Raw genomic sequence first — 72,089 nt, forward strand, 5'->3', positions numbered from 1 at the left:
AAGCCTGGAAAGTTTAATTACCACTACGATAAGTGTCAGCGCTGGGTCACAGCTTGCTACAGACCCAACAGTCAACTCCGTCCAGAAATCATCGGTCGGGATCACTTCATTTGCAGTCAAGTATGTGAAGTTGCTTTGCACATTTGTTTTATTTAAAGGTTGATATGTGTTTTATTTAAAGGTTGATATGTGTTCCATATGCTTATCTTGGCATGCTGCGTCAGAACCTGATCTTCATTCAGCCCACATGGCACTGCCACAAGTGATGTTGAGTTGAAAAAGCATCAGCAGTTGGGGTCAGTCAATCTTCCATCAGACCCAAACCAGCAACAGTTTGCAAAGTGATACATATGGCATGAAATGATACATGTCCAGGAATCCTGCTTTCTGCCAATCCAGATTTGTTTGCACAACTTTCTATACCTTGCAAATCAAAGTTGGTTAGTGGGTTCCCTTTTTGAGTCACTTGAGAAAAAGTGACTCTATGTAATCGGTCAGTGTTAGTCTGTCCGGACGGCCGGCCGTCCGGCCGGCCGTCCGTAGACACCACCTTAACGTTGGACTTTTCTCGGAAACTATCAAAGCGATCGGGCTCATATTTTGTTTAGTCGTGACCTCCAATGACCTCTACACTTTAACGATGGTTTCGTTGACCTTTGACCTTTTTCAAGGTCACAGGTCAGCGTCAAAGGAAAAATTAGACATTTTATATCTTTGACAAAGTTCATCGGATGTGATTGAAACTTTGTAGGATTATTCTTTACATCAAAGTATTTACATCTGTAGCCTTTTACGAACGTTATCAGAAAAACAAGGGAGATAACTAGCCTTTTCTGTTCGGCAACACACAACTTAACGTTGGGCTTTTCTCGGAAACTATAAAAGTGACCGGGCTCAAATTTTATGTGAACGTGACTCATTGTGTTGTGAATAGCAATTTCTTCCTGTCCATCTGATGCCTCATATAATATTCAGAACTGCGAAAGTGACTCGATCGAGCGTTTGCTCTTCTTGTTTCAAGAAGACATAGTGAATTCATGAACATGTCTGATATTTTATCTGCTTGTGCGTTATTGGCAGGATTTTATTGAGAAGTGTCCTGCCATACAGAAGGAGGAAGTAATAGCGCACACAAAAGCCTCTGTTGATAACATTTCAAGTTTTTCTTGACTTCTTACACCTATTTGTATTATGTTCAGCCGTGTTTTATAGTATTATCATCCGGAATATCATGACATTTATTTTGTATTTGCACAGCATTTCGTGGATGGAAAGCCAACGGAAGAGAATCCGGACCCAATAAGCGCTGATCCTTTTGGAAAACCAACCAAGAAAAGGAAACTCCGTTCTGTTTCAAATGAAGTGCCAGCAGGGAAAAGAAACAAGTCGCGTAAGGCGAAAATACAACATTTAGTCAAGTAGCTGTCGAACTCACAGAATGAAACTGAACGCAATGCCATTTTTCAGCAAGACCGTATACTCGTAGCATCGTCAGTCCACCGCTCATGGCAAAGGCAGTGAAATTGACAAGAAGAGCGGGGTAGTAGTTGCGCTAAGAAGGATAGCACGCTTTTCTGTACCTCTCTTTGTTTTAACTTTCTGAGCGTGTTTTTAATCCAAACATATCATATCTATATGTTTTTGGAATCAGGAACCGACAAGGAATAAGATGAAAGTGTTTTTAAATTGATTTCGACAATTTAATTTTGATAATAATTTTTATATATTTAATTTTCAGAGCTTGTTTTTAATCCAAATATAACATAATGTTTTTGGAATCAGAAAATGATGGAGAATAAGATGAACGTAAATTTGGATCGTTTTATAAATTTTTATTTTTTTTACAATTTTCAGATTTTTAATGACCAAAGTCATCAATTAATTTGTAAGCCACCAAGCTGAAATGCAATACCAAAGTCCGGGCTTCGTCGAAGATTACTTGACCAAAATTTCAACCAATTTGGTTGAAAAATGAGGGCGTGACAGTGCCGCCTCAACTTTCACGAAAAGCCGGATATGACGTCATCAAAGACATTTATCAAAAAAATGAAAAAAACGTTCGGGGATTTCATACCCAGGAACTCTCATGTCAAATTTCATAAAGATCAGTCCAGTAGTTTAGTCTGAATCGCTCTACACACACACAGACACACACACACACACACGCACATACACCATGACCCTCGTCTCGATTCCCCCCTCTACGTTAAAACATTTAGTCAAAACTTGACTAAATGTAACAAGTCGCGTAAGGCGAAAATACAACATTTAGTCAAGTAGCTGTCGAACTCACAGAATGAAACTGAACGCAATGCCATTTTTCAGCAAGACCGTATACTCGTAGCATCGTCAGTCCACCGCCCATGGCAAAGGCAGTGAAATTGACAAGAAGAGCGGGGTAGTAGTTGCGCTGAGAAGGATAGCACGCTTTTCTGTACCTCTCTTCGTTTTAACTTTCTGAGCGTGTTTTTAATCCAAACATATCATATCTATATGTTTTTGGAATCAGGAACCGACAAGGAATAAGATGAAAGTGTTTTTAAATTGATTTCGAAAAAAAAATGTTGATAATAATTTTTATATATTTAATTTTCAGAGCTTGTTGTTAATCCAAATATAACATATTTATATGTTTTTGAAATCAGCAAATGATGGAGAATAAGATGAACGTAAATTTGGATCGTTTTATAAAAAAAATAATTTTTTTTACAATTTTCAGATTTTTAATGACCAAAGTCATTAATTAATTTTTAAGCCACCAAGCTGAAATGCAATACCGAAGTCCGGGCTTCGTCGAAGATTACTTGACCAAAATTTCAACCAATTTGGTTGAAAAATGAGGGCGTGACAGTGCCGCCTCAACTTTCACGAAAAGCCGGATATGACGTCATCAAAGACATTTATCAAAAAAAGGAAAAAAACGTCTGAGGATATCATACCCAGGAACTCTCATGTCAAATTTCATAAAGATCGGCCCAGTAGTTTAGTCTGAATCGCTCTACACACACACACACACACAGACAGACAGACACACACACACACACGCACATACACCACGACCCTCGTCTGGATTCCCCCCTCTATGTTAAAACATTTAGACAAAACTTGACTAAATGTAAAAAGAATACTGTTGCTGCAAATGAAACTGTGAGTATACGCATAGATATATATGTCTTTTTAGATTCTTGTTAGTTAGTGCCAAAATAATAGTATTAAGTGAGAAAGTGAAACAAAAGACTTGTATTTTTACATTTAGTCAAGTTTTGACTAAACGTTTTAACGTAGAGGGGGGAATCGAGACGAGGGTCGTGGTGTATGTGCGTGTGTCTGTGTGTGTGTGTGTGTGTGTGTGTAGAGCGATTCAGACTAAACTACTGGACCGATCTTTATGAAATTTGACATAAGAGTTCCTGGGTATGAAATCCCCGAACGTTTTTTTTCATTTTTTTGATAAATGTCTTTGATGACGTCATATCCGGCTTTTCGTGAAAGTTGAGGCGGCACTGTCACGCCCTCATTTTTCAACCAAATTGGTTGAAATTTTGGTCAAGTAATCTTCGACAAAGCCCGGACTTCGGTATTGCATTTCAGCTTGGTGGCTTAAAAATTAATTAATGACTTTGGTCATTAAAAATCTGAAAATTGTAAAAAAAAATAAAAATTTATAAAACGATCCAAATTTACGTTTATCTTATTCTCCATCGTTTGCTGATTCCAAAAACATATAAATATGTTATATTCAGACTAAAAACAAGCTCTGAAAATTAAATATATCAAAATTATTATCAAAATTAAATTGTCCAAATCAATTTAAAAACACTTTCATCTTATTCCTTGTCGGTTCCTGATTCCAAAAACATATAGATATGATATGTTTGGATTAAAAACACGCTCAGAAAGTTAAAACAAAGAGAGGTACAGAAAAGCGTGCTATCCTTCTTAGCGCAACTACTACCCCGCTCTTCTTGTCAATTTCACTGCCTATGCCGTGAGCGGTGGACTGACGATGCTACGAGTATACGGTCTTGCTGCGTTGCATTGCGTTCAGTTTCATTCTGTGAGTTCGACAGCTACTTGACTAAATGTTGTATTTTCGCCTTACGCGACTTGTTCATTTTTGTTAACTGTAAGAAAGACGTTATATTCAACAACAAAATAATAATAAAACAAATCAAGCAGCGCATGCATTAACTTTCTTGAGTGGCTTTGCATCTTGAAAATTGTTCTCTTTTACACTTACAGGAGGAGGATGCCATGTGTGAGAATTTTGCGGGCCTCAAAGATACAGTAAAGCAGCCTGGAAGTTCTACACAGGAAAGCTTTTCTCAGTCTTACTCAGTGAGTATACTGATGCAACCCTGTACCATTATTCAACCCCGTATTATTATTTATTTTCATTCAAAATGCAACCCTGTACTGTTGTTCAACCCCGTACCGCTATTAGGAACATTTTTTTTATTTTGCCTTATCATAACTAATTTAGTGTACTGTGAATTCTAGTTTGCTTAGTACCTGTACTTACGTGTACTGTGCCACATTACTTGTGAAGCTTCACTTGTCTGGGTGGAAATTATATTTCAAGCGAATGTGTTATTTTATTTGTTTTCACAGAATACCCAAGTTGGAAACGCTGTCCAGAACGTCTCTGAAACATCAGGGCAGACAGGTGTCTCGGCTGAAGCAGAACAACCAAGTGGATCAGATATTCACAAGTTCCTCAGAAATAAAGACATTTCTTGTAAAAAAAATGTGGTGAAACGGTACTTTTGAATACAACAGAAATGCAGATGATTGTTTGCAACACATTTTTACACAGAATTCTTTCATCAGATGAAGTGTGCTTTAAGTACACTGGCGTTCCCTCTATACAAATGCTGAAATTTCTGTTTGATTGGATAAGCAAGCCGACAGAAGAGACAAGAATATGGGATGGAAAAAATAAGCTGCGTCCAGGAAGGTTTCCAGGAAGAGGAAGGCATTCCTACAAGATCTCCAAGTTTGAATCGTTCATGCTCACATTAGTTCGGATCAAAAAAGGATATGACATGGATCACCTTGCATTCCTTTTTGGCATTTCACAGAGTCATGTGACTGAGCAAGGTTTTCACAACATGGGTAAGCATCCTCAGCCAGTGCTTCAAGCCAAAACTGAAGTGGCCATCCAAAGAAGTTTCCAAAAGAAATCTGCCAGAGTCGTTCAAGGAATTCCCAAACACAAGGTGTGTAATTGATTGCACAGAGTTTCAAGTGGAAAAGCCTTTCCGTCCAGCGGCACAAAGGCTCACCTGGTCAAACTATAAACACAACAACACAACCAAGGTGCTTGTTGCCATCATGCCGTCAGGTGCAATCGTGTTCAAATCTTCGGTGTACGTGGGATCAATCTCTAACAAGGAAATTGTCAAGAAATCAGGTTTTTTGAACAAATTTGAAGCTGGAGATGATGTTATGGCTGATCGGGGCTTTAACATCAGAGACCTTCTTCTGTTTAAGAAAGCAACCCTCAACATGCCTTCCTTCAGCCATGGCAGACAACTCACAAGGAAAGCTGTGCAGAAATCTAGAAGGATTGCAAGTGTCCGTGTGCATGTTGAGAGGGGCATCGGACGAATCAAATCATTCAGGCTGTTGCGTGGAGTTATTTCCTTGAAAGTCAGGTTCCTTCTGAATCAAATCCTGACCATTGTATGTGTTCTCTGTAATTTGCAGAAGCAGTTGTGCTAGGTGCAGTTTGTTGTTGCAATCTCAGATCTATGCAACTTTCACTCTGTGCCTGTAGAAATGTTGCAAGACAATCAGCTTGCTGATTATACTGTCACATGTGAAGGGGTAGTTTTGGCAAAGTCAGTACTGAAAGTTGTTTAATGCTGTCCAATTGATTTGTTTTCACATCATTATTTTATGTGATGTGTGACTGTGAATACTAATTACTAGTTTATTACTTACAACAGCAGCTTGTTGCCTCGATTATCACTGGTAAAACAGCAGCTAGTACGACTACAAGTGCATAGTATTACTATTATTGACTCACATGCGAAGCAAAAGTGAGTCTATGTACTCACCCGAGTCGTCCGTCCGTCCGTCCGTCCGTCCGTCCGGAAAACTTTAACGTTGGATATTTCTTGGACACTATTCAGTCTATCAGTACCAAATTTGGCAAGATGGTGTATGATGACAAGGCCCCAAAAAACATACATAGCATCTTGACCTTGCTTCAAGGTCAAGGTCGCAGGGGCCATAAATGTTGTCTAAAAACCAGCTATTTTTCACATTTTTCCCATTTTCTCTGAAGTTTTTGAGATTGAATACCTCACCTATATATGATATAATTATAGGGCAAAGTAAGCCCCATCTTTTGATACCAGTTTGGTTTACCTTGCTTCAAGGTCAAGGTCACAGGAGCTCTTCAAAGTTGGATTGTATACATATTTTGATGTGACCTTGACCCTGAACTATGGAAGATAACTGTTTCAAACTTAAAAAGTATGTGGGGCACATGTTATGCTTTCATCATGAGACACATTTGGTCACATATGGTCAAGGTCAAGGTCACTTTGACCCTTATGAAATGTGACCAAAATAAGGTAGTGAACCACTAAAAGTGACCATATCTCATGGTAGAAAGAGCCAATAAGCACCATTGTACTTCCTATGTCTTGAATTAACAGCTTTGTGTTGCATGACCTTGGATGACCTTGACCTTGGGACAAGGTCACATGTATTTTGGTAGGAAAAATGTGTAAAGCAGTTCTTAGTGTATGTCATTGCTAGGTTTAGTTATTTGACCTTGACCCTGAAGGTCAAGGTCATGTAAAGGTCAAGGTCAAGCATGTGAGTCGTATGGGCTTTGCCCTTCTTGTTCATATATTATCTTCAACGCGGTAAAAGGATGTAAGTCAATTCTTGTCAATTTTTTTTACTCCTTGGTTTTGTAAGGCCAAAAAAAAAAAATTGTCTGTTTAGGGTAACCCGACCGACCCTATCGATTTGGCGCCGACCCAAAAACTTTTTTTTGATTTCAAAAAAAAAAAAGAAAAAAAAGAGGTAAAAATGCTAAAAAAAGACATTTGGCGTTTCTTTCTCTCCCTTTCTCTCTGTTTTATTTATACGTTAGTTTTGAAACATGTATTCATCAAATATAAGAAGTGAATGTTCAGCCAACATAGCATTTACAACAAAAACAAAAAAACAAAAAAACAAAAAATACCGACCTACCGACCCTACTTTTTTTGGTCATGTTACCCTAAACAGACAATTTTTTTTTTTGGCCTAATCAAGACAGCCTTCTACATCAGATTAATTACCAAAATAACTGACCTATTACTAGTATTGGCGTTGTTTTAACATGAACATCTTTTGTTAAAATGACAAATTTTCTGTACCTGTGAAATTGTTTTAATGAAACAGTTTTTTTGCATCTCCTGAAAAATTCCCTTGGAGTGACTTACGCCCTTTTTCCGCGTCGACGTAGATGGGTGCGTCTCAGAAACTGAACCTTTTGTGTGTGCCATAATCAAATTAGCCCACAGTTGAAATACTGAATTTTAAATCATGATATTGATATTTTTGAGAAGTAAAATGAATAAAGAAATAATACAAACAAAACTGAGTATTTTGCATGATTATTATGAAGGTTATTTTGCGAAAAAAATGATTAGATGCGTGAAAAATGGAGGTCTGATCTGTGACATGAACCATCAACTAGTTTTGCACCTCACTACAAGAATCGTTTAGAATGTCCAAGGACTGCTATTCTTGTTATGTGTGTTTGGTTTAAGTGTACTTGTCAGTTGAAATGTTATTTTGTCCACAGAATTGTTTTTTTAAACGAAATTAATCGCTTGAAAGTTTGCCATCACTTTCGTAACATAGTTTTCCACACGCGTGCAACAGCAACAAGTCCTAAATTTGAACTTTAGAATTTGCATATTCATCTTCAACACGATCTTGACATGAAAGGGCATAGAAAATCGCTAAGCTAAATGTTATTTAAGTATTATTTTCTCAAAATTGCATCTGCAAACTAAGTTGAAAGTTGCGCAATATGACATGCTTCTTCAAAATTCAGTTACGATGGTGAACGGTTTTGCAAAGAATGTTCAGAGTTTTGAAGAAAGATTAGAACTATTTTGCGCGTAGTTACTTCCTTAGAGGTGCGGGTGACTACGCATGCGCAGTTACAGAGAGAAATAGTTCAGCTTCCAGCAGCGAAGAAAGATTTCGAGCATGTTTCCGAAGTCTGTGATTTTGTTACGAAAGTGATCAACACCCAAGGTTCTTGAGAAAAGGTGAGTTTTTGCTGCTATGATATTCTATGAAGTGAAAAATTAGGCTAAACATTTGTTAATAATAGTTTTTCTTTCGATTAATATTTTGTGGGTGTAGATTACATTCTGTGTGAGACCTGTTTAATGAAAGTGATGTTTGTGCACAGATGACTTTGAATTTAAAGTGATAAAAAAATCTTATACTTTTATTTTATTAATTAGAAAAAAAACCACAGTAAACACCAAGTTCCAAAGACTTTCGGGCCACGCCCTTCTTCAGTGATCTCTTTGACTTTTGCTTCACAAGCAGGCTCAACAAGCAGCCTGGAGATGGAGAGTGCGACGGCCACTCCTTTCGGTCGTTCTTTTGGGTGCCACAGACCGACATCCAGAGGGACAGAGGTCGAGTGGTCAAGACACTCAAAGGCACCCGATCTCTGCACAGCATCAGGTGCGTGGAGCCAAATGTGCTCTGCACACGACTGCTGTCATGCTTTTGTGCTGCGTGCCAGTCTGGGGTGGGCGTTTGCTCGAATGGTCGTGAGGCAGGAAATTGGGACAGGCAAGCCCTCCGACCTGAACTTCCCCAAATTCACAACCCCCCATTGCTCAACAACCAGCCGCTCCTCGAGTGCCACCCCTTGCTCAAGCACCAATTCACGCTGCTCCTTCCCCCGCTCAAGCACCGATCCCTGCCGCACCTCAAGATCTGGCCCCGGCTGCACCCCAGAATCCAGCCCCGGCTGCAGCTCTCGCTTGTCATCAAGTGACGCCCCCTGCTGCACCCCTTTTGAAATAAATTAATTAACTGCAAGTGGCAACTGTTCTATATGTAACCAATGCCTTTGGTTTATTGTCTTAACAATGTATGTATGTATGTATGTATGTATGTAGGTATGTATGTAGGTATGTATGTAGGTATGTATGTAGGTATGTATGTAGGCATGTATGCATGTGTATTGGTGTGTCGGTGTGTCAGGTGTGCAAGAAAAAAGGGTATTTTTATATCATGGGTTTTATGAATTTTCTTCTTTTATTCTTTTATAGTTATTAATTAATGACCTATATGTGCTGATGACTAAATTAATTTCCTTTGTTGGATCAATAAAATGTTATGAGTTATGAGTTATGAGTTATGAATGAACCACTTTTGAACATTTGCATTCTTCATGTCAAACCTTATAATACATGTCTGGTTGTTTGTTTCCGAGTTACGTCGGTGATGAACTTTTCATTAATTTTTGACTCACATGCGAAGCAAAAGTGAGTCTATGTACTCACCCGAGTCGTCCGTCCGTCCGTCCGTCCGGACGTCCGTCCGTCCGTCCGTCCGGAAAACTTTAACGTTGGATATTTCTTGGACACTATTCAGTCTATCGGTACCAAATTTGGCAAGATGGTGTATGATGACAAGGCCCCAAAAAACATACATAGCATCTTGACCTTGCTTCAAGGTCAAGGTCGCAGGGGCCATAAATGTTGTCTAAAAAACAGCTATTTTTCCCATTTTCTCTGAAGTTTTTGAGATTTAATACCTCACCTATATATGATATATAGGGCAAAGTAAGCCCCATCTTTTGATACCAGTTTGGTTTACCTTGCTTCAAGGTCAAGGTCACAGGAGCTCTTCAAAGTTGGATTGTATACATATTTTGAAGTGACCTTGACCCTGAACTATGGAAGATAACTGTTTCAAACTTAAAAAGTATGTGGGGCACATGTTATGCTTTCATCATGAGACACATTTGGTCACATATGATCAAGGTCGAGGTCACTTTGACCCTTATGAAATGTGACCAAAATAAGGTAGTGAACCACTAAAAGTGATCATATCTCATGGTAGAAAGAGCCAATAAGCACCATTGTACTTCCTATGTCTTGAATTAACAGCTTTGTGTTGCATGACCTTGGATGACCTTGACCTTGGGTCAAGGTCACATGTATTTTGGTAGGAAAAATGTGTAAAGCAGTTCTTAGTGTATGATGTCATTGCTAGGTTTAGTTATTTGACCTTGACCCTGAAGGTCAAGGTCAAGCATGTGAGTCGTATGGGCTTTGCCCTTCTTGTTCTCTCTTTTTTGGCAAAGTTTGATTGATTTTGTCCAGCTTTTTTTCTTTCTGTTCCTGTTTTAGTGTTTGGCATTTTACCTAAGAAGCTGGTTGCAAAATTAGCTTCATTTAGTAAAGTTTGTTGGAAAAAGCATAACCGTTTCTTTGTTACAAAAGTGATGTTTCCATGTTACATCGGTGACCATTTTGCATTCTTTTGGGATAACTTTCTAACATTTTGTCTTAGAGCAACAAATCTTTGTATATATGCTATTGTGAAGGTTAAATGTCAATAAGACTGAATGAATGCCATGTATCAACATGTTCTGATCAGGATATCATTAATTAATTTTCATTTTTGTATTTAAATTTTGACGAATGCATGGAACTTTGAAAAAACATTATTTTGTTGTTTGCATGTAGTCATTTCATATTGAACTCTATAATGGCTTGTGATTCAACAATAATAACTGAATAAAAGTCGTTTTCAGCCTTATAAATGCAGTTTTGTTGTCTTTTATTGTTTCCATGTTACACGGGTGATTTTGCAAACATGGTCCAAATAATGCTCAATATATGGCAAACTAAAGGCAATGTTATATTTTTTCTTGTTTAAACTGAAAAGGTACACCCTGAGAAGTGTGTAAATAGTCTTATCAAAGTTTTCTGGGAAGATTTTACTTTTGGTGATAATGTCACAAACAGAGGACGAGATTCTGAGACGCACCCATATATGCTATTGTGAAGGTTAAATGTCAATAAGACTGAATGAATGCCATGTATCAACATGTTCTGATCAGGATATTATTAATTAATTTTCATTTTTATTTTGAAATTTTGACGAATGCATGGAACTTTGAAAAAAACATTATTTTGTTGTTTGCATGTAGTCATTTCATATTGAACTCTATAATGGCTTGTGATTCAACAATAATAACTGAATAAAAGTCGTTTTCAGCCTTATAAATGCAGTTTTTTTGTCTTTTATTGTTTCCATATTACACGGGTGATTTTGCACACATGGTCCAAATAATGCTCAATATATGGCAAACTAAAGGCAATGTTATATTTTTTCTTGTTTGAACTGAAAATGAACACCCTGAGAAGTGTGTAAATAGTATTATCAAAGTTTTCTGGGAAGATTTTACTTTTGGTGATAATGTCACAAACAGATGACGAGATTCTGAGACGCACCCAGATATATATGCTGTTTGTATGCATTTTGTGGTAACCGATATTAAAAATTACTGAGTTTATTATTAGGATTTCAAGTTATTTACTTCTGTGTGGGTTTGTGTGGATGTGGATGTGGTTGAGTGTGTCGGCGGCGTTGTGTGGATGTGGTTGAGTGTGTGGGCGGCGTTGTGTGGATGTGGTTGAGTGTGTGGGCGGCGTGTGTATGCAAGCCGATCACTTCGGCTCGATCCTCGATCAGCACCTCCGGATCGATGGGCAACTTGATTTCAAATGCTTTCTGCACTAAATTGGACAGTTCATGCTTGCGGTAATCGCTAAACGTGACGCCTCTTTCACCAAGAACGACTGTAACTCGCTAACGATAGCAGGCTTTCCCTTCGCTGACGCCATTGTTTGGTCTCCCAAACAAGGGAAACTACTCTCATAGGTCAGTTTCCACTAAAAAGACAGGAGTTTATGCATACGCCCTATTTCGGGAGCGTCGGCTGCTTCGAACACCAACCCACAGTGATTTACGATATGATGACCCTCTGCACCGTTTTTGAGTCACTTGAGAAAATGTGACTCTATGTAATCGGTCAGTGTTAGTCTGTCCGGCCGGCCGTCCGGCCGGCCGGCCGGCCGTAGACACCACCTTAACGTTGGACTTTTCTCGGAAACTATTAAAGCGATTGGGCTCATATTTTGTTTAGTCGTGACCTCCAATGACCTCTACACTTTAACGATGGTTTCGTTGACCTTTGACCTTTTTCAAGGTCACAGGTCAGCGTCAAAGGAAAAATTAGACATTTTATATCTTTGACAAAGTTCATCGGATGTGATTGAAACTTTGTAGGATTATTCTTTACATCAAAGTATTTACATCTGTAGCCTTTTACGAACGTTATCAGAAAAACAAGGGAGATAACTAGCCTTTTCTGTTCGGCAACACACAACTTAACGTTGGGCTTTTCTCGGAAACTATAAAAGTGACCGGGCTCAAATTTTATGTGAACGTGACTCATTGTGTTGTGAATAGCAATTTCTTCCTGTCCATCTGATGCCTCATATAATATTCAGAACTGCGAAAGTGACTCGATCGAGCGTTTGCTCTTCTTGTTTCGATTAGTAACTAACATTGTAAGTTACTTTTATGCTAATTGTACCCGTACGCATACTGTTTCACTTGTATATTCAGTTAATTATTGGTAGAAAAGTATCTACGGGAAGTTGCTATGCTCCCAACAAATGAACACTCCCCGAGCAACTGAGTGACGTCCCCTGATGTCAACGTGACGCGTTGGATCGCTCATTCGTAATAAAAAACAACATTGGTATGTTATTTCTCGCAATGTACCTGCATTCATCTGGGAGATTGGTGCTATGCTTACATTGTAAGAATGTTTTGAAACCTTTGCGTATTTTGTTTACATCGTAGTTGTCTTGAAATATGCGAAAACCGTACATGTCAGTACTAAAAAGACGCTGTCGGCTGCTTTACACTCTTCAAAAAAAATTAAGGATCGGTTGAAAAAACGGATCTAAATATAAAAAATTGCCAAAAAATTAAACATCGACATAATAATTAAAAGATTAATGTGTTTGAATTAACAAATGAACAATGAGTTTTGACCTAGAATTTTGTTTGGCAGGCAGAGTTATTTCCCTTTGTGGGACTTCTCAAAAGCTTCTGCTTTTTGGAAGTAAAAGGGGGTGTTTTATAGCCCCATGAAATTTGCGGAACGCATGCCAGGGCAAAAGGTTGTGATGCACGTGCTACAACAGGGTCCTGGCTATGAACATCGCTCACCAGCTTGTGTTTAAAGGTTGACACGCTGACACAATTATGCACAGTAGCAACATGCCCCCACGAAGAAAACTGAGCGATTTGGATAGAGGAAGGGCAATAGGATGGCTACAAGACGGTGTTGCTGCCAGGCACGTGGCCCAGAGGCTTGCAGTGGCTTCCTCTGTCATCATCAGACAAAAACAGAGATTCCACGCAACTGGAAGAGTGCAAGAGCGACAACGTTCTGGTCGGCCCAGAGTCACCACACAAAGAGAGGATCGCAGGCAGGCCATGCAACAAAGAATGGCTACGGCAAATAACATTAGGCAACGCCTACACGCTACCACCAACACTGTTGTTAGTGGTCAGACGATCCGAAACCGCTTACACAACTTTGGCTTGCGTGCAAGGCGTCCAGTCCGAGGAACAACCCTGACTGCTAATCACCGAGCAGCTCGCCGAGCCTGGTGCACTCAACATGTCAGGTGGCAACGTCAGCAGTGGGCTCAGGTGTTGTTTACAGATGAGTCCCGCTTTTGCTTGGAACCTGCTGATGGTCGCATCCTAGTGTGGAGGCGTCGCGAAGAGCGCTTCGCAGAAGGCGCTGTTCTGGAACGACAGCGTTTTGGCGGAGGCTCTGTGATGGTCTGGGGAGGGATCAGCACACGTCTAAGGACACCTCAGTACCATGTAGTGGGCAACTTGACCGGTGTCCGCTACCAGAACGAGATCCTGCAACCCCTGGTCGTTCCAGCCCTCCAATCGATCGGCCCTCGTGCGATTCTTCAGGATGACAACGCACCTCCCCATCGCTCTGCAGCTGTAAACACCTTCATCCAGCAGGCCAGGGTCAACAGGATGATGTGGCCAGCCAACAGCCCGGACCTGAACCCCATAGAGCACATGTGGGACGAGCTTTGTCGTCGGGATAAGCAACATCACCCTCCTCCTGCCAATCTGGGTCAACTGCTGCAATGGCTCCAGCAGGAGTGGAATGGAGTTCCCAGAGCACTCATATGCAACCTGATCCACTCCATGCGCCAACGATGTGTTGAATGCCTGGCACACAACGGAGGGCACACGCGTTATTGATACCGATTCACATTGTTGTGAATTCCATTTTCGAGGGTTGTCACGTTTGACACACTCCAGCTAAATTGTCGCTGCCGCGTTCGATCTTTGCTTTGTTTGTCATTACTCCGTGGTTGTTCAATTATATAATTTTAAGAAAATGAAAGAATTCGGTCTTGTCTGTTTTGTGTGGCGTGCTTGTAAAAAGGTGATCCTTAACTTTTTTTGAAGAGTGTATGTACGTAGGGCAGTTAATCGACTTCCAAAATGGAATGGTCTAGCTCGACATCTGTCAGAACAAAACACTCTGCTTTTAGCCACGGGAAATATTTGGGGTCCAGCATCATTGTTTAGTAATGTGGAGACGATAAGCTACACTGAGCCTAAAAAGTTAAGGATATTTTGTCAGTGGTATAGCCCAGATACAGCAGTTTTTTGGTCAGAAAAAATGTGTTTCTGGAATCTGAGTAATATTTTGGTATGACGTCACAGGTCCGTAACCACGCATACCCTCAAAAATGGCGTTTTTTGAGGGCATGATTCACTTTCAACCGTCGAAACAGTGTCTTAAACTGAATGATATTTTACATTTTTTACACCAAAAAGTTTATTTGGTGTCTTACCTAACAGTTCATACACATTTCGTTCAAATCGGTCGCTAAGTCAGGTTGATCTAGCGTGTAAAAGAGAGCGACCTAATCCTGAAAAACAGCAACAAATCCAGGGTTTTTGTCGTGTTTTTGCTGGGTAGCTGCAGTTGATATGCAATAAAACTACAAATAGCAGCCTCGCCAAATTTCACAGAATGATAACAAAGACCCTCATCTGGATTCGCGCTAGTACTAACTACTTGGAGCAAACAGAACCCGAGAATGGACGTTGTAACGGTTTTCCGTTAAACATTTGCAAACGTTCGTAACGTCCTAGAAACAAATGTGACATGCACGTTACTGTGTACACTTTGCAAAAAATGGTGCCATTACATGTGTGCCAAGTTTCAGAAACATCCTTTCATGGGCTCAAAAGACATAGCCTCACGATTTTGAAGAAATAAAAAGTAAAATCTTACTCCACTACGCTATTCTATTTTTAGACGATGACGTCTGCAAAACTCATATCAAGGTGGCTGAGTGGTCAGGACACACACTTTCCACTATCAAGGTTAATTGCACAAAGCGCAGCGATTGAAACCTTTTTCTTTTATATAAGATCTGCTGTTAGGTGTGTTGTTTTTGAAATTTGTCTTTGGCACGGTGTTCTGGTGTGCAAGCGCATGCGTTTATGCATCTGTCTGTCTGTGACTACGTGTGTGTTTGTATACAGGTGTGCATGATAAAAAAAATAATCCAAAAACCTCCAAATAATTATACTTTTTGAGTTTGTGTGACTGTTCCCGTAGCTTGATGTTCACGGTTTACGAATTAAGGGACAACCAAAAAGGCGTTCTCTCTGTGATAAAACGGACAGATAACGGTTCTCTGTATACTAGGCCGTTATGACCTCAAGACAATGTTCTTAAAGACTTGAACACTTGGCGATGTCCATCCCCACAGCTCTATTTCATAGCATTCCAACTGTCTGATTCGTCACAGCAAATGTCAGATTGTGTCTCGCCGCTATGAAGACGACGATGAAAAAAACCCAGTGTTGTCTCCATCTGACGTCATTTTTTTTAATTATATGACGTCATGTCTGCATTCTTCTGTCTTTTTACATTTAGTCAAGTTTTGACTAAATGTTTTAACATAGAGGGGGAATCGAGACGAGGGTCGTGGTGTATGTGTGTGTGTGTGTGTGTGTGTGTGTGTGTGTGTGTAGAGCGATTCAGACCAAACTACTGGACCGATCTTTATGAAATTTTACATGAGAGTTCCTGGGAATGATATCCCCGGACGTTTTTTTCTTTTTTTCGATAAATACCTTTGATGACGTCATATCCGGCTTTTTGTAAAAGTTGAGGCGGCACTGTCACACCCTCATTTTTCAATCAAATTGATTGAAATTTTGGCCAAGTAATCTTCGACGAAGGCCGGACTTCGGTATTGCATTTCAGCTTGGTGGCTTAAAAATTAATTTATGACTTTGGTCATTAAAAATCTGAAAATTGTTAAATAAAAATAAAACGATCCAAATTTACGTTCATCTTATTTTTCATCATGTTCTGATTCCAAAAACATATAAATATGTTATATTTGGATTAAAAACAAGCTCTGAAAATTAAAAATATAAAAATTATGATCAAAATTAAATTTTCGAAATCAATTTGAAAACACTTTCATCTTATTTCTTGTCGGTTCCTGATTCCAAAAACATATAGATATGATATGTTTGGATTAAAAACACGCTCAGAAAGTTAAAACGAAGAGAGGCACAGAAAAGCGTGCTATGCAGCACAGCGAAACCGCTACCGCACTAAACAGGCTCGTCACTTTCACTGCCTTTTCCATTAGCGGCGGACTACAGTCATTGTGAAAAAATGTAGTGCGTTCAGTTTCATTCTGTGAGTTCGACAGCTTGACTAAATGTTGTATTTTCGCCTTACGCGACTTGTTGATTCTTTGTCTTTTTTACTTCTTTCTTTTACAGCACAGCTGTGTTCAAAACACGTGAACAGTTCTTTTCTGCGACTGCTACTGAGCAAGTTGTTCACATCATGCGTGAAGGCTATACCCATCCTATCTGAGAACGAGAAACAAAATTGTAGAAAAAGTCCTTTAAAAAAGTTGCGCGAAAGACACCAGGGACAGTATTTTTCACCTCTTTTCAAACGATCATAACTTTTGAGCCCGTGAAAGAATGTTTCTGAAACTTGGCACACATGTAATGGCACCATTCTTTGCAAAGTATCCAAAGTTGTGTGCATGTCACATTTGTTTCTTGGACGTTACAAACGTTTACAAATTTTTAACGGAAAACCGTTACAACGTCCATTCTCGGATTCTGTTTGCTATTAGTACTGGAACATATACTGACGAGGGTCTTTGTCATTGTTCTGTGAAATTTGGAGAGGCTGCTATTTGTAGTTTTAAATTTATTGCATATCAACTGCGTCTACCCAGCAAAGACACCATAAAAACCTTCGATTTTTTTGCCGTTTTTCAGGATTGTGGTCGCTCTTCTTTACACGCTGGATCAGCCTGACTGCGCGGCGGATTTGAACGAAATGTGTATGACTTGTTAGGTAGGACACCAAATAAACTTTTTGGTGTAAAAAATGTAAAATATCATTCAGTTTAAGTTACCGTTTTGACGGTTGAAAGTGAATCATGCCGTCAAAAAACGCCATTTTTGAGGGTAGGTGTGGTCACGAACCTCTGACGTCATACCCAAATATTGCTCAGATTCCAGAAACACATTTTTGAGCAGAAGAAATACTGATCTTCAAATACACGTATATTTCTGACCAAAAAACTGCTGTTTAACATCTGGGCTATACCACTGAAAAAATATCCTTAACCTTTTGGGCTCAGTGTACATGCCACTAACACGGCGGATCAGAAGAATCTTTTCAAATCGAAAGAAGAGGCATAGCCTCACTGACACTGTGGCACAAGCGCATCAAATCTGTCAGAAAAACACTTCTACTTTTAACCGCGGGAAATGTAGGGTCAAGCATCATTTGGTAATGTGGAGAAGATAAGCTACATATGTCATTAAACACGGAGGATGAGAAGAATCTTCTCAAATCGAAAGAAGGGGCACAGCCTCGCTATGACAAAGGGCGTAAGAATACGCTCTCTGGAAAAGTTAGCGCACTCCAAGAGTGCGCTAACAATTTTAAGCGCATTGCCATTAGCCAATCAACTGTTTCACATCAGTCATGTGACACCAGTACTTACTGACAATTATTATTATTATAAGAAACCGACCTGAATTGTATGCGTGCGTGCGTATGTGTTTGTGTGTGCAGCCACCCTTGTGCACGGCAGCCTACAGATCGTTTTGTTATCATGGGTGCCCAGCTCAAACAAAACTGTCACCTTCTATATCATTGCCGCCTCCTGGGGCATGGGAGATGCTGTCATCCAGACACAGATCAATGGTGAGGGTGACGTCATGGAGTGCTTTTGTGATGTCACCACACTGTCCATCTTGAAGATTAAGCTTGATTTCTTTTGTACATTCGCCCCCCCCCCCCCACCCTCTCAAATATTGCCTAATCCCGGGGGTGAAATACTCCAAATGAATGGACAATATCTTAAACTTGTGCTTACACCTTCCCTGATTTGTGTGTGCTGGGTGACCATGTCATTTAAAACCAAAAATTAAACTTGTCACTTTAGGAGCGATTTGAAACATTGCTCTGGCGGGGAAAACAAGTTTTTTTGTAAGGCAGATGGAGCAGTTATAAAAGTATGAGCGAAACTACATTTCTGTGTCGATTAAACACGTAACATGTTCGTTATAACGGGCAGGCTGGGTGTGTCAAAGAAAATTGTCCATTTTAATGTAATAGTTTAATGGACAACAAGGTGTTGTTATTGTCATCGTTATTGTTTTTGTTATTGTTATAATGAAGTGCTGGTTCTTTGTGCAGCCCTGTACGGCGCTATTTTCGCGGAAAACACGGAGGCAGCGTTTGCCAACTACCGGCTGTGGGAGTCGCTGGGCTTCGCCATGAGCTTCTGGTACCATGCCATGCTGACGATTAGGTCCAAGCTGTATATCTGCATCGCCTTCCTGCTGACCGGCATGGTGGGCTATGCCGTTGTGGAGGTCACGGAGAGGAGGAAACTGTCGCGGCTTAGACACCACATGAACACATAGAACACAAAGACAACACTCTTTGTGTCCCACAAGAAACACGGAGCATGAGAGAACAGAACACACAGGCAACACTCTTTGTGTCTCCTAATAATGATAAGGGTATTTATATGGCTCAAATCCTTAAATAGTTCTAAGCGCCTTACAATCAATCTTAAATATAATATCAATTACAGCAACAATACACATTTAAAAAAAGATAATTAAAATAATCTGTAAATAAATAAAAACACAACACCATATGAGAATAGAACACACAGACAGCACTCGTGGTGGCCCTCGGGAAACATGGGACATGAGAGAATAGATCAAATAGACGACACACGTTGTGGCCGTCGGGAAACACGTGGCATAAGAGAATAAAACACACAGGCAACACTCTTTGTGTCCCACGGGAAACACGGGACATGAGAGAATAGAACAAATAGACGACACTCTTTGTGTCCAACGAGAAACACGTGGCATGAGAGAATAGAACACACAGGCAACACTCTTTGTGTCTCTCGGGAAACACGTGACATGAGAGAATAGAACAAATAGAAGACACTCTTTGTGTCCAACGAGAAACACGGTGCATGAGAGAATAGAACACACAGGCAACACTCTTTGTGTCTCTCGGGAAACACGTGACATGAGAGAATAGAACAAATAGAAGACACTCTTTGTGTCCAACGAGAAACACGGTGCATGAGAGAATAGAACACACAGGCAACACTATTTGTGTCTCTACGGAAACACGTGACATGAGAGAATAGAACAAATAGACGTCACTCTTTGTGTCCAACGAGAAACACGGTGCATGAGAGAATAGAACACACAGGCAACACTATTTGTGTCTCTACGGAAACACGTGACATGAGAGAATAGAACAAATAGACGTCACTCTTTGTGTCCAACGAGAAACACGGTGCATGAGAGAATAGAACACACAGGCAACACTATTTGTGTCTCTACGGAAACACGTGACATGAGAGAATAGAACAAATAGACGACACTCTTTGTGTCCAACGAGAAACACGGTGCATGAGAGAATAGAACACACAGGCAACATTCGTTGTGTCCCTCGGGATACACAGGACATGAGATATGAGAACACACAGACAACACTCTTTGTGGCCCTCGGGAAACACGGGGCACGAGAGAGAAGAAAGAAGCCTGTTATAACCCCTGTCCTTTTTATCGATGGTGTGCAAGTTGAGCGAGTGGATGAGTACAAGTATCTTGGTACAGTCATAGACCACAAGCTGAATTTTAATACCAACACAGAATCTGTTCACAAAAAATGTCAGCCACGAGTGTACTGTCTACAGAAACTCAGATCCCTGGATGTGAACCCAATGATTTTATGCACTTTTTACAGGAGTTTTATTGAATCTGTTGTAACTTTTGGTTTTGTCTGCTGGTTTGGTGGTCTAAGTTGGGGAAGGGCTCCTAATATGGACCACAGACCTGTTTACCAGTACGATTTGGGCGTATTTTGTACGCCAAATTATTATCAGTACGCAAATACGCGACACACGCACAAAATACGCATAAGAAAAAGTCTAGAATAGTACGTTTTCTGGTGTTGGTGTGCTGATTACGGGATGGTACAACCGATACCGGTTTTGGTCGAAGGGAGATAACCATGACAGCGAGTCTTCAGCTGTGGAAACCTTGTTCAGTTGTTGGCACGTGCGATTGTCTGGACAATCGTGGAAAAATGAAGCGGTAACATGTGCCAGTTTCGGATGACTGTACCAAGTCTAAACAGCAGAAGCACCAGATTTTCTTGGAGAAATATAAGAAAGAGCCAGGAATTGTGGAGACTCTACTGTGGGAAAAAGTCATGCACACTGCAAGTATTGTAAATCAGATTTCTCCGTTGCCCATGCTGGGAAATATGACATCGAACGACACTGTAGTTCCAAAACTCACATGGACAAGGTTGCTGCAAAGAAATCCGCTGAAAGCTGCCAATGAATTATGAAGTTCATTCCCGCAAAGCAAATCCTGCCAGAAGAAAAGGCTGTAGTCCGTGCTGAAGCAATGTTTTCTGAGATGATTGTAAAAATGAACTTGCCACTGTCAACCGCAGATGTTATTTCACGAACTTCATCTTTTCATTATCAATCTGCTTGGAAGACACTGGTTATAATGTTATAAACTGACAGGTAAATAAAATTGTTTTATCTCTGTTGTATCGGAAGGAGTTAAATTCTGAAGATGTTCACAAGACATGCTACGACGCGTACGTTTTCCCTAGCCCATATGGCTTTGCTTGCAAAGTACACCAACTTTTTGAAAAATACACTCAACTTTTTGAAAAAGTACTCTTGCCTCAGGTTTAGGGTAAACGGGTCTGGGACCACTTTTTGTTTCATGCTGATAACTAGCTTGTTTTCTTGCGAAGACGTTTCATTTTGTGTTTGGTAGTCCTTCTCTCTTAGGTTAACCGTTAGGCCTAATAAGAGTGAAATAGCTTGGATAGACATTCAGCAAAAATTAAATACAGAAAAAATTACAAAGGGTCCATATTAGGAGCCTGGGCGCCTAATATGGACCAGTGAAGCGGCCTTCACGAATCACTGTAAAAAGCCCCCTATATTTCAAAATAACATGATACAACTTAGTGTACAAGTCAGCCTAATTAAAATATGCTCTAGATTTATCTGTTTCGGGTTGATGAGAGCATTATTTGAAGCACACCAGGAAACTAAAGAAGCTTATCAAAAACAGAGTGAAAATATGTGAAATTATCAACTTCCACGAAAGAAGACTTTTTGTTGCATTTTTTTAAAATCTCGAGGGCTAGTTATAGGTTATTTCCAGCAAGCTTCTTAATGAATTAATGAAAATAGCCTTTAGCTTTTATTTTCTTCGATTTGTTGAAGGTGGTCCATATTAGGGGACTTGCACATACTTTGAGATTTTGCTATTATTTTTTGTTTTCAGTAGAAACTCGGGGTCAACACTGCTAAAATATAACAAATACGGTTTTAGCTGTCATATATAACAATTTTTGTGCGATAAAAGCTTTGGCTGTGGACAGAAACGAGTCCGTTTTGGGCGGCAAATTTAGAGTGAACGCTGCCAAAAATGAAAAAAAGAGAAAAAGCCTAACGGTTTTGAGATTTCTGTTTCTGCACCTGTTTTGACATGTGCAAGTTATCCAGAGAGGGTGAATACAGCAAATCAAACTGTTTTGAGCGCTCTAGCGCCGTTGGTTTGTCAGAACAGAAGCCGGTGGTCCATATTAGGAGCCGGTCCATATTAGGAGCCCTTCCCCTACCAAAAACAGAAATGTTCTGGACAGGGTTGTGAGAATGTGCAGCAAGATTGTGGGTGAGAGACAGATGAGTTTGACCGAGCTGTACGAAAGAAGAGTGGTGCGAAAGGCTGGAATGATTGCAAATGACAACGCGCATGTACTGGCCCAGTACTTTGAACGCCTGCCATCGCGTCGACTGTTACGCGTGCCAACAGAACTGTCAGGGCTAGTAAAAGTTTTATTCCATTGTCCATTACGCTCTTAAACAATATAAGATGTTTGGTGGCTTGTTGACAGACCAGCTTTTTTGTTGGTCCAAGGGGACGATATCGTCTTTTGTTTCATCTTTATCGACCAAGGCCGAAGGCCGCGGTTGATAAATATGAGACAAAATGTGATATGCTCCCCGAGGACCAACAACAAAGTGCTGGTCTGACAACAAGCTACCAAACATCGTGTTTGTCATCATTTTGGTTGTGCAACAAAATGCACAATAACCCACAGGGAGACGAATTTTTAGAATCTAACTCCGGGCCACAAAGCATCGTCACAGTAGCACGAGATAACACGTCAAACTTGTATGTGACGTCAAACGTAGCTTGTTGACGCTTTTCTTCCAGTCTGAAAATGTACAGAGCTGCGATCATACCTTTGAATTCAGTAAGTGTTGAGCATATTTCTTTTCTTTTAAGTGTTTATGACTTTTCGTTGTGGATTTTGCGATTACAGAGATAAGTTGCAAATTGACCATGAGTCGCCGCGGTAATTATCAACATTGATTGGGTCTTTGAGAGTGAATGCTTACAATCGTTGTCCTCGGAAACACAAATCCAAAGCCACGATGGTTCCACACATCAAACAATCAGCCTGATTGACTTTTACTTTGACAATCCACGTTTCACATGAAAGCTCAAACCCATTCACCACCTCGAGTTATTGCATGGGGAACATGAGATTTATTTACCAGGTGTTTGTGAATGAAAACTCTTGAAAATGATGACAAACAGTAATTGTCATCATTTTCACGAGTTTTCATTCACAAACACCTGGGAAATAAATCTCATGTTCCCCATGCAATAAATCCCCGGTTACCATAGTTGCAGGAAGCAGGTTATACATGGATAATCAAAAGCAAACCCAATAGAAACGCTCTAGGATTCTTCGGCTCTTTTCATTGGCGTTTCCCCAGACCTAAACAGACTACACTGCTTTGCAAAGTTCCAAAAACGAACTGGCAAACTGGCAAAAGTAAACAAAAAACAAAATTACTTCATGAAAGGTCATAAATTCAGCAAAAACAAATGAAACCTAGCGATATGTTTTGTCTTCTTACAGAGTCATGGAGTGCGTGTATCTGTGTTTCGATACACAGACGTTCGGAGAAACACGAACGTCAAGTTCAAGTAAAACGACCCCTGACACACACATTTTGACCCGTGCACAAGACGTTGTATCGATAAACGAAGCACAAATAAGAAACAATAATAAAAGCAAAGAAAATAGCAACAAGATATGCAAACATCTAACAAAGCCGAGCAAGACGCAAATCTTCTGTGACCTTTGACCCAACGTAGCTTCCACATTCGATCACTAAGCTTAATATTTACAACTGAAAACCGAGGGGGTGTGAGAGGAACCTACAGAACTGTGCATCCTCAAATCTGACATACATAAGCTTATCCCAACATTTTATGAACTCAAAACACAGAAAGTTGCTTTCACACGCCAGTCTTGATTGCAACAACGTGCTGTGGCCCCAAACCATGTATCATCAAAACAGAACTCGTGTTTCAAAGCATGGCTCCCTGTGTTGATTTGGCATTTATTTTCTCACTACCAAAATGATGACAAAAACGATGTTTGGTGGTTTGTTGTCTGACCAGCTTTTTTGTCGGTCCTCGGGGGGCATATCGTCTTTTGTTTCATATTTACAAAAGACGATATGCTCCCCCTTGCTCGGACCAAAGAAACTACAATGGGACCTTATGTACAGTGTTTTCTCGGACGACAAAAATGCTGGTCTGTCAACAACCCATCAAACATCTTATTATGTTTTTGTGATTCCGATGCTGCTGTTTTTGGTTTGGATTATATGAGGAGGAATTTCTCCTGCTGTTGTTTTAGAGGGATTAAACAAGTGTTGGTGTTTATAAATCTGTTACATCTTAACGGCATATACAATGTAGTTCCGATGTGGTGTGGTTTGTGATTTTTAAACGGAATTGAACGGCATTTTTTTGTGTATGACTATTTTACATATTTGTTTTAAATCTTAACAGCGACAGATTTGTATGCAGACAGGTGTTTTAGTTGAGAACAATGTTTATATATTGCACATCTATATATTCAAATATAATATTCAAATATAATATTAATGTTGTAGTCCTTCGTTTGTCTTTATGTTATATGTACTACCACTGCAATTTCTCCATGTGAGATAATAAAAAGTTAATTTGATTTGATTTGATTTGCCGCGTTGTGCGTCATCCTGCTATCTGAATACAAACACTGATGTGGAAAAGACACATTTTATATAGACGCCGTTTGTTGGATACTTCTGACACCTAGCTAGATATACAAGTACAGGGTGACCCAAAACAAATGCAACCCACATAAATGTTAATTTCTTCTTTATCTGTTGACTGAATCACTTCATTTGTAGGGGACATAAACTTCAGTCTATGCATGACCCTTCTGCACAGTGACAGTTGTATAAATCAAAATAATGGTCTGATTTTTGTGTAATTTAAAAAAATAAGTTGCCAAATTCGGGGATCTACTCCACAGTACGAGGTTTGAAATTGAGCGGTAGCCATATTAACCCGACTTAAGCCCTCCAGGTTTTTATCTTTGGGGTAATTCGAATGACATAGTATACCTAATTCAACATTAGACAATCAGTGACTTGAATACAGCAATTACAGGCAGGATCAAGGGATTTCCCATGGGTGAATGCGTTCATGTCATTAATGAATTTTGCGCGACGTTGCACATGTGTAGCTTTACAACAAAGGGGTTAATTTTTCAAGTCATTTGAGTTAAGCAAATATTTTCATAGCTGTGCATGAACTTTAATTCGTCCACGACCATTCTACAAAGTTTCGAGTCTATAGGTAAAATGGTCCGACATTTACCTTCTCTCAAAAATGTGTTCCAAATTACACCTTCGAAATTGTCAATGGCACGAATCGCGAAAGCTTTCATGTCTATGGATTGCCCTGAACCCAGTTTTAACTGCTTTTCTTCGTGTCACCGATGTTCTAGGGAATAAAGGAGGTGTTTTTGTATACTCATAAGTTAAGATAATCCAAAAGGTAAAAGTCTGGAGGGTTTAAATCAGGTAAGTAGCCTATTGCTACCGCTCAATGTCAAACCTCGTTCTGTAGAGTCGATCGCCGAATTTGGAAACTTTAAAAAAATAATTCACACAATTCAGGCCATTAGATTGACAAAATCTCCACTTTGTGGAAGAATCATGCCTAGAAGTTTATGTCCCCCGAATATAAAGTGATTCGGTCAACAGATGTAGAAGTTACAAGAAGTTTTGAGGATTGCATTATTTTGGGGTCACCCTGTACATGAATATAATATATTATGGCATTCGTCTCTGCACACAATCCACGACGAAACGTTTGGTGCGACATTCTTCAGTTTTGAAAAGAAGAAAGGACAAGGAAGTTAAAGGCTGACATTGTCCTATTCCGCGTGAAGGAAATCGCTCACCTTCCACGTCAAGGTGCAAAACGTAGTGATAGTGACACGCCAGATTAGCGCGGTAGCGTATTGTGCTAAGCAGGAAAGCGCTTTTCTGTATTCTTGTTAACTTCGCAATTTCCGGAAAACATCCATTTTCACTTTGAGACTGTTTTGTTTACATTCGACACTATCAAAACCACTTTGCAATACTGAAATAATGTGTTTCTGTGTTCGAAAGCTACAGCTAATCGTTATTATATCCCCTTATGTACAATTTTATAACATTATTGGCACATGTAAACAATATGAGTTATTTCTAATATGCTGATCTATGCCGCTGACTGTTAGCAAATGATAACAGACATGTCGAGAAAAAAGATATCAAGCATGAGCCTTTTAGGCGAATGCTGATATCGTTTGTTATCATTTGCTAACAGTCAGCATATTAGAAATAACGGTTTTATTACCGTTTAATTCGACCAAAAGAAATTTCGAAGCGACCCCGCGAATTAGACAGAACAGCCGCAATGGGAACTGGAGCGCTCCTACCTGATTATGCCTGTCAGTCAAAGAATTCTCGTGACCTGGGTCAGCCAATCAGGGTAACACACCTTGCGTGATAAATATTCACAGGTCAAATGCGTTTGTGACACCACAAACCATGTTGAACATGCGTTTCGGTTGCTTCGCTTTTTCTTGTTGAACAGAGAGCGACAGATTTAGAACCGACTCCAGACGGATGGGAAATGACGTAAAGATACATTTGACTAAAGCGAGTGACCCAATTTCACTTGATTTTCCGAACTTTGATAATTTAGATTTCAAGTGAGCGAGTCGGCATTGCACACTCAGAGGATGGGCGGTGCCTGGCTGTTCCGTAAATCACCCACCGACAAAACTCGCTTTTCGGTATTTTTTTTAGATAAAGAGAGTATTATCTGACAGCATTTGAAGTCTCATTCTTTATAATAAATCACACTGATATTGCTGATTTAAATTTTTACTTTGTCTTGTTCATGTTTAGCTTGATAAACAAAACGGGTCCCTGCATTTAGAGGGTCACCTAGAATCCGTTCTGATTGGTCAAAAAGCCATATGGGGCACTGAATTGGTAATAATAGGAAATAATTAATGAACGCTACGAAAAGGGCAGCCTTTAAGTTAGTTGAGCTGAGAGTGGAGAAGGAGCGGCCGTAGGGGATTTGATCAAGGACAGCGCAGTTGTCCGCAGAGCATGTCCTAAAATCAGGACATGCCGCCATGCGACCGACAGCCGCTGTAGTCATTTTCCAAACCTTCATTTCTAACAAACACAAATCCTGGTTCTAATAATAACCGGTTTCTTTTACCAAGCACAAATCCTGGCTCTTATAATAACCGGTATATCTCAACAAACACTCTCTTTGTGTGTGTGTGTGCGTGTGTGTGAAAGAGAGAGAGAGAGAGAGAGAGAGAGAGAGAGAGAGAGAGAGAGAGAGAGAGAGAGCACCGTTTAGTAAGGCTTTTGCAACAAAACATCACCCTGCATGATAAAAGTTCAATGATGCTCTTTTTCTGTACGATACTTATCTATAGCACGCTGACCAAAGTGGCCTGTCGCTGTGGTATACTACTAAAACATAATATGCAACTTAGTGTATCTTCTAACTTATAAAGCTCGTTTCTGTGTGCGGTGTGTCTGTCTGTCTGTCTGTCTGTTTGTCTGTCTGTTGATGACTTAAGGCTCCGAAACGGCTCCACCGACTGGGACGGGAATTTCAGGGTATGTTCTTTGCAAGGGCAAAACAAACACGGATTCAACAAAGCAGCGAATTGAAGATGCTCCGCTCAGGCTAGGCTGTCGCATACATAGGCCTACAGTTATACAAGGCATACACAAACCTATATTATATACAAGGTGCATGTTTTGGGTCGGTGCTGTCAGTCGGCTCAGCACAAGTAGGCGAAACAAGTTGACACGGACACTGTTCTGTGTGTTTTCACTGCCACTCTATTTTATTTACCAGCTGACACTAGGCTATTTGTGACGTTTGCCAGCTAACACTATTTGTGACGATCACTAGCTAACCGGCACTGCATTTATGATTAGACTCTGATTTTCACAGAACTTCGACTGGACGGTCTTGGGGTGTACTGAATTTAGCAGTGAAGGTAAGCCTCTCTCTGTCTGTCTGTCTGTGGCTCTCTCTGTCTCTGTCTGTCTGTCTGTCTCTCTGTCTCGCTCTCTCTCTGTAACATAACCTGTGCAATACTCAGAATTATTTTCAATTCCAGTTGTGCTTTATATGCTGATTTATTTTGTTCGTTTTCCTGTTTTTAAAACAATTAACGTATGATTGTCATGCTGTGATAATACTAAACACACACACACACACACACACACACACACACACACACACACACACACACACACACACACACACACACTCTCTCTCTCTCTCTCTCCCTCTCTCCCTTTTCTCTGCCTCTCTCAGTCTCTCTCAGTCTCTCTCTCTCTCTCTCTCTCTCTCTCTCTCTCTCTCTCTCTCTCTCTCTCCCTCCCTCTCTGGCTCCTTTACCCCTCCTGATCTGATCTCAAGAATTCCATGGTAGATTCTTCCCTCAAGATGAACTGTGTGAATGCATTTCCTGTGTTGTTGAAATAAAATAGCTTCACGCTACACTGACGTCCGGGTTGTTGAAAAAAGAGAATTGCGGCGAGTACACAAGTAGGCTATGTAATACAGGTAAATGGGTTGCTGGTGTAAGAAAAGACCCACTTACTAAAGATGAATACACTTCTAGTCCTCAACTTGAAGAGCGGGTAGACTCTTATACACAAGCTGGACAGGTAAATAATGCAAAGAAATCTAGGTGTATACTTGTAGGCTATATAGGCACGGATAAACTGATCCTGCACCAAACTGCGATGTTCTATCGCGTTATTTAGAAACTACAGGTCTGCAAAATGATGTTGACCCTCCTCCGCTCTCTCTCTCTCTCTCTCTCTCTCTCTCTCTCTCTCTCTCTCTCTCTCTCTCTCTCTCTCTCTCTCTCTCTCTCTCTCTCTCTCTCTCTCTCTCTCTCTCTCTCTCTCTCTCCATTCATCTTATCTCTGTCGCTTATTTGTTATTTTTTGTTTTAAATTTGTGATTGGAATGAGTTTCAGTTTCAAAGAAAGTAGGGGAAGCTCGCCTAATATGGACCACGTTTTGTTTGATGCTGATAAATAGTGTGTGTTTTTTGCGAAGAAGTTTCACTTCGTGCTTGGTAGTTTTTCTTTCTTTAGTTAATCGTCCGGCCTAATTAGAGCGAATTAGCTTTAATTAGCCTGGGCACCACAAATGGACCTGTAAAGAGGTCTTGGCGAATAATTGTAAAACGCTCACTCCAAAATAACATGATACAACTCCGTGTACGAGTCATCAGATTTATTTGTTTTGGTTCGATGAGAAGATTTTTTGAAGCACAACATAAAACTAAGAGAAAATAATAGAAATGATCATCTTTGACGTAAAGAAGACTGCTTTGTATATTTTAGTGAAAGCTTGATGGCTAGTTATCAGTTATTTCGGCAATCTTCTTAATGCATGACTAAATCCAGTCTTTATCTTTTCTTTTCCTCTATTTCTTGAAGGTGGTCCAATTAGGGGACACACACATACTTGAGATTTTGTTATTATTTTTTGTTGGCACCAGAAAGGAGCGGTCAACGCTGCTAAAATGTAATAATAAAAGTTTTACCTGTCATATAAAGCAACTTTTGTGAGTAAACAGCATTGTCAGTGGACAGAAACTAGGACATTGTAAGCGTCACATTTAGAGTGAACGCTGCCAGAAGTGTACAAAAGAGAAACAGCCTAACGGGTTTGTGTTTTGAAACGTGCAAGCTATCTAGTGAGGGTAAATGTGTCCAATGAACTTATTTTGAGCGCGTTTACACCATTAGTTTGTCAGAACCGGACGTGGTCGATATTTATACAAGACAATAAATAAATGCTCTCAGGGTTTGATCTTCGGCGTTAGAATATGACTGGTGCTACAGCATTAAACGATCAACCGGGCAGTCTTTAAAAATAAGATCAAAAGATCAGATCGGACCGGATCAGATCAGACTAGATCAGATTAGATTAGTTGAGAACAGACAAGATAAGATAAGATAGAGAACCGACCGCTTCATTACATGTGTACATATACGTAGGCTGAATGTATTAAACACGGAGTTATTTTGGTTCGTTACAAGGTGCAATTCAAGATGGTGTAGGGTAAACATTTCGTGTGTATTCATTAAACTCACAGTGTCATCTGTGAACAAAAAAAAGGGTGTCGTGCCTTCTGCTTATACACATTGTGTGTTCGTGCATAGACTGCACTTGTGTCGCATAACTGCACAAAGAATACGCTTGCTAGTTTGAAATAGTCTTACTTTTGAAAGGTATACTGCTTTATGTTTTGGCCCTAAGTTTTATTTATTATGTTTGTAACCCGTATGATTTTAACCTGTGATTCGACCGAAAGAATGTCCACGCTCAATGTCAATAAGGGCCGACCATTTCAGTTGTTTCGTTGTGCGGCACATCAATACATGTCATTTACTTGGCTTGTATCTCATACTCCGGGGAGCAACAAATACGACCAAAAACGTCATCTACGTTACCGTCCGGGATTATATTTTCAGAACATACATTTATTTAAAAACAATAGACACGCTCTTTCTAATTACACTAATTATCATTTTAAATGACGCGACTATCAGTGTCGTTGCTGCAGTAATGTTTGAGCAGGAGAAAGTCCTTATGCGTCGATACCATGACTAAAAGTAAATGTCCGGGGGGAAAGGCGCAAACGCAGTAATTAATGTCTTTTGGGAATAACATTTGACCCCATTTTTGGTGCCTTTTTACACACACGCTACACACAAAAAACAAATAAACCAAAAAGTCACATGCATGTTTTTTACATTTTTCAAAATCGACTGGTTGCTTCTTATTGACATTGGACGTCCAGCGAAATAAGTGTAACGTACACACAGCACCTGGGGTGGTGTGGGGTGGGGGTGGGGGGGTGTGAAATGAGCAATATCATCGATAGAATATTTCTTAAGTTAAAACAAAAATTCCCGTCAATTTTGAAAAAGACAACAAAAGTCTTTACGAGTGACCGTGATAACGCCGTGTCAGGAGGCATATAGCGACATTTTGAAACATGTAGGCGTTATCAGTCAATGCCACTTACTTTTGAACAAACACATTTAAAAAAGGTAATAACCACAAGACTTCATTATATTTAGTCAAGTTTTGACTAAATATTTTAACATCGAGGGGGAATCGAAACGAGGGTCGTGGTGTATGTGTGTGTGTGTGTGCGTGTGTGTGTGTGTGTAGAGCGATTCAGACTAAACTACTGGACCGATCTTTATGAAATTTGACATGAGAGTTCCTGGGTATGAAATCCCCGAACGTTTTTTTCATGTTTTTGATAAATGTCTTTGATGACGTCATATCCGGCTTTTTGTGAAAGTTGAGGCGGCACTGTCACGCCCTCATTTTTCAACCAAATTGGTTGAAATTTTGGTCAAGTAATCTTCGACGAAGCCCGGGGTTCGGTATTGCATTTCAGCTTGGTGGCTTAAAAATTAATTAATGACTTTGGTCATTAAAAATCGGAAAATTGTAAAAAAAAATAAAAATTTATAAAACGATCCAAATTTACGTTTATCTTATTCTCCATCATTTGCTGATTCAAAAAACATATAAATATGTTATATTCGGATTAAAAACAAGCTCTGAAAATTAAATATATAAAAATTATTATCAAAATTTTTTTTTCGAAATCGTTTTAAAAACACTTTCATCTTATTCCTTGTCGGTTCCTGATTCCAAAAACATATAGATATGATATGTTTGGATTAAAAACACGCTCAGAAAGTTAAAACGAAGAGAGGTACAGAAAAGCGTGCTATGCAGCATAGCGTAACCACTACCCCGCTCTTCTTGTCAATTTCACTGCCTATGCCGTGAGCGATGGACCACGAGTATACGGTCTTGCTGCGTTGCATTGCGTTCAGTTTCATTCTGTGAGTTCGACAGCTACTTGACTAAATATTGTGTTTTCGCCTTACGCGACTTGTTTTTCTTTTATGACAGATTGAACAGCTCATTTTGAAGAACAGCAGCCATGGACAAAGACACGAAACAGCCAGCCAATGACGTCATCAACGGCTACGAAATGGACGTCAAGAAAGGAGCGAGCGACTACGAGACGTCTGAAATCCCGATGAGCACATTACGGGTAACTTGTCCATTAGGCCCCGTTGACACAGCGCTACGTCCTTACCACGACCATGCCGTTCACGCCGATCTGAAAAAGTTATCAAATAGGGGCATATCGCCGTAAAAATCCAGCACATGGCACTAATAACCCAGTCACATAATATAGACACCGCTTCTGCTACGACGGAAAAGTGTTCGAGAGCGTGGCCAATCGTGGGCCAAACGCTTATGTTGAACTGCACAAAACAAGCGTAGTCGTGTACAGTCGTGATGTAGTTTTATTTATTTGCCATGTGCTGGATTTTGACGGCGAGCCCCGACTTGATATTTTTTTCAGATCGGAGTGACGGGCATGGTCGTCGTAAAAACGTAGAGCTGTGTGACGGGGACCATACAAAAAACTACATCACGACTGTACTGCGTCACGACCCGGCTACGCTTGTTTTGTGCAGTTCAAAATAAGCGTAGGGAGAGCGCGCAGCTTCGCGACCTAGCAGATCCCACCCCGACCAAACCACGCTCATGGAGATCCTCCCACGTTTGGCCCACGATTGGCCACGCTCTCCGACAATTTTACAACGGAGTAGAAGCGGCGTCTCTGTGTGACCGGGGTATTAGAGAGCCGATGGCTGAATTTGTGACCGGTCATTGTGTCATCTCGTGTGTTTGACTGCCTGTTTAATATTCTGTACTGCTTTGGTCGTTGCTTCTTAGTCGGCTGTGTAGTTATGTATTATCCATAAGTGTCAAGCCTTACGGTTCCGCACTATTTGCTGTTCAGATGTAGAGTGCAAAGATTTCCTGGAGAGATGGGGGGGGGGGGGGGGGGGGCACTGTTTTACTGTCAAATAAGGAACAATATAATTTTTGCTCCCCTGATTGTCTTCAGATATTTGTAGGATTGTTGCTTTTATTGTAGCCGCCGGGCTACTTAGGTTTCGCTCTTGTGGAAGTTTGAAATTCACGTTGATTGTCGACTGGGGACTGGGGACTGTATCTCTGGTACTCTGGGGTCAATTGAGCTCACATATGGCGAGTAGCTTGGAATTGTGGGGCCAAGGGTTTGTGCAAAAAAATTACGTTCCTAACGGTAGGCAAACGGAAGATATTAGCTTTATACGTTTTTCACTTTTTTGGCACCCGGCCAGGAAATTTGTTTCCCCTGTAAAGCGGGTGCTAAAAATGTGGCATCAAGACGCGCGTTTCAACCTAACACTTGACGTCGAAGACATGTGCTAAGTGAGACCTAAAACCTTTATACACGAAGCATGAAAGCTTTTACAAAGCATGGGCGTGTACACTAGTCAGATAACATGTTTTTTATATTTAGTCAAGTTTTGACTAAATATTTTAACATCGAGGGGGAATCGAAACGAGGGTCGTGGTGTATGTGTGTGTGTATGTGTGTGTGTATGTGTGTGTGTGTGTGTGTGTGTGTGCGTGCGTGCGTGTAGAGCGATTCAGACCAAACTACTGGACCGATCTTTATGAAATTTGACATGAGAGTTCCTGGGATTGATATCCCCATACGTTTTTTTCATTGTTTTGATAAATGTCTTTGATGACGTCATATCCGGCTTTTCGTGAAAGTTGAGGCGGCACTGTCACGCCCTCATTTTTCAACCAAATTGGTTGAAATTTTGGTCAAGTAATCTTCGACGAAGCCCGGGGTTCGGTATTGCATTTCAGCTTGGTGGCTTAAAAATTAATTAATGACTTTGGTCATTAAAAATCTGAAAATTGTTAAAAAAAATAAAAATTTATAAAACGATCCAAATTTACGTTTATCTTATTCTCCATCATTTGCTGATTCCAAAAACATATAAATATGTTATATTCGGATTAAAAACAAGCTCTGAAAATTAAATATATAAAAATTATTATCAAAATTAAATTGTCCAAATCAATTTAAAAACACTTTCATCTTATTCCTTGTCGGTTCCTGATTCCAAAAACATATAGATATGATATTTTTGGATTAAAAACACGCTCAGAAAGTTAAAACAAAGAGAGGTACAGAAAAGCGTGCTATCCTTCTTAGCGCAACTACTACCCCGCTCTTCTTGTCAATTTCACTGCCTTTGCCATGAGCGGTGGACTGACGATGCTACGAGTATACGGTCTTGCTGAAAAATGGCAGCTACTTGACTAAATATTAGTCGCCTTACGCGACTTGTTTTAATTCGTTTCAGCTGTTGTCAAAGACGTTTTCAACTTAAATAGAATGTGGTACAGTCATTGCGTTTGTCTGGGTTTAAAACACTGTCCCGCGGCGCTCTCGATGTGTGGAGGGGTTGATATACTCTAAGAGAGGCTTGATTTCGACGAGCGCACAATAGCTCAATCGTTTAATTTAGGGCGCTTCTGTGGCAAGGCGTAGTTCGACGCTCCGTATGGACCGACATTTTTTTGTTTATTATTTTCATCCGAGCATGCAGCTTTTCACATTTTAAGCCGCCATTAGTATAATGGGGCGTAATGGATTTGCTCTGTCTGTTTGTTTGTTTGTTTGTTTGTTTGTTTGTTTGAGGCGGGTGGGTGGTCGGTCGGTGTTTGTCGGGTAAGACTTGTATCTCTGGGTCAATTAAGCTCAAATTTCGTGAAATTGTTAGGAATAGGGTCAGACGGGTGTATGCAAAAAAATTACATTCCTAACGGTAGTCAAACGGAAGATATTAGCTTTTAACGCTTTTACAAACCGAGCCAGGGGACGAAACCCACTGACAGACTCATACGTTTGCGGGAATTCCCGCACCCAGAACTCCGAGTTACTTCCCTTCGAGTCTCGTTCTATCACTGACAGCATGACAAAAACAAGTGTTGACCTCAACGGGTCAAGAAGCCCGCCCTTGGTAATATGGGGTTTTGACATGGAATTTTGATCGAGACTTCATGTAAATCTCAAACACCATAGATCCTTCATAACGACCGATTTTTGAAGAATTATTCCGTAAATAAACAAATAAATAGTGATGTCATTTGAACTACACAGTCTATATGTGGTGGGTTGTGGACGACCCACTTTTGAATTAAAGAAGGCATTTTACTTTGTTTATTTCTATTTGGATGGCGTGGGTTGTGTAGAAGGATACTTTTTATGTTGAATATTTCTTTAGAAAGTATGGGCCGTTCATGAGTAATATCATTGGTACTGTGAAGGTTAAGTGACGCAAAAGTGTGTACGTCATTTACTTTGGAAAGAGGCGGTAATGAGTTACTTCCCTTCGGGTCTCGTTCTATCACTGACAGCATGCGAACATGCGTTGGATTATTAAGCCGCCTTGTAAAGGGTGCTTACTGGATTTGCTCTGCCTGTTTGTCCGGGTTTCAGGTGTTTGTTTGTCTACCATGTCACCACGTGTAAAGAGCTCGGTAAAAAAATTTTTTAATTATTTATTAATTTATTCACTTATTTTTTTTTAAATAATTCTTTCTAAAATGTATTTATTTACTTAAAATTTTTTTTTTAATAATTTATTCATTTAAAAAAAATCTCCCTCCCTCTGTCTGTCTGTCTGTCTGTCTCCGTGTCCCACCCTCATATTACCAAGGGCGGCTTCTTGACCCCGTTAAGGTCAACACTTGTTTCTTCTGCACTCCTTTCTGGCTCTCTCTTTCATTTTATTTTAATATTTTTTTAATTAATTTTTTTAATTTAAGTTTTTTATAAAAAAAAAATATCAAATTTCTTCTGCACTCCTTTCTCGCTCTCTCTTTCATTTTCTTTTAATTTTTGTAATTCTAATTTTTTTCAATTATTTTTTTAATTTTTAATTTTTAATTCTTTTAATTTTTTTATCAGTGTCAAAAGTTAGACACGGTCAACTGGTTTTGCTTTGAGTGAGTGCAGGTGACCTCAATTAGCTGACGGTGACACATCTCTGCCCACAGAGGGGCTGGGGAGGGGGGGGAGAGACAGGGGGAGGGGGGGTGTGTGGGATGGTAGTCAGCTGGAAGTGAAAGATCTCTGGAGGTAATGAAGAGGTGTACTCTTCCAAAGTTCAGTTGTCACGGCTTCGGGTAAGGAAAGCGGTGTTGTGAACAGGCGTCTCATTGGTTAGTCGACGTCAAGACTATCTAAAATAAGGTCTCGGCGACGACTGTTGTTGTTAATCTGTTACTTTGATGCCGACAGCTCTGTCTGTCTGTCTGTCTGTCTGTCATTCTGTGTCTCTCTCCCCCCTCCCCCCCTCGCTCTCTCTCTGTCTCTGTCTCTCTCTGTCTCTGTCTCTCTCTGTCTGTCTCTCTCTCTCTCTCTCTCTCTCTCTCTCTCTCTCTCTCTCTCTCTCTCTTTCTCTCTCCTTTTTTTATTTTTTATTTTTTTACAAATCAAGTCTTTACAAATCAAGTCTTTCTTATTCTGGCGCCTTATTGTGGAACTCCATTCCTGATTTAATCAAAATGCAATTCAGTGAACCCCTCTCTCTCTCTCTTTCTCTATTTTTTTTTTTAATTTATTTTTTTTACAAATCAAGTCTTTACAAATCAAGTCTTTCTTATTCTGGCGCCTTATTGTGGAACTCCATTCCTGATTAATTTGAATCAAAATGCAATTCAGTGAAACTTCCTTCTAGGAACTCTACATGCTGTTTCTCTTGGAAACAAGTAAATAATTCTGTGATAATATTACCTCATTGTTTGATATTCATAATGCATTTTGAAATGTCTTTAATTTTTTGACATGTTAATTATATAAATTGTATTGTAATTAACTTACCTTCTATTTCTTCTTGTTATTAATCCAATTACCCTCAATGAGCGAGGGCCGGATAAAAAAAAAAGCAAGTATACATTGCTTATTCTGTTACCCTCGATAAATAAATAAAGTTCAAAGTTCTCCCTCTCTCTCTCTCTTTCTCTCGCTCTCTCTCAGTATGGTTTGAAACTGGTGACTTAAGGTCGCGGATTAGGTCACAGGTCAACTGTTTGTGCAGAGACGGTATCCATGTCCTACCCCCGTGTCACCACGAGCGGCTACTTTGCCCGTTAAGGTCAATGCTTGTATTATGAGCTAATTTTAGGCGTTAGTGGGCGAGCTTCGGAAGAAATGCAAGTTTTAGCGCTACTGAATGTAGGCCAGATTGGTAGGCGACTAAATCACGCAGCCAGAGTGTGTGAACGCACGTCGGACCGTTCTGGACACTGAAGACTGGCATATTTTGTATCAGTGTTTGGGCCCAGGAGGCGTTGAAACCAAATCAGAAATACGAACAACAACAAAAAAACACGTGAATACAAAAATTGTGCCAATTTATGGAATAAATACCACTGATACACAAAATACTACACAACGCATTGATATTTTTTTTTAATTTAAAGACTGTACCTTGTAAGACCTATACCCCTGTGTGGTGTGAGAAGATGTAAAACTGTTTGCCCTGTATGACGTTAGATGATGCTAGACTGTTCCCCCTGTGTGACGTAAGATGATGTTAGACTGTTCCCCCTGTGTGACTTGAGATGATGTTAGACTGTGCCCCCTGTGTGACGTTTGATAATGTTAGACTGTTCCCCCTGTGTGACGTAGGATAATGTTAGACTGTTCCCCCTGTGTGACGTGAGATGATGTTAGACTGTTCCCCCTGTGTGACGTTAGATGATGCTAGACTCTTCCCCCTGTGTGATGTTAGATGATGTTAGACTCTTCCCCCTGTATAATGTAACGTTGGATGATGCTAGACTCTTCCCCCTGTATAATGCTAGATGATGTTAGACTGTTCCTCCTGTGTGACGTTAGATGATGCTAGACTCTTCCCCCTGTGTGACGTTAGATGATGTTAGACTGTTCCCCCTGTGTGACTTGAGATGATGTTAGACTGTGCCCCCTGTGTGACGTTAGATGATGTTAGACTGTTTCCCCTGTGTGACGCAGGATAATGTTAGACTGTTCCCCCTGTGTGACGTAGGATAATGTTAGACTGTTCCCCCTGTGTGACGTAGGATAATGTTAGACTGTTCCCCCTGTGTGACGTAAGATGATGTTAGACTGTTCCCCCTGTGTGACGTGAGATGATGTTAGACTGTTCCCCCTGTGTGACGTTAGATGATGCTAGACTCTTCCCCTTGTGTGACGTTAGATGATGTTAGACTGTTCCCCCTTTGTGACGTTAGATGATGCTAGAATCTTCCCCCTGTGTGACGTTAGATGATGTTAGACTCTTCCCCCTGCATAATGTAACGTTAGATGATGCTAGACTCTTCCCCTTGTATAATGCTAGATGATGTTAGACTGTTCCTCCTGTGTGACATTAGGTGATACTAGAATGTTTCCCTGTGTGACGTTAGATAATGTTAGGACGTTAGGTGACGTAGGATATATGTTAGACTGTTCCTCCTGTGTGACGTAAGATGATGTTAGACTGTTCCCCCTGTGTGACGTGAGATGATGTTAGACTGTTCCCCTTGTGTGACGTTAGATGATGTTAGACTCTTCCCCCTGTATAATGTAACGTTAGACGATGCTAGACTCTTCCCCCTGTATAATGCTAGATGATATTAGACTGTTCCTCCTGTGTGACATTAGGTGATGCTAGAATGTTCCCCCTGTGTGACGTTAGATAATGTTAGACTGTTCCCCCTGTGTGACGTAAGATGATGTTAGACTGTTCCCCCTATGTGACGTGAGATGATGTTAGACTGTTCCCCCTGTGTGACGTTTGATAATGTTAGACTGTTCCCCCTGTGTGACGTAGGATAATGTTAGACTGTTCCCCCTGTGTGACGTAAGATGATGTTAGACTGTTCCCCCTGTGTGACGTAAGATGATGTTAGACTGTTCCCCTTGTGTGACGTTAGATGATGCTAGACTCTTCCCCCTGTGTGACGTAAGATGATGTTAGACTGTTCCCCCTGTGTGACGTAGGATAATGTTAGACTGTTCCCCTTGTGTGACGTAGGATAATGTTAGACTGTTCCCCCTGTGTGACGTTAGATGATGTTAGACTGTTCCCCCTGTGTGACGTTAGATGATGTTAGACTGTTCCCCCTGTGTGACGTTAGATGATGCTAGACTCTTCCCCCTGTGTGACGTAGGATAATGTTAGACTGTTCCCCATGTGTGACGTTAGATAATGTTAGACTCTTCCCCCTGTATAATGTAACGTTAGATGATGCTAGACTCTTTCCCCTGTATAATGTTAGATGATGTTAGACTCTTCCCCCTGTGTGACGTTAGATAATGCTAGAATGTTCCCCCTATGTGACGTGAGATGATGTTAGACTGTTCCCCCTGTGTGACGTTTGATAATGTTAGACTGTTCCCCCTGTGTGACGTAGGATAATGTTAGACTGTTCCCCCTGTGTGACGTAAGATGATGTTAGACTGTTCCCCCTGTGTGACGTGAGATGATGTTAGACTGTTCCCCTTGTGTGACGTTAGATGATGCTAGACTGTTCCCCCTGTGTGACGTTAGATGATGTTAGACTGTTCCCCTTTGTGACGTTAGATGATGCTAGACTGTTCCCCCTGTGTGACGTTAGATGATGTTAAACTGTTCCCCCTGTGTGACGTTAGATGATGTTAGACTGTTCCCCCTGTGTGACGTTAGATGATGCTAGACTCTTCCCCCTGTGTGACGTTAGATGATGTTAGACTGTTCCCCCTGTGTGACGTTAGATGATGTTAGACTCTTCCCCCTGTATAATGTAACTTTAGATGATGCTAGACTCTTTCCCCTGTATAATGTTAGATGATGTTAGACTGTTCCCCCTGTGTGACGTTAGATAATGCTAGAATGTTCCCTCTGTGTGACGTTAGATAATGTTAGACTGTTCCCCCTGTGTGACGTAAGATGATGTTAGACTGTTCCCCCTGTGTGACTTGAGATGATGTAAGACTGTGCCCCCTGTGTGACGTTTGATAATGTTAGACTGTTCCCCCTGTGTGACGTAAGATAATGTTCGACTGTTCCCCCTGTGTAACGTAAGATGATGTTAGACTGTTCCCCCTGTGTGACGTAAGATGATGTTAGACTGTTCCCCCTGTGTGACGTGAGATGATGTTAGACTGTTCTCCCTGTGTGATGTAAAATGATGCTACGCTCTTCCCACTGTGTGACGTAAGATGATGCTAGACTCTTCCCCCTGTATAATGTTAGATGATGCTAGACTCTTCCCCCTGTGTGACGTCAGATGGTGTTAGACTCTTCCCCCTGTATAATTTTAGATGATGCTATAGACTCTTCCCCCTGTATAATGTTAGATGATGCTAGACTCTTCCCCCTGTGTGACGTCAGATGATATGTTAGACTCTTCCCCCTGTATAATGTTAGATTATGCTAGACTCTTCCCCCTTGTGTGACGTCAGATGATGTTAGACTGTTTCCCCTGTGTGACGTGGTACAGATCCTGAAGAACGTGTTGGTGGTGAGCACGGGCTTCCTGTTCCTGTTCACGGCCTTCCAGTCCATGGCCAACCTGCAGACCTCTCTCAACAAGGAGGACGGGGTGGGGGCCTACAGTCTCTCCGCCATCTACCTCGCTCTCATCGTCTCCTGCATCTTCCTCCCCAAGTGAGAGCTGTCTCACAGCAACCCCCCCCCCTACACACACACATACAAAATCACCAACCCAACCATCCCTGACCCTCTGCCTCGCCTACATATTCGCCACAATAAGTATCGGAACTATTGGCCATCTGTACTACCCGTCATAAAAAAAACCCCACTAGGCAGATGCGTTTGAGTGCATGTCGCATAACAACATGATTAATGGGTCAGATTACTTAAGATTTCATGCTTATTTTACGAAATGTGTTAGCAAAAAGCTCTAAAAGTCTGAAGGCACTGCGTTCAAGAGTTACTGAAAGGTGCCGCTCTTTTGTCTTATCAAAACTCGCTAAAACTGCTTCAAAAGCCGCCTTTAATTGCTTCTGAGAAGAATGATACTTACACCGTTCACCATGCCATAACGTCATTGTTGGACAACAAAACTGACTGTTTTGGGTACAAATTTGATTGTTCTTTCCAATGACATGAGAAAATTGTTACTTTTCAGCTGTTCTGATTATGTGTAGATTTTAACGTGGAAACCTTGCTTTTGCGAATATATTTTTCGGGGGTGTCTGTTGTGTCACGGGCGCAGTGGCGTGGTGGTAAGACGTCGGCCTCTTAATCGGAAGGTCGTGAGTTCGAATCCCAGCCAGCAAACCAGCCAGCCAGCAAGCACTCTCCAACCCCCAAAACCAGGACGTTAGTGAACTTGCAACTGCCCTCACTACAATGCAGCAATCCACGGAGAAGACAGTTATACAATGGATACCATCACACTGCAACATTCAAGGAAACGAGGAAGCTGACAGGCTGGCAAAAGAAGGAGGAAAGCTACCACAAGAGAACCAACAAGTTACAGTTGGTGAAGCAAAAACCATTGTAAAAGAGAAGCAACGGAAAAGGTGGCTGCAACAACACCCTCACAACAACCCTAGAGACAGTTAATTACTATCAACTCTCCAGAAAAGACCAGGTCATCATTGTGCGCCTGAGAACCGGCCACTGCAGACTCAGGCAGCACATGTTCTCAAAATTCCACATTGGGGACACGCCTGCATGCCACTGTGGCATGGCAGACATGACAGTGGAACACCTCCTCCAACACTGTCCAATCCACCAGAAACTACGAGCAGAAACATGGCCTGCGGACACACCAGTTCAGGAGAAGATCTTCGGCACCCTGCGGAGTCTTCGCTGTACTGCAAACTTCATCAATAGTTCCGGAGTCCCTGTCTGAGCGATCGAGAAGAAGAAGAAGAATCCCAGCCGCGGCTGCCTGGTGGGTTAAGGGTGGAGATTTTTCTGATCTCCCAGGTCAACTTATGTGCAGACCTGCTAGTTCCTTATCCCCCTTTGTGTGTACACGCAAGCACAAGACCAAGTGCGCACGGAAAAGATCATGTAATCCATGTCAGAGTTCGGTGGGTTATAGAAACACGAAAATACCCAGCATGCTTCCCCCGAAATCGGCGTATGCTGCCTGTATGGCGGGGTAAAAACGGTCATACACGTAAAATCCCAATCACACAAAAACATGAGTGAACGTGGAAGTTTCAGCCCATGAATGAAGGAGAAGAAAAAGAAGTGTCATGGAAAATCATTAATTTGTTGAACATGGTTAGGGAATTGATGGTCTTTCCAGTCACATAACTGGTTTTACAATAACCGGCCTCATGACAAAGATCTGCACTCTGTAACGCAACTTGCCTAGTGCAGTATTAATGACGGGTAAAAAAGAACTGATTTTCAAGGTGACTTGAACTGATGAACACGAAGCGAAAGTGGGTACCACCCAACTGGGTGGGAGCCATCCGCGGGGTCTGATTGGTTAAAACCACAAGAAATTTCAATTTCAACCAATCAGACCCCGCGGCTGGCTCCCATCCAGTTTGGTGGCACCCACTTTCGCCTCGCGCACCCCATCGCAGATGAACGCGTTGTTGGACTTGAGAGAAGAAGAGCCAAGCTCTGTTTGTCGTCAGGTTCCTGGTCGCCCGCCTGGGCTGCAAGTGGACCATCCCGCTGTGCATGATTGGCTACGCGGCCTACATGGCGGCCAACTTTTATGCGGTGATCTGGCTCATGACCATTGCAGCGGTCATCTTGGGCATCGGGGCGGCGCCCATGTGGTCAGCGAAGTGTGCCTACCTGACGCAGCTCGGGGTGTGGTTCGCCAAGCTGACCAAGCAATCCGAGGACGCCGTCATTAACATATTCTTCGGCTTCTTCTTCATGTTCTTTCAGACCAGTGAGTTGATGTTCTGTGTCTCTGGATTTCTTGCAGTATCTCGCTCTTCTTCTCTTTCTTTGTCTGTCCCGAGCAGCCTCCAAGAACAACAACTACCATACAAAATACACACACACACAAACACAAAAACATAAGAAAAAACACAAACAAACAAACAAACAAGCAAACAAGCAATCAAACAAAATGAAAAAAACACCGAAAAAACCCCAGCATGTAGCATATTTTTGAAAGCCTGTTGGTACGAAGTGATACTCTCGCAAAAGTTGCATTTGCCATCGTTTTGACAATGACCTTCACAATTTCGCCTGTTAAAACAGTGACCCCACTACATTTCTTTAGGGTCCATATTTTAGATCGTTATCCCGCAAGAGAGATCAGTCTCCCGCAAGGCAGTGTTCAGTCCATTAATACATGTAATTGAAAATCGCCTTGGCCTACTGTACCCCTTGACTGACGAGAAAATATAGTGCCCCAAAAAATCCAATAAAAAAATCATAAAATACAAAACAGAGAAAATGGCCTCAAGGTTAGGCAATCGTCTTGCTGCAAATTCCAAGGGCAATATACAGTGGTTGTTTCCCTTGTCAGAGTATTGTTATTGTTTTTTGTTCATAGAAAATTATGCGTCTGATTACGTATCGTGGTTGTCGTGCATAAACCGGACGACAATAAGCAGACAGGGAACAGTCATGCCCCCTGTGTAACAAAATCTTGTGTGCACTGCGTGTCCAGGTCAGATCTGGGGCAACCTCATCTCGTCCTCTGTGCTGGAGAAGAAACCCGAGTCCAACGAAACAGACAACGTCACAGTGTGCGGGGCGGAGTTCTTCCCTGAAGCAGAGACCAACAACACGGGCTTCAAACAGCCTCAAGAACTGGTGAGAACAGGTTCTGTTTTCAAAAATGTTTAAGAAAAGTATATGGATAGTTTGGGATTTTTAAAAAAGTCATCAGCATATGCATAAGACAATGCATGTCTGCCTTTTTTTGCAGAGACGCAAGTAGCGACACCCAACAGGCAGCTGTGTGGCATAACATTTTGTCGCACAGGTGTGTTATAACATTTTGTCGTTCAGGTGTGCCTTAAGGTTTTGTCTTAAGGTTTTTTCCTCAGGTGTATCATACAATTTTTTCGCTCAGGTGTGTCATCACATTTAACCGCTCAGGTGTGTCATCACATTTGCCGCTCAGGTGGGTCATAAGGTTGTGTCGCTCATGTGTGTCATCACATTTAACCGCTCAGGTGTGTCATCACATTTGCCGCTCAGGTGGGTCATAAGGTTGTGTCGCTCATGTGTGTCATAACATTTTGTCGCTCAGGTGTGTCATAAGATTTTGTCGCTCAGGTGCGCGACCTGTGCATCATCTACCTGTGCTGCGCTGTGGTCGCAGTGGTTATCGTGGCCTTGCTGCTGGACCCCATCAAGCTGGACCAGGAGTCGTCAGTGGAGGACCGCAAACTTTCCCCCAAACTCTTGGTGGCTACCTTGAAACACCTGGTCAGCTCACCTGCACAGATGTTGTTGGTCCCCCTCACCATCTACAGTGGCATAGAGCAGGCCTTCATCGGGGGAGACTTCACCCAGGTGAGTCAGGCACGGCGACAAATCCAGATAACAATAGGGCAGAGTTTGATTTGATATCTGTTGCTTTTTGGGTCCAGCGGACCATATAGGCCAAATCAGGACCCCATAGGACAGAGTTGTCATTAAAAGAGAAAAGCACTCCAATAATAAGTAGCACTGAAGGGGAAATTTCCAGTAAATAAACTACAAAATGACAATAATAAAACAAATAAGATAAAATCAAATAAAATCTGATTAAATTAACTTGAATAAAATAGATCAGTATTTTCTCTTACTTGAGGTGGTAAAGTTAAATTGATTTGATTTGATTTGATTTTAATGATTTGCAGTAAATAAATATATAATAAAATACAAACGTTCTGGAAATTGGCTTACTTTGTGAATGAACCTAAGTCAGTGTGTGTGGTTGCCAGTAAACCTAAGTCACTGTGTGTGGTTGCCAGTTAACCTAAATCATTGTGTGTGGTTGCCAGTAAACCTTAGTCAGTGCGTGTAGTTGCCGGTAAACCTAAGTCAGTGTGTGTAGTTGCTAGTAAACCTAAGTCAGTGTGCGTACTTGCTAGTAAACCTAATTCAGTGTGTGTGGTTGCCAGTAAACCTAAGTCAGTGTGTGTAGTTGCCGGTAAACCTAAGTCTGTGTTTGTAGTTGCCAGTAAACCTAAGTCAGTGTGTGGAGATGCTAGTAAACCTAAGTCAGTGTGTTTAATTGCCACTAAACCTAAGTCAGTGTTTGTAGTTGTAAGTAAACTTAAGGCAGTGTGTATAGTTGCCAGTAAACCTAAGTCAGTGTGTGTAGTTTCCGGTAAACCTAAATCAGTGTGTGTGGTAGCCAGGTAACTTAAGTCAGTGTGTGGAGTTGCCAGTTAGCCTAAGTCACTGTGTGTGGTTGCCAGTAAACATAAGTCACTGTGTGTGGTTGCCAGTAAACTTAAGTTAGCCTACTAGCTGTATGTGGTTGCCAGTAAACCTTAGTTACTCAGTGTGGTTGCCAGTGAGCTATAAAGTCAGCATTTGTGGTTGCCGGTAAACTATAGTCACCATGTCTGGTTGCCAGTAAACTTAAGTTACAGTGTGGTTGCAAGTAAGTTGTAGTCCCCATGTCTTGTTGCCGCAGTCATACGTGAGCTGTACCCTGGGTGTGGCCAATGTGGGATACATCTTCATCTGTTACGGTGTGGTGGACGCCCTCTGCTCCTTCACCTTCGGCCTGGTGGTGATCGTGGTCGGACACATACCCTTCTTTGTGCTCAGTGAGTAGCCATACCCTTTGGTACTGGTCAGTGTACGGGCCACAAGAAGCACTTGTACGGACGGTACGGGCGGGCAATAGCCCTTGAAAGTTCTGAAAATGTTCGTTTCATAAAACCGAAAACGTTGCTGCTCGTCATTAGGCTTTGGGGGTTATAAGTTCATGTGACTTTCACGATCATTAAAAACGAATTAAAACTTCTTTGGACCCATCTGTCCATATAACGCACGATGTGTAAGTAGTAATTTAGCAACAGTCGGAGCCAGTTTTCAATAGTGGGCGTCACATACCTGATTTGTTGTGTTTGTGGTGCTTTTTTCTCCAGTGACTCTCATCCACGGATCTCTCCAGATAATCTTGTTGCTATGGATACCAGACCCAAACACGCCCATCTACTATTACGTCATTGCTGGCTTCTGGGGCATGGGTGATGCCGTCGTTCAGACACAGATCAACGGTACGTGTGACGTCACACTGACTATAATTATCTCTGTCTCTGTCTCCTGACGTGTTTTTCAGAATAATTTGATTAGTTAGAACATGTACTTAAGTGTTCATAATGTCATAGTATTTCGTCTGTTTGTTTTTTACACGCACCACCACTGTATAATTTCTCATGATTGAGATAATAAAGTTAATTTGAGTTTATGAAGGTGTGGTGTCTGTGTGTCACAGCTCTGTACGGGGCGCTGTTCACGGACAACACGGAGGCAGCCTTCGCCAACTACCGTCTGTGGGAATCCATCGGCTTTGCCGCCACATACCTGTACCAGAACTCTCTGCGCACCAAGTACAAGCTCTACATCTGTCTCGCCTTCCTCGCCACCGGCATGGTTGGATACGCCATTGTGGAAGTCATGGAGAGGCGCAAGAAGTCGCGCAAAGCTGCCATCACCTCCTAATTCGTACAGTGATCTCCAACCACTTGCCTTTATGTGTGACTCAACAACTACGGCAAGCCGTTCAGCTCAGCAGTTGTGGATAATGCTGATTCTATTATGGTTAACGCTAATTCAAGTTATGGTTAACCTGATACTAATTCAGTTATGGTATCAATATTTCAATTAGAGTTCATACTGATTCTGTTATGGTTACCGTTAACATTTTATTCAATTATGGTTAATACTAATTCAGTTAAGGTTAACCCTAATTCCATTATGGTTGATTGTTATTCAGGTACGGTTAGCAGTTGTTATAGTTGTTGAGGTGCATGTGCTGACACGCAAATTGAAGGAACATGACGTGTAACTCGACAGGTAATGCCACTAACATAACTGATGAGCCGAACGGCTTGCCGTACAGAGAAACGCGCAATTATTATCAAAGGAAGTGATGACTTGTCTCCAGGACTTTTTTTTCCTGTGTCCATATGGTAATCAGAACAGTTCGTATCTTTAGTTCCGGTGTAACACGAAATTTGTACTCCACGAAAAATTGACTCCGGAGTAAAAATGTCGTACAACATTTTTACTCCGAGTACACCTGTCGTAAGAGAAAAGAACTCCCCAAGGGAAAAAAAATTACTCCCTCCACGAAATTTTAATCCCGCAATTTTAACTTCCAGTAAAAATCTCGCAAGCGAAAATGGGATGCGGGCGAAGGGATACTTCCAATATGGGATCTCGCGCAAACGAATGTCGCGCTACCCCTCCCTCCACCCCTTCCACCACCAGGACTAACAGGGGACAAGGGAGTAAAGTTGCGTACACCTGGCGTGGGAAGTGAATTGCTCGTGTTAGGGTGGAGTAATTTATTCGTTATTTATTCGTCAGGTAAGTAACATTTTCGTACGAAATGTTTACTCGGAACATACCTGTCGTGCGGAGATATTTTCCCGTGTTTTGGGGGAGTAAATTTTTCCTACGAAATTTTTACTCCGGGTTGGAGTAATTTTCTCGCGTTACACCGGCTGTTAGTTGACTGTGTGTTGTCTACGTTTCTCACCTGTTAGTTTGTAGTGCGCGAGTCATTACTACCTTGCCATTTTTCATGACTTTGATGTAAATACTTTTTATATTTAGTCAAGTTTTGACTAAATATTTTAACATCGAGGGGGAATCGAAACGAGGGTCGTGGTGTATGTGCGTGTGTGTGTGTGTGTGTGTGTGTGTGTGTGTGTGTCTGTGTGTGTGTGTGTGTGTGTGTAGAGCGATTCAGACTAAACTACTGGACCGATCTTTATGAAATTTGACATGAGAGTTCCTGGGTATGAAATCCCCGAACGTTTTTTTCATTTTTTTGATAAATGTCTTTGATGACGTCATATCCGGCTTTTCGTGAAAGTTGAGGCGGCACTGTCACGCCCTCATTTTTCAACCAAATTGGTTGAAATTTTGGTCAAGTAATCTTCGACGAAGCCCGGACTTCGGTATTGTATTTCAGCTTGGTGGCTTAAAAATTAATTAATGACTTTGGTCATTAAAAATCTGAAAATTGTAAAAAAAAAAAAAAATTTATAAAACGATCCAAATTTACGTTTATCTTATTCTCCATCATTTGCTGATTCCACAAACATATAAATATGTTATATTCGGATTAAAAACAAGCTCTGAAAATTAAATATATAAAAATTATTATCAAAATTTTTTTTTCGAAATCAATTTAAAAACACTTTCATCTTATTCCTTGTCGGTTCCTGATTCCAAAAACATATACATATGATATGTTTGGATTAAAAACACGCTCAGAAAGTTAAAACGAAGAGAGGTACAGAAAAGCGTGCTATCCTTCTCAGCGCAAGTACTACCCTGCTCTTCTTGTCAATTTCACTGCCTTTGCCGTGCGCGGTGGACTGACGATGCTACGGTCTTGCTGCGTTGCATTGCGTTCAGTTTCATTCTGTGAGTTCGACAGCTACTTGACTAAATATAGTATTTTCGCCTTACGCGACTTGTTGTTACATCTTTTCATGCTTCTCAGTGCATAATTATGTATAGGTAGCTACGGGTTTCAGTGGAACACTGTTTTGTACGGTTTAAACAATTTGCTATTTTTGTACAGCTTTTGGTATTCACTTTTGAGATACAATTGTAACCAATCATGCTTGATGTATTGCTGAATTGTTAATATTGATGAATCATACAATCAATACAATAGGCGAAGACAAACAAAATGTTAACACTACCTCCCCCCCTCCCCCTTCGCTCCCCCCCCCCCCTTCACACACACACACAATGCGCGCGAGCACACATAATTATATACATATGCGCACACACACACACACACACACACACACACACACACACACACACACACACACACACACACGCAAACACACACACACACACACACACACACACACACACACACACACACACAAACACAAACACAAACAAACATACATACACACACACACACACACACACATACACACACACACACACACACTGACGCACACACACACACACACACACACACACACACACACACACACACACACACACACACACACTGATAACTGCTAAGTGTTGTTGTAATTATAATCTCTTCTGCCAGTGTACAGATATGCAATCGTGGCCAGTTTGGGTTTGTTTGGTAATTGGTTCAGGTACGTCAGGTCGTAATTCTTTTTAGCGAGCCGTGTGGCTGAGCAAATACAATCATGCACGTAGAGTACTGTTTCAGAGAGAACATTCCTACCTTTGCTTTCACATGTATGTAGCTTGAATGTCTTGACTACATCAAGTAGAACAAGTCGCGTAAGGCGAAATTACTACATTTAGTCAAGCTGTGGAACTCACAGAATAAAACTGAACGCACTGCATTTTTTCACAATGACCGTAGTTCGCCGCTTGTGCAAAACGGAGTAAAACTGACGAGCCTGTTCAGCGCGGTAGTGGTTTCGCTGTGCTGCATAGCACGCTTTTCTGTACCTCTTTTCGTTTGAACTTTCTGGGCGTGTTTTTAATCCAAACATATCATATCTATATATTTTTGCAATCAGGAACCGACAAGGAATAAGATGGAATTGTTTTTAAATCGATTTCGGAAATTTGATTTTGATAATAATTTTTATATTTTTAATTTTCAGACCTTGTTTTTAATCCGAATATAACATATTTATATGTTTTTGGAATCAGAAAATGATGAAAAATAAGATGAACGTAAATTTGGATCGTTTTATAAAAAAAATAATTTTAATTACAATTTTCAGATTTTTAATGACCAAAGTCATTAATTAATTATTAAGCCACCAAGCTGAAATGCAATACGGAAGTCCGGCCTTTGTCGAAGATTCCTTGGCCAAAAAATGAGGGTGTGACCCTCAACTTTTACAAAAAGCCGGATATGACGTCATCAAAGACATTTATTGAAGAAAAGAAAATCCGTCCGGGGATGTCATACCCAGAAACTCTCATGTAAAATTTCATAAAGATCGGTCCAGTAGTTTACTCTCAATCGCTCTACACACACACACGCACACACACAGACACACAGACACACATACACAACAACCCTCGTCTCGATTCCCCCTCCATGTTAAAACATTTAGTCAAAACTTGACTAAATGTAATAAAAGTAAAAACTCTCAAATGCATTATTCCGGCCGTTGCTTTGTTTATTTTTGTTCTTTCTCCTGAAATCCAACAGCAAAACCTTACCGGCATCTTGCAATCATCAACGATTTTGAGAAGTGTTTGTCTTTCTGTCTTCTATAAAGACCACTGGGTCGACGTACTGTAAATGTAGCGTTTTGATTCGTCAATAATTTAAAGGTTCCAATAACCTACAATTCTTGTTTATAGTTATTCTTTTTATATTTAGTCAAGTTTTGACTAAATATTTTAACATCGAGGGGGAATCGAAACGAGGGTCGTGGTGTATGTGCGTATGTGTGTGTGTGCGTGCGTGTGTGTGTGTGTGTGTGTGTGTGTAGAGCGATTCAGACTAAACTACTGGACCGATCTTTATGAAATTTGACATGAGAGTTCCTGGGTATGAAATCCCCGAACGTTTTTTTCATTTTTTTGATAAATGTCTTTGATGACGTCATATCCGGCTTTTCGTGAAAGTTGAGGCGGCACTGTCACGCCCTCATTTTTCAACCAAATTGGTTGAAATTTTGGTCAAGTACTCTTCGACGAAGCCCGGGGTTCGGTATTGCATTTCAGCTTGGTGGCTTAAAAATTAATTAATGACTTTGGTCATTAAAAATCGGAAAATTGTAAAAAAAAATAAAAATTTATAAAACGATCCAAATTTACGTTTATCTTATTCTCCATCATTTGCTGATTCCAAAAACATATAAATATGTTATATTCGGATTAAAAACAAGCTCTGAAAATTAAATATATAAAAATTATTATCAAATTTTTTTTTTCGAAATCAATTTAAAAACACTTTCATCTTATTCCTTGTCGGTTCCTGATTCCAAAAATATATAGATATGATATGTTTGGATTAAAAACACGCTCAGAAAGTTAAAACGAAGAGAGGTACAGAAAAGCGTGCTATGCAGCATAGCGTAACCACTACCCCGCTCTTCTTGTCAATTTCACTGCCTATGCCGTGAGCGGTGGACCACGAGTATACGGTCTTGCTGCGTTGCATTGCGTTCAGTTTCATTCTGTGAGTTCGACAGCTACTTGACTAAATATTGTATTTTCGCCTTACGCGACTTGTTTCTACTTTCACCCCCCCCCCCCCCCCCCCCCCCCACACACACACCTTTTTATCTTTTTATTTTCCTTAAAACATTCTTGTGTTGTTGTTTTTGCTATATATGTCGACTTGAAAACTATCGTCCTGGGGTGTGGGGGGGGGGGGGGGGGGGGGGGGGTACATAAGTTTCCCATTATGGCATTCGGCCATCTGTAGTGAGAGTGAATCGGTTTTTACATTTAGTCAAGTTTTGACTAAATGTTCTAACAAAGACGGGGAATCGAGACGAGGGTGGTGCTGTCTGAGTGTGTGAGTATGTGTAGAGCGATTCAGAGAAAACTACAGAACCGATCTTCATGCATGAGAGTTCCTGAGAATAATATCCTCAGATGTTGTTTTAATTTTGTTGATAACTGACTTATGACGTCATATCCGGGTGGTTTAAAAAAAAAGTGTGTGTAGTTTCCGGTAGTTTTTGATAAAATTGATTAACATTTCAGCAAAGCAATCTTCGACGAAGCCCTGACTATGGGATTGCATTTCAGTTTGAAAGCTTAACATTTGATTAATGATCGAGTTTCAAATCTGAAAATTCTAATGAAAATTACAACTATAGTAATCGACCAAAAAATGATTTAATCTTATTCTGTATCATTGTGCGATTCCAAAAACATATAGATATGTTATGTTTGGATTTAAAACTTGACAAGCTCAGAAAGTTAAAAAAAAAAACCAACAAGTCGCGTAAGGCGAAAATACAACATTTAGTCAAGTAGCTGTCGAACTCACAGAATGAAACTGAACGCAATGCAACGCAGCAAGACCGTATACTCGTATCATCGTCAGTCCACCGCGCACGGCAAAGGCAGTGAAATTGACAAGAAGAGCGGGGTAGTAGTTGCGCTGAGAAGGATAGCACGCTTTTCTGTACCTCTCTTCGTTTTAACTTTCTGAGCGTGTTTTTAATCCAAACATATCATATCTATATGTTTTTGGAATCAGGAACCGACAAGGAATAAGATAAAAGTGTTTTTAAATTGATTTGAAAAATTTAATTTTGATAATAATTTTTATATATTTAATTTTCAGAGCTTGTTTTTAATCCGAATATAACATATTTATATGTTTTTGGAATCAGCAAATGATGGAAAATAAGATGAACGTAAATTTGGATCGTTTTAGAAAAATATAAATTTTTTTACAATTTTCAGATTTTTAATGACCAAAGTCATTAATTAATTTTTAAGCCACCACGCTGAAATGCAATACCGAAGTCCGGGCTTCGTCGAAGACTACTTGACCAAAATTTCAACCAATTTGGTTGAAAAGTGAGAGCGTGACAGTGCCGCCTCAACTTTCACGAAAAGTCGGATATGACGTCATCAAAGACATTTATCAAAAAAAGGAAAAACATGTTCGTGGATATCATACCCAGGAACTCTCATGTCAAATTTCATAAAGATCGGTCCAGTAGTTTGGTCTGAATCGCTCTACAAGCACGCACACACGCACGCACACACGCACACACGCACACACACACATACACCACGACCCTCGTTTCGATTCCCCCTCGATGTTAAAACATTTAGTCAAAACTTGACTAAATGTAACAAGTCGCGTAAGGCGAAAATACAACATTTAGTCAAGTAGCTGTCGAACTCACAGAATGAAACTGAACGCAACGCAACACAGCAAGACCGTATACTCGTAGCATCGTCACTCCACCGCCCGTGGCAAAGGCAGTGCCAGTGGAATTGACAAGAAGAGCGGGGTATTCGTTGCGCTGAGAAGGATAGCACGCTTTTCTGTACCTCTCTTCGTTTTAACTTTCTGAGCGTGTTTTTAATCCAAACATATCATATCTATATGTTTGTGGAATCAGGAACCGACAAGGAATAAGATGAAAGTGTTTTTAAATTGATTTCGAAAAAAAAATTTTGATAATAATTTTTATATATTTAATTTTCAGAGCTTGTTGTTATTCCTAATATAACATATTTATATGTTTTTGGAATCAGCAAAGGATGGAGAATAAGATGAACGTAAATTTGGATCGTTTTATAAAAAAAATTTTGTTTTAACAATTTTCAGATTTTTAATGACCAAAGTCATTAATTAATTTTTAAGCCACCAAGCTGAAATGCAATACCGAAGTCCGGGCTTCGTGGAAGATTACTTGACCAAAATTTCAACCAATTTGGTTGAAAAATGAGGGCGTGACAGTGCCGCCCGAGTCAACTTTCACGAAAAGCCGGATATGACGTCATCAAAGACATTTATCAAAAAATGAAAAAAACGTTCGGGGATTTCATACCCAGGAACTCTCATGTCAAATTTCATAAAGATCGGTCCAGTAGTTTAGTCTGAATCGCTCTAGCTCTACACACACACACACAGACACACACACACACGACACACACGCACACACACACGCACGGACATACACCACGACCCTCGTCTCGATTCCCCCCTCTATGTTAAAACATTTAGTCAAAACTTGACTAAATGTAAAAAGAAGAGAAAAAAGCGCGCTTTCCTGCTAAGCGCAAACATAACTGCGCTGTACTGGCTTGTCAACTTCAATGCATGTTCCACGTGAAAAGTGTCAGTAATTTCCTTGCCTTGGGGGATTGACGAAGCTACATTGCCTTGGTGAAAAAATGCAGTGCGTTCAGTTTCATTCTGTGAGTTTGACAGATTGACTAAATCGTATATAGTAATTTCGCCATGCGCGACTTGTTTCTTCGTTCATTTTGATCCAACTTCCTCGTTCTTGAGAACAATATTTATTATCAATTCAAGTATTCTTTGGTGGTCATGGGTAAAGAGAGACTGAGAGAGAAAGAAAGAGAGAGAGAGAGAGAGAGAGAGAGAGAGAGAGAGAGAGAGAGAGAGAGAGAGAGAGAGAGAGAGAGAGAGAGAGAGAGGGGTCGTGTGTCTGTCTCAGTCTGTCTAAGTTACTAAGGCTAAGAGTTGGATTCCCTGTAGATGGAGTTCCTGGAGGGGGATTCCACAGGATTTAGTTCCTGTAGCGTGTCGCTGATATCGCTGAAAGTCACGTGATGCTTGGTGACATCGGTAGAATTTGATGTTTTTCAATCTTTTTTGATATTTCTTAGAAATTAGAGTATGGTTTGCAAGTTTTATTGAAAAACTCCACCCTGTGGGAACTCCATCTACAGGGAATCCCACTCTTTTGGTCGACACAGACCCCATCAGCGTTACTAAGGGAGACAACTAAACCTGACTATATTTGGTAAGTGAATGGAGTCACCTCCCATCTAAGCAATAATCAAGATGGCGACGAAGGCAACCAGCACTGCAGTGCAGACGACAGAGAACGACGAGGACCTTGAGAGTATAATCACAAAGTCGTTTTTAAATCTCGAGAAGATTGATGTAGATATTTACAGGTAATGTTGTTTCTCTCATATTCTTGTCTCCCGTCTATTTCTTCAAATCAGCGCTGCAGATAGAATTGACAATTGTCAGTTCAGTGAGTGCTGAAATGGAATCGCAAATAATGTAGCCACTATAGTCTATAGCCATAGAAAACTGCAACTGCTCAGGTATCAAAGGTCGATTGAAACATTGAGGAAGACTGTCGGAGGATTCAAAATTGCATCGTCATTGTAGCGTAAGTGATATTGTAAGATCAGTAGGAATGTGGTGCAAATGCACTCAGTCACCGCAGTCAATGGTTCTAAAGCACCTCCCCTTTCGTACAAGTGTACCCGAAAGACAACCGGAGAAAGCGTGACGGAGTGACAGCTTAATTATCAGACTAGCCAAGCAATTTTGCCGAATCAGTCAATTCCTGTTTTAATTTAACTTGGTTTTTGTTTTAAAGTTTGCTTCAAGTGTTTGTTTGTTTGAGAAGGTAACAGACACACACGTACACAGCTCTCACACACACACACAGACAGACATGCAGACAGACTCTCTCTCACACACACACACACACACACACACACACACACGCAGACAGACAGATATATAAACACATACACACACACACACACACACACACACACACTTCATCACAGCGACTGTGTAAACCGTACAAAGTCATTGTAAAGCTGAACAGTGTATTTGATGTGACCAGGAGTCAACACCTGTGGCAGCCTCGTGGCGGCCGTGCAGTGTTCGGCGGTCAAGTGGTGGGTCAAGCTCTGGCGGCCGCAGCTTACTCTGTCCCTGCTGACCACCACACTCACAGCTTACACTGCTACTTCCTCAGACCTGGTACGTCACACATTCATTTTGGTGTCAAAGTCACATACCAACAATCAACGATTGCTTGCTGTTGTGATTTGAATTTTTTTTTTTTATTAATTAAATTAATTCATAAAAAAAATTGGGGGGTTAAAAAGCACTGGTGCCTTTTTAAGAACAGTGCTTTTTACAAAATGAATTTTTTTAACTCATTGTCTCCCAGGTATGAATATATCCGTACCCACTCATATGGCTCTATCTGACCAGGTATGGATATATCCTATATCCGCTCAGACCGTTAGCTTTAGTCGCTTCCTGTAACGTCCATATCTAACGCCTGCATTCCAGCGTGTTGACACACAGTTACTACACAGTTACTACAATTCTGAGTGACCTGCTGCAGCACAGCTGGTCTCGGCTTAAAACAAAATTGGTCAACATAGATGGGGTAGAAAGTGTTAAAAAAAAACACACACAAAAAACACCAGTGCACAGATAGCTTCCAGTTCCAGGCTTTTCATTTTTAATATGTGACTAAGTGGAGGATGGTCTTATCCAATTTAAAAACCTTGACCAGATCTGAGAGGGTGGGGCGGACTGTTTTCACAAGGCGGAATGGACCTTTTACATGACCACTAAATGCTTGTCTGAAGCAACTGCTGCTAATGCTTCAAAGAGGATCACTGAACTTGAAGATTCAAGCAAAACCAATATCCATTTCTCTCTTTCTGACTGTGTCACTCTGTATGTCTGAATGTTTGTTTGCTTGGTTTTTTTTCTGTCTTTCTGTCTACTTGTCTATTTCTCTCTGTCTGTCTCTCTCTCTCTGTCTCTCTCTCTCTGTCTGTCTCTCTGTCTCTCTCTCTCTCTCTCACACACACACACTTACTCTCTCTCTCACACACACAAACACACACACACACACACACACACACACACACACACACACACACACACACACACACACACACATTCGGTCTCTCAAATAGACTTAGTCGCCCGAAGCTGTCCCGTCTACATTTTCCTTTTAATGATCCTGTAATATAAATGAGGGCAGTTAAACGATGCAAATCCTAAGTGCCTCACAATAATGACATTGTAATGTAACATGACTCCCTGATTCTCTCTGCACTTTCCTTTCAATGATCATGCCATTTGTCTACAGGTAACTACAAGCTGCCGATCCTGTTCACAGTGGATCGTACGCGTGATGGCAATGTGTACAGCAGTCGCAGCATCAAGGCCATGCAGGAAGGGAGAGCAATCTTCACCATGCAGGCCTCCTTCAAGACAGGGGAGACAGACCCCTTCCAACACCAGTTCACCATGCCTGCAGTTCCCTCCCCTGAGGAGTGCACTGACATCACACAGCTACTGACCAAAGCAGTCGGGTCAGTGGTGATAATGTTTTGTCTTTCCCCGTCTTTCAAACTTACACAAGCACCCCATCACAAATAGCCATCAGGCTGTCTTTCATTATATTCTTCCTCTGTTGTTGCCTTTTTCGTCCTGCGAATGCCGTTCTTGTTTTCCATTTTCTGTCATTTATGTCCAATGTCAGTAAACTGTTTCTAGACTTTAACTTTTGGAAGGGTGTCCTTAAGTGTGCATTTTGTAGTGATTCGCAGTTGTCTGTTGTGAAAAGTTATGTCTGTGGCTGTGGTGATGCCTCCCGGGAGAGGGATAGTTTGGACTTGCACACGCTCATCAAGGGACATTATTCAGAGTAATCAAAGATGAATCAGACCACCGTCTTATTTACAAAAGCCGATAAGGTAGCTTTTTTTGGGTGTACTTTTAAGCTTTAGTGCCTACTGGGTTAAATGGTTTTATACTTGTCAATTTCAGTCCTCATATCAGTTGATATTTGAATAAATAATAATAATTTGAAAAAAACCACCAGAAAAGTTTTGTTTTATTTGTTTTCTATTTTTTTATTTTATCAAATACTTTCAATCTGAGCATAATTGACAGTACAGTGGATACAAGCAAGTCCACAATGACAAACTATGTGCTCACCACTTTTCACTTGCTGAGTAGGTCAGAGAAGAAGGCCATCGAGTACCAGAAGGGGATGAGTCACCGGCTGTCCAAGGAGCAGATGTCCATCCTGCGGCGTCCAGTGGGCGAGTACTACAGCCCCTCCCCCCTCCCCCCACGTCGCTGTGTGTGGATCAAGGCCGCTGGACACCTAGGTCAGTGCCGATCAGTTCAGTTCATGAAATTAACCAACGTCAAAGCATGCACACACACACGCAGACAAGATAGACAGACACAGACACAAGATAGACAGACACAGATAGGTAGACACATGAGCGCGCGCGCACACACACACACACACCACATCCACACACACACGCACACACGTTTTGTTCAGCTCCGCAACAGGGTTGTGCCGGCTCTACGTCAGTCTACCTGTTGCTGGGTATACAGTCATCATGCTTTACAATATATACCTTTAAGGATGCAGTGTTACACCAGGTTATACTATACCTGATTACACTATACCTAGTGATACCATACCTGGTTATAACTTATACTATACCTGATACTATACCTGGTTATACTTCACCTGGTTATACTTCACTTGGTTTTACATACTATGGTACTACATGGATACCTGGTTACTGTCACAGGTGATGACTACAAAATGCACCAGTGCTGTGCGGCCTTCATGTCCGACTACCTGCTACTCGGCACGGCTATCATGCCCTACACAGGGGGACACATTCAGGCCGGGAGGAACTTCTTCATGACGTCAGTGGACCATGCCGTGTGGTTCCACTCTGAGTTCCGTGCTGACGATTGGCTGCTGTACGAGATGGAGAGTCCCGTTTGTGGTCAGTTTTTTTGCTGTTCCTTATCTGCCCTCAGGGAGGTGTGGAGGGTGGAGTATGGGGCGACATTAATTTCATGCACTCAAAGGGGCAACCACTTCTTTATCCTGGGACAACTGTGCAATGGAAGGCCTCTGATGAGAGGACGCCTTTCTTTGAAGGCCACCTTTTATGTCCCATTTTTGGTCCCATTTTCTATTATCTCTACCAAAATATGCATGACAGGCCACCTGCAATGTAGGGACACTTTTGGCTGGTCACAAGGGTGTCCTTTCATCACAGGTACCACTGTGTATGTTTGTAGCCACCAGCATTGAGGCTTGTTGTTGGACTCTTTACAGCATTGTGGCTTGTTGTTAGACTCTTTACAGCATTGAGGCTTGTTGTTAGACTCTTTACAGCATTGTGGCTTGTTGTTAGACTCTTTACAGCATTGAGGCTTGTTGTTAGACTCTTTACAGCATTGTGGCTTGTTGTTGGACTCTTTACAGCATTGTGGCTTGTTGTTAGACTCTTTACAGCATTGAGGCTTGTTGTTGGACTCTTTACAGCATTGAGGCTTGTTGTTAGACTCTTTACAGCATTGAGGCTTGTTTTTAGACTCTTTACAGCATTGTGGCTTGTTGTTGGACTCTTTACAGCATTGTGGCTTGTTGTTAGACTCTTAACAGCATTGAGGCTTGTTGTTGGACTCTTAACAGCATTGAGGCTTGTTGTTGGACTCTTTACATAATTGAGGCTTGTTGTTAGACTCTTTACAGCATTGAAGCTTGTTGTTAGACTCTTTACAGCATTGAGGCTTGTTGTTAGACTCTTTACAGCATTGTGGCTTGTTGTTGGACTCTTAACAGCATTGAGGCTTGTTGTTGGACTCTTTACATCATTGTGGCTTGTTGTTAGACTCTTTACAGCATTGAGGCTTGTTGTTAGACTCTTTACAGCATCGAGGCTTGTTGTTGGACTCTTTACAGCATTGAGGCTTGTTGTTAGACTCTTTACAGCATTGTGGCTTGTTGTTTTAGACTCTTTACAGCATTGAGGCTTGTTGTTAGACTCTTTACAGCATTGTGGCTTGTTGTTGGACTCTTTACAGCATTGTGGCTTGTTGTTAGACTCTTTACAGCATTGAGGCTTGTTGTTGGACTCTTAACAGCATTGAGGCTTGTTGTTAGACTCTTTACAGCATTGAGGCTTGTTGTTAGACTCTTTACAGCATTGTGGCTTGTTGTTGGACTCTTTACAGCATTGTGGCTTGTTGTTGGACTCTTAACAGCATTGAGGCTTGTTGTTGGACTCTTTACATCATTGAGGCTTGTTGTTAGACTCTTTACAGCATTGTGGCTTGTTGTTGGACTCTTTACAGCATTGTGGCTTGTTGTTAGACTCTTTACAGCATTGAGGCTTGTTGTTAGACTCTTTACAGCATATTGTGGCTTGTTGTTGGACTCTTTACAGCATTGTGGCTTGTTGTTGGACTCTTATAACAGCATTGAGGCTTGTTGTTGGACTCTTTACATCATTGAGGCTTGTTGTTAGACTCTTTACAGCATTGAGGCTTTTCACAGTTTTAACCCGACATCTATAGTGAATGGAAATCTTACAAAGCCTGACAGAGCTTGTACTGTTGGTCTCTGTTACTACAACATGGGAGTGTGCCCACGAGAAGCAAACACAGTACTAGACATACATGATCCTGACAGTAATGACATCTTTTCCATTATTTGAAACTTATGATAGTGTATGATAAATCAGTGCTGTGCCCCCCATACCCCCCCCCCCCCCCCACCCCCACCCCAACATTTGTTATCAATGTGATTGCAGTATTGCAGTGTCTTAGATATAATTTGCTGATTGTCCACCAGGAGAGGGGCGAGCGTTCAACACCGGACGTATGTGGACACGAGATGGCCGCCTTGCAATCTCAGTGGCCCAGGAGGGCGTCATTCGAACACGCAAATCAGAGCCGGAGGGGTCTGACCCACCCAAGTCCAAGTTATGATCCTGTGTGATAGGCTGTCGACATTGCTGGGGATATTTTCATGTATTTTTATACAGTGTGTCATTCCACATAACATCTTGCATGAACTGAATTACGGTCAGTGTTACAATTGTCACACACACACACACACACACATACGCACACATTCTCTCTATCTCACACCTACGTACATGGGCGCATGCAAATGCACACACATACAATCACAAAGTATTCGTCGGTAATCAATAGAAAGTATCTCTGATTTCTGGCGAAATTCTCTTTCTCTATCTCACACCTACATAGGTACATGTACACACATACACACACACAATCACAAATTCGTTGGTAATCCATAGAAAGTCTCACTGTTTATTGGCGTAAAAAAAGAAGAAAAAAAAGACAATTGAACAGTTAGTCTGGAAGATGAGTATTTCCCAATGATAACACTTACTTACTTACTGCCTTTCACGCCTGGTGGCGTGTAGGGCAGCGAAATGATAACACAGGTGCTCAAAAAACGATTCTGCGAAAACAGCATCTAAAGTTTTCCCAATGATGTCAATGTTAATAAATGTGAAAATCATCACTTTATTGCAAAGAACAGGATAACAGTGACAAAATAAACATCACATAATGATTCTATTGTTCAAAGTACACAAACATGCTGAGAAAGAAAAACACATTTTTGGACCAAAAGTTTGTGCTGCTCTACCTGGATCAGTCGGTCTGAGAGTTTATTTTAACATGTCCGACAAATGCAGGGCTTCTAATTAACAGCCAAGTATAATGCATCACTAGCTACAGTCCCGTGGAGACTGAAGGTGTCCCATTGCTGAATAGTATTATTCCCACATTCTTTTGTTCTTAGTTCCCAGAATTCCCAGTAAATCTTCTTTATTTATAAGATCCCGGCGAATCCAACATGTTATTCAACTTATTGTAAACAGAAACATAAGCAATCCTCTTTAAATAACTAATCCTGTAAGTTGAAGACGACTTTGGTATATTTTTGGCATAAAACAGTGATTGGATGTTATGAACTACATGTACAACTGACTGCGAGTCACAGTTTGTGTATCTAATTGTCTTTTTCTGGTTGCCGCTGTTCAGTCAGCTTTCCATTTAAAGAGCAGATGATACTGTATAACGTTAACTGTGCTAACATTAAATCGATGTAGGTTTAACCTTTGCCGGATGCCGCTTTTGACTACACACTCCCGACGATGCGGGTTTGTCTGAACCCATACATTTGAAAGAGGGTTTTTACCGTTTATTCCTCTAACGACGATGCGGGTTTGTCTGAACCCATACATTTGAAAGAGGGTTTTTACCGTTTATTTCTCTAACGACGGGGTGGGTTCAGGGAAACCCACAGCGCTACTTCAGTGGTTGCATCGAGTTTCTCCCTTCACCGACCTCTTGCAGGGGAAGGAGAGGGGGAGGGAGAGGGGGAGGGAGAGACTGAGAGAGACTGAGAGACTAAGAAAGAGAGAGAGAGAGAGAGAGAGAGAGACTAAGAAAGAGAGAGAGAGAGAGAGACTAAGAAAGAGAGAGAGAGAGACTAAGAAAGAGAGAGAGAGACTAAGAAAGAGAGAGAGAGAGATTAAGAGAGAGAGAGAGTCTAAGAAAGAGAGTGAGAGACTAAGAAAGAGAGAGAGAGAGACTAAGAAAGAGAGAGAGGGAGACTAAGAAAGAGAGAGAGAGAGAGACTAAGAAACTTCAAAGAGAGAGAGACTAAGAAAGAGAGAGAGAGACTAAGAAAGAGAGAGAGACTAAGAAAGAGAGAGAGAGACTAAGAAAGAGAGAGAGACTACGAAAGAGAGAGAGAGAGAGAGAGACTAAGAAAGAGAAAGAGAGAGAGAGAGAGACTAAGAAAGAGAGAGAGACTAAGAAAGATAGAGAGAGAGAGACAAATAAAGAGAGAGAGAGAGACAAATAAAGAGAGAGAGAGAGAGACTAAGAAAGAGAGAGAGAGAGACTAAGAAAGAGAGAGAGAGAGACTAAGAAAGAGAGAGAGGGAGACTAAGAAAGAGAGAGAGACTAAGAAAGAGAGAGAGAGAGACAAAGAAAGAGAGAGAGAGACTAAGAAAGAGAGAGAGAGAGACTAAGAAAGAGAGAGAGAGAGACTAAGAAAGAGAGAGAGAGAGAGACTAAGAAAGAGAGAGAGAGACAAAGAAAGAGAGAGAGAGACTAAGAAAGAGAGAGAGAGACTAAGAAAGAGAGAGAGAGACTAAGAGAGAGAGAGAGAGACTAAGAAAGAGAGAGAGAGAGAGACTAAGAAAGAGAGAGAGAGACTAAAAAAGAGAGAGAGACTAAGAAAGAGAGAGAGAGAGACTAAGAGAGAGAAAGAGAGACTAAGAAAGAGAGAGAGACTAAGAGAGAGAGAGAGAGAGAGAGAGAGAGAGAGAGACTAAGAAAGAGAGAGAGAGACTAAGAGAGAGAGAGAGAGAGAGACTAAGAAAGAGAGAGAGAGAGACTAAGAAAGAGAGAGAGAGATTAAGAAAGAGAGAGAGAGAGACTAAGAAAGAGAGAGAGAGACTAAGAAAGAGAGAGAGAGACTAAGAAAGAGAGAGAGAGAGACTATGAAAGAGAGAGAGAGAGAGACTATGAAAGAGAGAGAGAGAGAGAGACTAAGAAAGAGAGAGAGAGAGAGACTAAGAAAGAGAGAGAGAGACTAAGAAAGAGAGAGAGAGAGAGACTAAGAAAGAGCTAGAGAGAGAGAGAGAGAGACTAAAAAAGAGAGAGAGAGACTAAGAAAGAGAGAGAGAGACTAAGAAAGAGAGAGAGAGAGACTAAGAAAGAGAGAGAGAGAGACTAAGAAAGAGAGAGAGAGACTAAGAAAGAGAGAGAGAAAGAGAGACTAAGAAAGAGAGAGAGACTAAGAGAGAGAGAGAGAGACTAAGAAAGAGAGAGAGACTAAGAGAGAGAGAGAGAGACTAAGAAAGAGAGAGAGAGAGACTAAGAAAGAGAGAGAGAGAGACTAAGAAAGAGAGAGAGAGACTAAGAAAGAGAGAGAGCGAGAGACTAAGAAAGAGAGAGAGATAGACTAAGAGAGAGAGAGACAAAGAAAGAGAGAGAGAGAGACTAAGAAAGAGAGAGAGAGAGACTAAGAAAGAGAGACAGAGAGAGAGACTAAGAGAGAGAGACAGAGAGAGAGACTAAGAGATAGAGACAGAGAGAGACAGAGAGAGAGACAGACAGAGAGAGAGACAGACAGAGAGAGAGAGACAGAGACAGACAGTCAGATAGACAGACAGTCAGATAGACGGATAGACGGATAGACAGACAGACAGACAGACAGAGCAACTGACAACAGACATACAGACAGAGAGATACGGACAGACAAACAGAGAGACAGACAGTCTCTAGGAGACAAACAGGCAGACAGACACTGTTCCGCCGCTTTGGTAATTATGGGTGTAGCAGAACCCGCGCCGTCGGCAGAGGGATAGTTACAATAACTACTACTCTTTAAAAGTATGGGTATGTGTGAACCCGCGCCATCGGTAGTGTTTATGTAAATTATCATAATCAATTAATTCTGATGTTTTGTCATGTACACACTAAAAATTTGCAGACAGAGAGCAAATTAGGTGTGTGAGAGATACTTAAAATTTCAAAACGATACCTTTAATATTTCCAGAGTTACAATGATTTTAGTGTGTCTCTGGGTACAGGTGAACCCAGGAAGCACGGCAAAGGTTAAGTAAGCCTTTTATGGTTGCATTTGTTTCAGCAAAAAGTATACGTGAGTGTTACAGGCACACGCATGTCTTTGAAAGACGAGGTTAGTAATTTGCTTTTACCAAGTTGTTTGTGTAAATTCCAGGTATTTTCAGGCTTGTTTGTTTCTAGTTGTAGAAATGGATGTTATTGTTGTAAAATTGCCATACTTTGTTTTAATGAAAAGTTAAACAGTTCATGTCTGTCTGTGTACTGCATGGACAGTCGTAACCTTACTTCTTGTCCTGTGTGTGAGTGTTTTTGTAGTCTGTACAGGGAATGCACAATGGCACCACTTCTGTACAGGCATTGTACAATGCAAGTCATTTATCTGTGTTGTCTGTGATATACATATCTGTCATGGAAATGGCCATCTGAATTCATGTACATAGGTTTTGGTAACAACTAGATGTGATACTGCAGTTAGAAAAAGCTTTAAGCCGCGGAAGAGGATAGACGAAATGAAGGAATAAAATGCCGGCATGCACTCTGGTTGGGGTGTAAAGGTTGTGAAGCGATGCCAGCTCAGAGGTCATGTAGTTACAAGGGACACTTGTAGATATGTCATGTTCTTCAGGCGAACACAGTTAGTATCGGTATGGTACTTCTTTTACCCGGGAACAGAAATTGTAAGTAATAATTTTAATGGTTTTGTGGATGTTATATTGGATGGTAGGTATGTTTGAATGACTGCATAATGTTATCAATTGTAGGAATGATTGCATTGTAAGAAGGTGTATGAAAGAGGTTATGTTGCGCAGAATACATTTTCAGAGGAATTGTGTTGTATTCAGACTTAAGACAGAGAGAGAGAGAGAGAGAGAGAGAGAGAGAGAGAGAGAGAGAGAGAGAGAGAGAGAGAGAGAGAGAGAGAGAGAGAGAGACACACACACACACACACACAAAAGAGAGAGAGAGACACACAAAAGAGAAAAAGAGAGAGAGAGCCTGTCTGGGGATCAGTTACAGCACAGACTAGCTGGGTCGCTGTCTTTCATCATCAGTGTGAATTTTATCCTCTTTTTTCTTTTATTCCCAAAAAACTATCAGCCCCTCTCAAAAAAAGTGGAAATTGTGTTTGAGAACAAAACAAAACATATCTTCATAGTGCGGCATGTGTACTGGCAGATGGAAACAATCACACACATAATTATGCACATGTACCGGTAGATGGAAACATTCACACACAGAATAGTGCACATGTACCGGTAGATGGAAACATTCACACACAGAATAGTGCACATGTACCCGGTAGATGGAAACATTCACACAAACTGAAGAATAGTGCACGTGTACCGGCAGACCTAATCTCGCATTCTTACATTAAAGCTGTGGTCTATTTGAGGTTGAAAAATAGGGATAAAATCATGTACAGAATTCTGTTCGTACAGCAAACGCTACCCGAACAGCAGAAAAAATAAACGACTTGGCAGGGATTCGAACTCAAGGCCTCGGGGCCTCAAAATGTCCTGGCCGATGTCTTAACCGCTAGGCCACTTCACTAGTGTTTTCAAAGATAAAAAAATTGATAATTATATATCATTCTACGCTTGAATTACCATTCATGCGTTGCAAAAACGTAAAAATTGCTATCAAAATTTGCCTTTATTTGCAAACATGTTTCACGGAATCGCAGTACATGTTTACACCGTCATGCTACACGACATTCGCGCCATGCAAATAGCTGCGATATCTCTACAACATGCAAGAAAAATGACAAGAACAGTAATTGAAGCTCTCCAAAGCTCTGTGCAGTTGAAAACAGACAACTAAGAAATAGTTATACATGTATTCACTCCTGAACAATGGGCGGATAGAGATATAAATCATGCTGCTTCAAGAATGAATTCATATCAATGTTTTTCCTTCTTTTTCTCGATTGGCGCAATAGCCTAGTGGTTAGGACATGAGACTCGAGGTCGAGAGTTCAAATCAGTCTTCGCCGGGGCGTTTATTTTTTCCCCTTGATCTCTCTTGAAGATAAAATATGATCAGTCTTGAGAGAGCAAACCGGATGTTATACCTGCAAAATTCAAGCGTTGACTGAAGCTCTCAAGGTCATACACGCCGAATAGGTGGGGTTTCGGGTAGTGTTTGCTGTACAGAATTCTGTACATGATTGTGGCCTATTTTTGAGTCACTTGAGAAAAAGTGACTCTATGTAATCGGTCAGTGTTAGTCTGTCCGGCCGGCCGGCCGGCCGGCCGGCCGGCCGTCCGGCCGGCCGTCCGTAGACACCACCTTAACGTTGGACTTTTCTCGGAAACTATCAAAGCGATCGGGCTCATATTTTGTTTAGTCGTGACCTCCAATGACCTCTACACTTTAACGATGGTTTCGTTGACCTTTGACCTTTTTCAAGGTCACAGGTCAGCGTCAAAGGAAAAATTAGACATTTTATATCTTTGACAAAGTTCATCGGATGTGATTGAAACTTTGTAGGATTATTCTTTACATCAAAGTATTTACATCTGTAGCCTTTTACGAACGTTATCAGAAAAACAAGGGAGATAACTAGCCTTTTCTGTTCGGCAACACACAAATTAACGTTGGGCTTTTCTCGGAAACTATAAAAGTGACCGGGCTCAAATTTTATGTGAACGTGACTCATTGTGTTGTGAATAGCAATTTCTTCCTGTCCATCTGATGCCTCATATAATATTCAGAACTGCGAAAGTGACTCGATCGAGCGTTTGCTCTTCTTGTTCAACCTCGTAGCCCCGGAAAGTCATAAATAGACCACAGCTTTAAGTCGACGTACCTATGAATGTTTTGTCTTTAATTTTGTGTTCCGTAACGCCGACCTTTGCACTTCCTTTCAAAACAAGCAGTCTCATTGTAAAGTGCTTTGCTTAAAGTAAAACCGGCCCACCTGACAGGTCCAATTTCTTCTGACAGGTGTAGCAACATGTCCAACACTTCTGAACTTAAAATCAAAGTCAGCTGTACTGATTGGAGTGAGATACAGACGGGCGTGAGAGAAAGAGAGCCAGTCGGCTAGAAAGGACAACTCACGGAACGAGGCTGCGGGGGCAAGGACCCGCTCAGTCACTGTGCCAGTCAATTGCACGTGAAACCCGCCTAAGTCCCCTGTAGGTCACAGACACAGGCACCCCACACCTCATACACAGTGACTGCGGACTTCGTTCTGCTCTCTCTCTCTCTCTCTCTCTCTCTCTCTCTCTCTCTCTCTCTCTCTCTCTCTCTCTCTCTCTCTCTCTCTCTCTCTCTATTGCGTTACACCCAGTTTTGAACTATACCTTATGATTTACAATGTTTCTGTAATGCGCTTCTTGTGCATTAACTTATATGTTCTACCATTATTTATGATTTATGTATTTTTTTATTTTTTTTAAATTTTTTTTGTTAGTAAAAGTAGGTTAGTCCCTCTTTAAGGTGAGGGCCAGATGCGAAAAAGCAAATCTATCCTTATTCTTGTTACCTTCGAAAAATAAAGAATGTTCATGGTCATTGTCTCTCTCTCTCTCTAGTTACGTCTGTAACTAGGTCACAGGCGCAACGCACCTACACTGCTCTCTCTCTCTCTCTCTCTCTCTCTCTCTCTCTCTCTCTCGTCTCTCTCTCTCTCTCTCTCTCTCTCTCTCTCTCTCTACTAGTTACGTTTGTAGGTCACAGGTAACACACCGCACTGTGACATTCTTCTATCTGTTCTACATTACAACTCCCTTCTTTTCTTTTATTGTATAACCCGCTTTATTCTTGTTTTGTCTCGAAAGGCTCTAGTGATCTACACATGTGCCACTCAGTAGTGCACGTGCTGCGTCAAACACGCGGCTCACCGCCCAATGTCAGAAAACAGGACACATGCACTACACTGTTGCCTACCTGCTGTTCCTTCAGTCTTCACAGCATAACTGTGTCACTGGGTGTATTCATGTAAATTTCGCTACTCCTCTTTCCCCATCATGTCATACTGGCAAACCTCGAGCCTAGTTCCTGAAGAGAAACCCCACTGACTGAGCGAAACTCAGTTTGTCTGCACAGTATACGGGTGCCTGTCTGTGTGAATATACTCGTGTGTATGATGAGTATATTATGTGTGTGTATGAGTATACCTGTGAATGTGAGAGTATACCTGTGTGTGAGTTTACCTGTGTGTATGTGTGTGTGTATACCTGCCGTGTGTTTCCAGGTAAAGCTCGCTACCCCTGTTCCGCTCCCGCCGGCTTCCCAGCCGGTGTCACGATTTCATCTTTCGCCTGTGTACATATTTCCCCCTCGATGATATATATATACTCAAGACTGAAATGTTGTTTCCTGATAAAATTAAGAAGTGAAATTATTTATGGACGAAAATGTCAGTTTCTTGCATGTGAAGAAAATTGGTGGTGAAATGTAATAGATTTCACCCCCAAAATCGATTTATTCGAAAACGTGTACCGAGTGGTTACGTCCCTTGAGTAAGAAGGGAAACATTTTAGGATGAATCAAATAATTTCTAAATTAAAATTAAAAAAATTGGTTGGACAAATTTGGCCCCATGAATGACGGTAAGGTACACAAGGTCGCTCATCAGTACTATCGAAGAGTGTTTTTTTGTTCAGTGTAGAGTTTATACTAGATCAACGAGGCCGAAAATCGAAATATCACCACGGCGAAAGATGAAAACGTCACACCGGTCTGCGCGGCGCTGATCCGTATAGCACGTGCGTGACTACAGCGGGGATTTGCACGCCTACCCGCCACACGCCATGAATTACTCAGGGGGACAATTGGAAGCCTAAACACCCGTGCACACACCACTACACATGCCGGCGGACAGGTAGGTCATTGAACACAGCGTGTTGCACGAGCACTGTGTTGTCAGAGCGACACGCGCTCACATCTTGCCTTCCCCTCGCCTCTCCTCGCGCCTTCCGCCCTTATATGGCAAGCGCGTGCGTCAATCTCCGGCGCGAGCTGGCGAAGGGGCACAGGTGAGGAACAGCGCAGGGGTATAGACTGCGGGGTAGGTATGCTCGCTATTCTGAGAGTGAAGAAAGGGTAAGAAGGAGAAGAAGAAGAAAGCGAGAGTGTATAGGTAAGAGAGGTATGGTGTTAGGCACATCCACGTGTGCTTCTCTCAGCAAGGCTCACTCTATACAAGATTTGGGGGGCTCCGTCACGGTGATTCCGCCCCTGTTAGCATTTTGCGCACTTCACAAACAAAAGCAGAATGACATGCGGACGATATTGATGATGAAATCACCTTTGTTCCTGCAGATGACGTCATCTTGCAAACATTTTGACGACTAGTAAATTGCCTGGGTCATCAACAGGTAAAAGCTGCGATTGCATCTGAACAAAATCATATAATCAAATCATCGGCTTGGGGAAAGGGGTTGTATCAACATCTTTTTAAGCCGATCATGACTAGCAGAAACTGCAGATGTAGGCCTACGCAAACCGCGTTGGGGGTGGGGAGGGGGTGCGTTTTGAAGTACCACCAAAGAAAGCTGTCTTCAGACAAAATGGCCGCCAACCCCCCCCCCCCCCTCCTCCTCATCCTCCCGCCCTAGCTCCTCCTCAGCGCGACAACTCAGTTCCTAGTCCAGTTAGAGTCTCAGTAGGTGACGCTGGATATGTCCCTGGTTACACAACTGACCATCGGCGAGGACACAGAGTCTTCCGGCGTGGCCATTCATGACTTAGAACAATGGCACTTTTTATCAGGGGCTCAGATGATAATGGTGTATTGATTGTTATCACAAGGAGCAGGAACGTACGTACACAGAAGATTTAAAGTACATCATTTGAATTGCTTGGACATGCCATTTATGCCAACGATACGACTGCTGCGAAAACGTCCTTCAACGTTGCTTGGTCAAGTCAACAAGTGGTCTCATCATTTCCGTTCTCAAATATCGTTTCTTCAGTTCCTGAAATGCATTTACTTTAATTTTTTTTTTAAAGAAGGTTATTCCCATTTCTTTAAATTTCGTATCTGAATTACGTTTCCGTGACGCCAAATGGTTTCAAGGTATCGAGAGATGGGCATGGACTGATAACTGAGCTTAAAACTGATACGACTAGTGTTTTAAGATTGTTTAAAGATATAAACTTCAGATACGAGGCCGCATTTGATCTTTTTTTTATTTTTATTTTTTTACGAATGTCTAGTTTTTGAAGGCGAAGGCGGACACAGAAGGTGAGCACTGACGACACGAATCAGAGCCTTTTAGCAACTGTCATTCAGTTCTCAAGTAACCACTCCGTGCAGTTACTTGTTGGCGACCCTTGCCGATGAAGGGTCTCTTCTCTATGGCAATCCGAATGGTGCAAAAGTCCCTTTTAGCTCTTGATGTCTAAATAACACATTATTTAGCTAAATAACGCGTTATTTAGCTAAACAATGCTTTATTTAGCTATATCATGCATTATTTAGCTAAATAATGCATTGTTTAAATTAAACAATGCATTATTTACAGATACAGAAAAAAGAGAGCCCAGAGCACTAAATAATGCATTGTTTAGCATAAATAAGAGATTGTGTTTGTAAATAACTCATTATTTATAAATAATTACGCGTTTTCTCTAAACAATATATTATATGTAAATAAAGTGTTATTTAAATAAATAAAATATTATTTAGATAAATAAAATATTATTTATCTAAATAAAATATTATTTAGATAAATAAAATATTATATGTAAATAAAATATTATTTATCTAAATAAAATATTATTTATCTAAATAAAATATTATTTAGATAAATAATTTATTATTTAGATAAATAATTTATTATTTAGATAAATAATTTATTATTTAGATAAATAATTTATTTACTGTTTTTGCCTTGAAATAGTATTATTACACTAAATAATGCTTTATATAGCTATATAATAGGTTTCCGCTATATAATTCATGATTTGGTAAATAATACATTATATACCGTAAATAAAATATTATATACCGTAAACAATTCATTGTTTAGCGCATCGCGAAGCCGTTTTTTCTCTTGTTGTTTTTTTCCACGTGTTTCCGTGGATCCACGAGAGCTCTGTTGATTCTCAAACTGACCAGGCCAATCAGACAACTAGCATCTGTACACTAATTAAAGTCCCATTGTTGAGTGTGACGAAAACTCGTGGTGACGATTTTAAAACATGTTGGGTCACGCATGGTCCAATCTTACATGGTCCAATCTTACATGGTCCAACCTTACATGGTCCAACCTTACATGGTCCAATCTTACATGGTCCCATCTTACATGGTCCAACCATACATGGTTCAACCTTACATGGTCCAATCTTACATGGTCCAATCTTGCATGGTCCAATCTTACATGGTCCAACCTTGCATGGTCCAACCTTGCATGGTCCAATCTTACATGGTCCAATATTACATGGTCCAACCTTACATGGTCCAACCTTACATGGTCCAACCTTACATGGTCCAACCTTACATGGTCCAATCTTACATGGTCCAATCTTGCATGGTCCAATCTTACATGGTCCAACCTTACATGGTCCAACCTTACATGGTCCAATCTTACATGGTCCAACCTTACATGGTCCAACCTTACATGGTCCAATCTTACATGGTCCAACCTTACATGGTCCAACCTTACATGGTCCAACCTTACATGGTCCAATCTTACATGGTCCAACCTTACATGGTCCAACCTTACATGGTCCAATCTTGCATGGTCCAATCTTGCATGGTCCAACTTTACATGGTCCAATCTTACATGGTCCAACCTTACATGGTCCAACCTTACATGGTCCAATCTTACATGGTCCAATCTTACATGGTCCAACCTTACATGGTTCAACCTTACATGGTCCAATCTTACATGGTCCAATCTTACATGGTCCAACCTTGCATGGTCCAACCTTGCATGGTCCAA

General features: G+C 41.0%; 3 protein-coding genes across 3 annotated transcripts; all 3 read left to right on the forward strand.

The window, feature by feature from the left end:
- Positions 1-17,455: 17,455 nt before the first annotated feature.
- Positions 17,456-24,828, forward strand: LOC138972313 (UNC93-like protein). Its single transcript, XM_070345004.1, has 2 exons — positions 17,456-18,394; positions 18,890-24,828. Exons 1-2 carry the CDS (start codon positions 18,361-18,363, stop codon positions 19,117-19,119), a joined length of 264 nt encoding a protein of 87 aa, XP_070201105.1. The 5' UTR covers positions 17,456-18,360; the 3' UTR covers positions 19,120-24,828.
- A 3,147-nt stretch (positions 24,829-27,975) lies between these two features.
- LOC138972334 (UNC93-like protein) lies at positions 27,976-48,923 on the forward strand. Its single transcript, XM_070345015.1, has 9 exons — positions 27,976-28,213; positions 32,188-32,332; positions 40,657-40,823; positions 42,785-43,050; positions 43,783-43,928; positions 44,397-44,636; positions 45,751-45,886; positions 46,211-46,342; positions 46,561-48,923. The coding sequence occupies exons 2-9, from the start codon at positions 32,219-32,221 to the stop codon at positions 46,785-46,787; spliced, it is 1,428 nt and encodes a 475-aa protein (XP_070201116.1). The 5' UTR covers positions 27,976-28,213; positions 32,188-32,218; the 3' UTR covers positions 46,788-48,923.
- A 5,432-nt stretch (positions 48,924-54,355) lies between these two features.
- On the forward strand, positions 54,356-62,002 carry LOC138972346 (acyl-coenzyme A thioesterase 8-like). Its single transcript, XM_070345024.1, has 6 exons — positions 54,356-54,899; positions 55,592-55,731; positions 56,867-57,092; positions 57,742-57,896; positions 58,338-58,541; positions 60,401-62,002. Exons 1-6 carry the CDS (start codon positions 54,784-54,786, stop codon positions 60,535-60,537), a joined length of 978 nt encoding a protein of 325 aa, XP_070201125.1. The 5' UTR covers positions 54,356-54,783; the 3' UTR covers positions 60,538-62,002.
- The last annotated feature ends 10,087 nt before the right edge of the window (positions 62,003-72,089 follow it).

Source organism: Littorina saxatilis, linkage group LG1, assembly GCF_037325665.1.
Source record: "Littorina saxatilis isolate snail1 linkage group LG1, US_GU_Lsax_2.0, whole genome shotgun sequence".
Lineage (NCBI taxonomy): Eukaryota > Metazoa > Mollusca > Gastropoda > Littorinimorpha > Littorinidae > Littorina > Littorina saxatilis.

Coding starts and splice junctions, on each gene's coding strand:
- LOC138972313 (XM_070345004.1), top strand. CDS start 18,361: ATGGGAGATGCTGTCATCCAGACACAGATCAATG. Junction 18,395..18,889: donor CATCCAGACACAGATCAATG/GTGAGGGTGACG, acceptor TTCTTTGTGCAG/CCCTGTACGGCGCTATTTTC.
- LOC138972334 (XM_070345015.1), top strand. CDS start 32,219: ATGGACAAAGACACGAAACAGCCAGCCAATGACGTCATCAACGGCTAC. Junction 32,333..40,656: donor TCCCGATGAGCACATTACGG/GTAACTTGTCCA, acceptor GACGTGGTACAG/ATCCTGAAGAACGTGTTGGT. Junction 45,887..46,210: donor CATACCCTTCTTTGTGCTCA/GTGAGTAGCCAT, acceptor TTTTTTCTCCAG/TGACTCTCATCCACGGATCT.
- LOC138972346 (XM_070345024.1), top strand. CDS start 54,784: ATGGCGACGAAGGCAACCAGCACTGCAGTGCAGACGACAGAGAACGAC. Junction 55,732..56,866: donor CTGCTACTTCCTCAGACCTG/GTACGTCACACA, acceptor ATTTGTCTACAG/GTAACTACAAGCTGCCGATC. Junction 57,093..57,741: donor CTACTGACCAAAGCAGTCGG/GTCAGTGGTGAT, acceptor CTTGCTGAGTAG/GTCAGAGAAGAAGGCCATCG.